General features: G+C 34.3%; 2 protein-coding genes across 2 annotated transcripts; one reads left to right on the top strand and one right to left on the bottom strand.

Moving 5' to 3' along the window:
* Nucleotides 1–6,870: 6,870 nt before the first annotated feature.
* Nucleotides 6,871–24,002, bottom strand: LOC143241715 (follistatin-like). Its single transcript, XM_076484942.1, has 2 exons — nt 23,849–24,002; nt 6,871–7,290 (listed from the first exon to the last, which is right to left on the bottom strand). Exons 1-2 carry the CDS (start codon nt 24,000–24,002, stop codon nt 7,079–7,081), a joined length of 366 nt encoding a protein of 121 aa, XP_076341057.1. The 3' UTR covers nt 6,871–7,078.
* A 28,345-nt stretch (nt 24,003–52,347) lies between these two features.
* On the top strand, nt 52,348–70,376 carry LOC143241920 (cyclin-dependent kinases regulatory subunit-like). Its single transcript, XM_076485226.1, has 3 exons — nt 52,348–52,558; nt 54,644–54,771; nt 70,097–70,376. The coding sequence occupies exons 1-3, from the start codon at nt 52,500–52,502 to the stop codon at nt 70,177–70,179; spliced, it is 270 nt and encodes an 89-aa protein (XP_076341341.1). The 5' UTR covers nt 52,348–52,499; the 3' UTR covers nt 70,180–70,376.
* Nucleotides 70,377–72,089: the final 1,713 nt, after the last annotated feature.

The raw sequence follows: 72,089 nt of genomic DNA, 5'->3' as shown, positions 1-72,089 counted from the left end.
TTTCTGTGGTTACCTAGATGTTTATACAATAGTTTCCTCTCTCTTATGAGATGCTGATGTATGCCCTTCTATTTCTGTGGTTACCCAGATGTTTATACAATAGTTTCTTCTCTCTTATAAGATGCTGATGTATAAACTTCTGTTTCTGTGGTTACCTAGATGTTTATACAATAGTTTCCTCTCTCTTATAAGATGCTGATGTTGCTCTTCTATTTCTTCTATTTCTGTGGTACCTAGATGTTTATACAATAGTTTCCTCTCTCTTATTAGATGCTGATGTATGCACTTCTATTTCTGTGGTTACCTAGATGTTTATACAAAAGTTTCTTCTCTCTTATGAGATGCTTATATATGCCCTTCTATTTCTGTGGTTACCTAGATGTTTATACAATAGGTTCCTCTCTCTTATGAGATGTTGATGTATGCTCTTCTATTTCTGTGGTTATCTAGATGTTTATACAATACTTTCCTCTCTCTTATAAGATGCTGATGTATACACTTCTATTTCTGTGGTTACCTAGATGTTTATACAATAGTTTCATCTCTCTTATAAGATGCTGATGTATACCCTTCTGTTTCTGTGGTTACCTAGATATTTATACAATAGTTTCCTCTCTCTTTTAAGATGCTGATGTTCGCTCTTCTATTTCTGTGATTTCCTAGATGTTTATACAGTAGTTTCCTCTCGCTTATAAGATGCTGATATATACCCTTCTATTTCTGTGGTTACCTATATGTTTATACAAGTTTCCTTCTGGTATTAGATGCTGATGTATGCTCTTCTATTTCTGTGGTTACCTAGATGTTTATACAATAGTTTCCTCCCTCTTATGAGATGCTGATGTGTGCCCTTCAATTTCTGTGGTTACCTAGATGTTTATACAATAGTTTCCTCTCTCTTATAAGATGCTGATGTATACCCTTCTATTTCTGTGGTTACCTAGATGTTTATACAATAGTTTCCTTTCTCTTATCAAATGCTGATATGAACCCTTTTATTTCTGTGGTTACCTAGATGTTTATACAATAGTTTCCTCTCTCTTATTAGATGCTGATGTATGCCCTTCTATTTCTGTGGTTACCTAGATGTTTATACAATAGTTTCCTCTCTCTTATGAGATGCTGATGTATGCCCTTCTATTTCTGTGGTTACCTAGATGTTTATACAATAGTTTCCTCTCTCTTATAAGATGCTGATGTATACCCTTCTATTTCTGTGGTTACCTAGATGTTTATACAATAGTTTCCTCTCTGTTATTAGATGCTGATGTATGCACTTCTATTTCTGTGGTTACCTGGATGTTTATACAATAGTTTCCTCTCTCTTATGAGATGCTGATGTATGCCCTTCTATTTCTGTGGTTACCTAGATGTTTATACAATAGTTTCCTCTCTCTATGAGATGCTGATGTATACCCTTCTATTTCTGTGGTTACCTAGATGTTTATACAATAGTTTCCTCTCTTATTAGATGCTGATGTATGCCCTTCTATTTCTGTGGTTACCTAGATGTTTATACAATAGTTTCCTCTCTCTTATGAGATGCTGATGTATGCCCTTCTATTTCTGTGGTTACCTAGATGTCTATAGAATAATTTCCTCTCCATTAAAAGATGCTGATATATACTCTTCTATTTCTGTGGGTACCTTGATGTTTATACAATAGTTTCCTCTCTCTTATTAGATGCTGATGTATGCCCTTCTATTTCTGTGGTTACCTAGATGTTTATACAATAGTTTCCTCTCTCTTATGAGATGCTGATGTATGCCCTTCTATTTCTGTGGTTACCTAGATGTTTATGCAATAGTTTCCTCTCTCTTAATAAGATGCTGATGTGTACCCTTCTATTTCTGTTGTTACCTAGATGTTTATACAATAGTTTCCTCTCTGTTATTAGATGCTAATGTATGCACTTCTATTTCTGTGGTTACATGGATGTATTTACAAAAGTTTCTTCTCTCTTATGAGATGCTGATGTATGCCCTTCTATTTCTGTGGTTACCTAGATGTTTATACAATAGTTTCCTCTCTCTTATGAGATGCTGATGTTTCCTCTTCTATTTCTGTGATTACCTAGATGTTTATACAATAGTTTCCTCTCTCTTATAAGATGATGATGTATGTCCTTCTATTTCTGTGGTTACCTAGATGTTTATACAATAGTTTCCTCTCTCTTATGAGATGCTGATGTATACCCTTCTATTTCTGTGGTTACCTAGATGTTTATACAATAGTTTCCTCTCTCTTATGAGATGCTGATGTATGCACTTCTATTTCTGTGGTTACCTAGATGTTTATACAATAGTTTCCTCCCTCTTATGAGATGCTGATGTGTGCCCTTCAATTTCTGTGGTTATCTAGATGTTTATACAATAGTTTCCTCTCGCTTATGAGATGCTGATATGTACCTTTCTATTTCTGTGGCTGCCTAGATGTTTATACAATAGTTTCCTCTCTCTTATGAGATGCTGATGTGTGACCTTCTATTTCTGTGGTTACCTAGATGTTTATACAATAGTTTCCTCTCTCTTATGAGATGCTGATGTATGCCCTTCTATTTCTGTGGTTACCTAGATGTTTATACAATAGTTTCTTCTCTCTTATAAGATGCTGATGTATACCCTTCTATTTCTGTGGTTACCTAGATATTTATACAATAGTTTCTTCTCTATTATGAGATGCTGATGTTCGCTCTTCTATTTCTGTGATTACCTACATGTTTATACAATAGTTTCTTCTCTCTTATAAGATGATGATGTATACCCTTCTTTTTCAGTGGTTACCTAGATATTTATACAATAGTTTCTTCTCTATTATGAGATGCTGATGTTCGCTCTTCTATTTCTGTGATTACCTACATGTTTATACAATAGTTTCTTCTCTCTTATAAGATGCAGATGTATAACCTTTTATTTCTGTGTTTACCTAGATATTTATACAATAATTTCCTCTCTCTTATAAGATGCTGATATATACCCTTCTATTTCTGTGTGTACCTAGATGTTTATGCAATAGTTTCCTCTCTCTTATAAGATGCTGATGTGTACTCTTCTATTTCTATGGTTACCTAAATGTTTATACAATAGATTCCTCTCTCTTAAAAGATGCTAATGTATCCCCTTCTATTTCTGTGTGTACCTAGATGTTTATGCAATAGTTTCCTCTCACTTATAAGATGCTGATGTGTACGCTTCTATTTCTATGGTTACCTAAATGTTTATACAATAGATTCCTCTCTCTTATAAGATGATGATGTATGCCTTTCTATTTCTCTGGTTACCTAGATGTTTATACAATAGTTTCATCTATCTTATAAGATGATGATGTATACCCTTCTGTTTCTGTGGTTACCTAGATATTTATACAATAGATTCCTCTCTCTAAAAAGATGCTGATGTATCCCCTTCTATTTCTGTGGTTACCTAGAAGTTTATACAATAGTTTTCTCTCTCTTATGAGATGCTGATGTATACCTTTCTATTTATCTGGTTACCTGTATGTTTATACAATGGTTTCCTCTCTCTAATTAGATGCTGATGTATGCACTTCTATTTCTGTGATTACCTAGATGTTTATACAATAGTTTCCTCTCTCTTATAAGATGATGATGTATGCCTTTCTATTTCTCTGGTTACCTAGATGTTTATACAATAGTTTCATCTATCTTATAAGATGATGATGTATACCCTTCTGTTTCTGTGTTTACCTAGATATTTATACAATAGTTTCCTCTCTCTTATGAGATGCTGATGTATGCTCTTCTATTTCTGTGGTTACCTAGATGTTTATACAATAGTTTCCTCTCTCTTATGAGATGCTGATATATTCCCTTCTATTTCTGTGGTTACCTAGATGTTTATACAATAGTTTCCTTTCTCTTATAAGATGCTGATATGTACCCTTCTATTTCTGTGGTTACCTAGATGTTTATACAATAGTTTCCTCTCTCTTATGAGATGCTGATGTGTGCCCTTCAATTTCTGTGGTTATCTAGATGTTTATACAATAGTTTCCTCTCGCTTATGAGATGCTGATATATACCCTTCTATTTCTGTGGTTACCTAGATGTTTATACAATAGTTTCCTCTCTCTTATGAGATGCTGATGTATGCACTTCTATTTCTGTGGTTACCTAGATGTTTATACAATAGTTTACTCTCTCTTATGAGATGCTGATATATACTCTTCTATTTCTGTGGTTACCTAGATGTTTATACAATAGTTTCCTCTCTCTTATAAGATGCTGATATGTACCCTTCTATTTCTGTGGTTACCTAGATGTTTATACAATAGTTTCCTCTCTCTTATAAGATGCTGATATATACCCTTCTATTTCTGTGGTTACGTAGATGTTTATACAATAGTTTCCTTTCTCTTATCAGATGCTGATATGAACCCTTTTATTTCTGTGGTTACCTAGATGTTTATACAATAGTTTCTTCTCTATTATTAGATGCTGATGTATGCCCTTCTATTTCTGTGGTTACCTGGATGTTTATACAATAGTTTTCTCTCTATTATAAGATGCTGATGTATGCCCTTCTATTTCTGTGGTTACCTAGATGTTTATACAATAGTTTCCTCTCTCTTATAAGATGCTGATGTATGCCCTTCTATTTCTGTGGTTACCCTGATATTTATACAATAGTTTCCTCTCTCTTATAAGATGCTGATGTTTTCCCTTCTATTTCTATTGTTACCTAGATGTTTATACAATAGTTTTCACTCTCTTATGAGATGCTGATGTATACCCTTCTATTTCGGTGGTTACCTAGATGTTTATAGAATAGTTTATTATCTCTTATGAGATGCTGATGTATGCCCTTCTATTTCTCTGGTTACCTAGATGTTTATACAAAAGTTTCTTCTCTCTTATAAGATGCTGATGTGTACATTTCTATTTCTGTGGTTACCTAGATGTTTATACAATACTTACCTCTCTGTTATTAGATGCTGATGTATGCCCTTCTATTTCTGTGGTTACCTGGATGTTTATACAATAGTTTTCTCTCTCTTATGAGATGCTTATGTATACCTTTCTATTTCTGTGGTTACCTAGATGTTTATACAATAGTTTCCTCTCTCTTATAAGATGCTGATGTATGCCATTCTATTTCTGTGGTTACCTAGATGTCTATAGAATAATTTCCTCTCCATTAAAAGATGCTGATATATACTCTTCTATTTCTGTGGTTACCTAGATGTTTATACAATAGTTTCCTCTCTCTTATTAGATGCTGATGTATGCCCTTCTATTTCTGTGGTTACCTAGATGTTTATACAATAGTTTCCTCTCTCTTATGAGATGCTGATGTATGCCCTTCTATTTCTGTGGTTACCTAGATGTTTATACAATAGTTTCCTCTCTCTTATAAGATGCTGATGTGTACCCTTCTATTTCTGTTGTTACCTAGATGTTTATACAATAGTTTCCTCTCTGTTATTAGATGCTAATGTATGCACTTCTATTTCTGTGGTTACATGGATGTATATACAAAAGTTTCTTCTCTCTTATGAGATGCTTATGTATGCCCTTCTATTTCTGTGGTTACCTAGATGTTTATACAATAGTTTCTTCTCTCTTATGAGATGCTGATGTATACCCTTCTATTTCTGTGGTTACCTAGATGTTTATACAATAGTTTCCTTCTGTTATTAGATGCTGATGTATGCTCTTCTATTTCTGTGGTTACCTAGATGTTTATACAATGGTTTCCTCTCTCTTATGAGATGCTGATGTATTCCCTTCTATTTCTGTGGTTATCTAGATGTTTATACAATAGTTTCCTCTCTCTTATAAGATGCTGATGTATACCCTTCTATTTCTGTGGTTACCTAGATGTTTATACAATAGTTTCCTCTCTCTTATGAGATGCTGATGTATGCACTTCTATTTCTGTGGTTACCTAGATGTTTATACAATAGTTTCCTCTCTCTTAAAAGATGCTGATATATACCCTCTCTTTCTGTGGTTACGTAGATGTTTATACAATAGTTTCCTTTCTCTTATCAGATGCTGATATGAACCCTTTTATTTCTGTGGTTACCTAGATGTTTATACAATAGTTTCTTCTCTATTATTAGATGCTGATGTATGCCTTTTTATTTCTGTGATTACCTACAGGTTTATACAAAAGTTTCCTCTCTCTTATGAGATGCTGATGTTTCCTCTTCTATTTCTGTGATTACCTAGATGTTTATACAATAGTTTCCTCTCTCTTATAAGATGATGATGTATGTCCTTCTATTTCTGTGGTTACCTAGATGTTTATACAATAGTTTCCTCCCTCTTATGAGATGCTGATGTATACCCTTCTATTTCTGTGGTTACCTAGATGTTTATACAATAGTTTATTCTCTCTTATGAGATGCTGATGTATGCCCTTCTATTTCTGTGGTTACCTAGATGTTTATACAATAGTTTCCTCTCTCTTATAAGATGCTGATGTATACCCTTCTATTTCTGTGGTTACCTAGATGTTTATACAATAGTTTCCTCTCTCTTATAAGATGCTGATGTTTCTATATCTTTTCTATGCCCTTCTATTTCTGTGGTTACCTTATACTATCATGAAATGCATCACCAGTGTTTAAAGATTAATCCTTTTCGCTATTAAATCAACTTTTTGGTAACTGAAACCACTAGTAATGATTGGTAGTAATGTAGTGTACAATTAGGGAAAGCCAGCATTTGACATACAAGGTACTAGGTAATTATCGCCGAACAGTCGATAGACTAATTTCAAACAGTAAACACAGGCCTACCGATGGAAATGCGATAGGCGTCACTACCGTGCAATGTCTAAAACTTTCTTATTTACTATATAATTTGTTTATACTGTTAACACCTTATTTTAGAGGAATAGAACTTTGTTTCATATGTGCTTTAATCTATTTCTACAGTTAGTATCTTGTGTTTAATGATAGAAAACTTTCATATTTTCTTTAACAACCTCTTTACACATTCTAAGAAATGTTATTGTAAGTGAACAGATTGAACAGCATTGACACTGTTGGCTGAAGATCATAGGCTTGACCCCAGTCTTGGAGTTTGTTTTCTCTTACAATAATATTTCACTAATTTGCTATCAGAAGCTGACCTTTACACGGCTGACATGGCACACCGCCTCCAAAAACCCTCCAGTAGAACAGCTGACCAGATGATAAGTCCTGTTTTGTCCAGGCTGTGTTGGCTCTGCCGTCCGAGCAGCAGTCTTGACGGGAGATGTTTCCTTCAAAAAGTGTGGTACAGCGTCCGTTCTTGTTAACTTTAAACCAACAATATCCCGCTAGAAGACAAATGTATACACGTTTATAACAAACAAGTACAATAACCGCCTTTCTCACAGCATATGATACTTAGAAACATAACAACAGAACCTCTGAATACTGTTTGAGTTTCGATCTTGGTGTAACATTTTTAATAGTTTTAACTATAAAATAACACTGACCATCACCATTCATGTGATGCAATAGACCGCCACTACATTCTCCAATCAAGTACAATTAAATTCGGACGAATGTAGCTCACTTTGTGTTATGGTAAGATTTAAATGTTACCTGTCTCAAACCAACAATGCTTACAATACACACGACGTTACCATAATAAAGAAAATGTACTCTTTCTTTCCATACTAACTCCGTCTGCACATCGATGCCATAACAAAGGTAAATAAAGACTTGTGGGTTGCGCCTGGTCCAGAAAACACACGCATGAGCACAGCAGATAAGCTGAATTGTTGACGTCATCAATGATGAACTTCAATTCTGTTTATTAATACAATAGTTAAACAGTTGATGAACAGTGTGTTAACTAACTAATGTGTACTATGTAGTATTGATACAATAGTTAGACAGATGATGAACAGTGTGTAACTAACTAGTGAGTACTATGTAGTATTAATACAATAGTTAGACAGATGATGAACAGTGTGTAACTAACTAATGTGTACTATGTAGTATTGATACAATAGTTAGACAGATGATGAACAGTGTGTAACCAACTAATGTGTACTATGTAGTATTGATACAATAGTTAGACAGATGATGAACAGTGTGTAACTAACTAATGTGTACAATGTAGTATTAATAGAATAGTTAGACAGATGATGAACAGTGTGTAACTAACTAATGTATACTATGTAGTATTGATACAATACTTAGACAGATGATGAACAGTGTGTAACTAACTAATTGTACAATGTAGTATTAATACAATAGTTAAACAGATGATGAACAGTGTGTAACTAACTAATGTGTACTATGTAGTATTGATACAATAGTTAAACAGATGATGAACAGTGTGTTAACTAACTAATGTGTACTATGTGGTGTTAATACAATAGTTAGACAGATAATAAACAGTGTGTTAACTAACTAATGTGTACTATGTAGTATTAGTACAATAGTTAGACAGATAATAAACAGTGTGTTAACTAACTAATGTGTACTATGTAGTATTAATACAATAGTTAGACAGATAATAAACAGTGTGTTAACTAACTAATGTGTACTATGTAGTGTTAATACAATAGTTAGACAGATAATAAACAGTGTGTTAACTAACTAATGTGTACTATGTAGTATTAGTACAATAGTTAGACAGATAATAAACAGTGTGTTAACTAACTAATGTGTACTATGTAGTATTAATACAATAGTTAGACAGATAATAAACAGTGTGTTAACTAACTAATGTGTACTATGTAGTGTTAATACAATAGTTAGACAGATAATAAACAGTGTGTTAACTAACTAATGTGTACTATGTAGTATTGATACAATAGTTAGACAGATAATAAACAGTGTGTTAAGTAAATAATGTGTACTATGTAGTATTAATACAATAGTTAGACAGATAATAAACAGTGTGTTAACTAACTAATGTGTACTATGTAGTATTAGTACAATAGTTAGACAGATAATAAACAGTGTGTTAACTAACTAATGTGTACTATGTAGTATTGATACAATAGTTAGACAGATAATAAACAGTGTGTTAACGAACTAATGTGTACTATGTAGTATTGATACAATAGTTAGACAGATAATAAACAGTGTGTTAACTAACTAATGTGTACTATGTAGTATTGATACAATAGTTAGACAGATAATAAACAGTGTGTTAACTAACTAATGTGTACTATGTAGTATTAGTACAATAGTTAGACAGATAATAAACAGTGTGTTAACTAACTAATGTGTACTATGTAGTATTGATACAATAGTTAGACAGATAATAAACAGTGTGTTAACGAACTAATGTGTACTATGTAGTATTGATACAATAGTTAGACAGATAATAAACAGTGTGTTAACTAACTAATGTGTACTATGTAGTATTGATACAATAGTTAGACAGATAATAAACAGTGTGTTAACTAACTAATGTGTACTATGTAGTATTGATACAATAGTTAGACAGATAATAAACAGTGTGTTAACTAACTAATGTGTACTAGGTAGTATTGATACAATAGTTAGACAGTTGTTGTAAGTGATTTGAGAATATTTTTGTTTATTGCACAGCTATGAATTGCAATCACTTAAAGACATTTTTCTAAATATGACGTAATAAGGTGTAGCTATCCACTCTAAATATGACGTAGTAATGTGTAGCTATCCATTCTAAGTGTGACGTAATAAGGTGTAGCTATCCATTCTAAATATGACGTAATAATGTGTAGCTATCCATAAACTCTTCCTTAAATTAAGTATTCTTAATTGTTTTATTGAAAAGAACGTAAGAGGGTGTTGTTGGTTACGAAAGGTTTTTAACAATTTAAAAGAAAACTGACACATTTTTTTACCAAGTTCTTGTTGACCTCCACGTTGGACTGCCAGACTGCTTGACGCCACTACATTTTCTAGCATTACGTCATGTATTAAGCCCGGAAAACAACCAGGAAACTGTTTGGAAACTTACCAGAGATTTGATTTGATCTTGCTCGAAATCCTGGAGTTTTTATGTAATAAAGCAGGTGTCGCTGTTGTTTTTGTTCTTGGAATTCATTACGATTGCTCAGCATGTTCTTCTTTTACGTGACTGTATTAATGTCGGCGCTCGCTTTCAAATGTTAGAGGGGCCACAAAGGCTGTATGTTACGAGTGTTTAATTAAATCATTTCACTGAAAATACCAACAGCTGTTTGTTTCTGTTCCCACGAAAGCTATTTAACGCGTTTTTCGAAAAAGAAACTTGAGAAAAATAATTGAATTAATATGTAAATACTACGATTGTTAGACCTCGGCTGAAGTTCTGTTTATGCAAAAACTACAACACGGACATGAGTGTACAACTTTTACTTTAAGCTGCTAAACCTTCTGTTGAACTTTAACCAACTAAGATGTACAACTGTAGAACGTTTACTTTAAGTTGCTAAACCTTCTGTTGAACTTTAACAAACTAAGATGTACAGCTGTAGAACGTTTACTTTAAATTGCTAAACCTTCTGTTGAACTTTAACCAACTAAGATGTACAACTGTAGAACGTTTATTTTAAGCTGCTAAACATTCTGTTGAACTTTAACCAACTAAGATGTACAACTGTAGAACGTTTACTTTAAGTTGCTAAACCTTCTGTTGAACTTTAACCAACTAAGATGTACAACTGTAGAACTCTTACTTTAAGTTGCTAAACCTTCTGTTGAACTTTAACCAAATAAGATGTACAACTGTAGAACTCTTACTTTAAGTTGCTAAACATTCTGTTGAACTTTAACAAACTAAGATGTACAACTGTAGAACGTTTACTTTAAGCTGCTAAACCTTCTGTTGAACTTTAATCAACTAAGATGTACAACTGTAGAACGTTTACTTTAAGTTGCTAAACATTCTGTTGAACTTTAACCAACTAAAATGTACAACTGTAGAACTCTTACTTTAAGCTGCTAAAACTTTTGTTAAACTTTAACAAACTAAGATGTATTTGTTAAAATGTGTTACTTTAGGAACACTTGTACCTTCAGACTTCAGTGTTTGTATTTTTAACGAGTGTCTGGAATTAGACAGTTAATCACCTAGTCTGTGTGATATAACCGTAGTTTTTTTATTTGCTCTTCAGTTACAGAGGGATTTTTACATGTTAATATTAATATCACTAGAAAGGAATGTCTAACAGTTATGTTTGATCTTCTAAAGTCCATTTCATATTTATTTGATGTGCTCTGATAAATCATGCTCAAAACACATGTATTCCTGAGCACCTGAGAGACAACGTTTATTCAGTCTTGTAACACGTACGTTTACCATTAACCCGAGCTGTTCGTGTTAGTAGTCCGTTCTAGTCCGTTTCTGTGATTCTGTTTTATTTCATCAAACCAATCTGACACAGACACCCACCGCCACTTGGTAGCAGACTTAACTTTTGAAGGGATCTGTTTATATATGACATTTCGCAGGTCGTGGATGGTATGTTTACAACTCAATACATTTGTTAAGGTCACTTGATTCACTGTAACATTTCAATTTAATTATCGTAGAGCGTGTAGAAGTGCGCACGTGCAAAGCATGGTATATGTTATTGAACAGTAACGATAAAACAATTTTTGATTTTTTTTTAATTCCATCACTAATAAATAATAATAAATAATTCAGTGAACCTGAAGTGATGGAAAGATACCATTACAACTCTCCAGTTCACCAACGATACAATCACTGACGTAGATTTCAACGTGTTTAAGCAGCCCAAGCCAGAAACTCAAGAGATATTTGTGTCACTTGTATTTTGAATATAGTTTCTGATAATAGTCATTTCTAGTATGTTAAAATAAAACGTAAAGAAACATAAAGCAAAGCACAAAGAGACGAAGTCTTAAGAACAAGAAAAATCAGACGACGATCTGAACAAGTAGAAGGAAACGCACGTAAAATTCTTGGTTCTTTAAAACGGAACGGTGGTGGTACGGAGAAAACCCTTAGCACGGTGAAGTAAAGTGATACAACTTTTAGATCAATAAACTACGTTATAACGGAACAATGGTGGTACAGAGAAAACCCTTAGCACGGTAAAGTAAAGTGATACAACTTTTAGATCAATAAACTACGTTATAACGGAACAATGGTGGTACAGAGAAAACCCTTAGCACGGTAAGGTAAAGTGATACAACCTTTAGATCAATAAACTACGTTATAACGGAACGGTGGTGGTACAGAGAAAACCCTTAGCACGGTAAGGTAAAGTGATACAACCTTTAGACCAATGAAGTACGTTATAACGGAACGGTAGTAGTACACAGAAAACCCTTAGCACGGTGAAGTAAAGTGATATATCCATTAGGGTACTTAATAATAAAACAGTCCTATATGGCGTAATCTCAAGACGGCTGGTAATGGTATTAGCACTTTAATTAAAATAAAGTACAGAACAAATTACCTCCCAAGTAACACAACGGTTTGTATGCGGACTCATAGCGCTAAAAACCGGGTTTCGATACCCATGGTGGGCAGAGCACAGATACTCCTTTCTGTAGCTTAGTGCTTAATTTCAAACAACCAAATAAACAGAACAACGTTTCGACCTTCTTAGGTCAACTTCAGGTTAATAAAGAGAGTTTGCAACTAACCGTTGCCCGTTATTTCAAGCAACGTCGTTCTGTACGTTATTTTAGTTAAAGTACTAATACCCATACCATCCGTCTTGAGAATACATTTTCACTTCAAGTTCACATCACGAAGTTCTACATGACATCACAACGTTTTCTGACCAATAGGAATGGTCTCTATGACATTTCTTATTATATCAAACTGATGTTAGGGAACCTGTTAGAAAACAAATATATATATGTAACTTCAGTATTCCATCCACAGTATGCTTATTATATTCATTGCTGACGATGCATTTCAGCCAATCCAGAACTCATCATAATAGTGATTGAAATATTATTTATTATCGTTATAGTTCGCCAACTTAGAAGATAGATTTACTCCTAACACATTGATAAATACGATTCAATAGAAACAGTAATGCTGTTAAACAAGAGAAACACTCTGTAAACAATGTTAATGGTAATATATCTTCTACAAGTAAACAGTAATGCTGTTAAACAAGAGAAACACTCTGTAAACAATGTTAATGGTAATATATCTTCTACAAGTAAACAGTAATGCTGTTAAACAAGAGGAACACTCTGTAAACAATGTTAATGGTAGTATATCTTCTACAAGTAAACAGTAATGCTGTTAAACAAGAGGAACACTCTGTAAACAATGTTAATGGTAGTATATCTTCTACAAGTAAACAGTAATGCTGTTAAACAAGATAAACACTCTGTAAACAATGTTAATGGTAGTTTACTTTTTCAAGTAAACAGTAATGCTGTTAAACAAGATGAACACTCTGTAAACAATGTTAATGGTAGTTTATCTTCTACAAGTAAACAGTAATACTGTTAAACAAGAGAAACACTCTGTGAACAATGTTAATGCCAGTTTATCTTTACTAAAGTAAACAGTAATGCTGTTAAACAAGAGGAACACTCTGTAAACAATGTTAATGATAGTTTATCTTCTACATGTAAACAGTAATGCTGTTAAACAAGAGGAACACTCTGTAAACAATGTTAATGGTAGTTTATCTTCTACAAGTAAACAGTAATGCTGTTAAACAAGAGGAACACTCTGTAAACAATGTGAATGATAGTTTATCTTCTACAAGTAAACAGTAATACTGTTAAACAAGAGGAACACTCTGTAAACAATGTTAATGATAGTTTATCTTCTACAAGTAAACAGTAATGCTGTTAAACAAGAGGAACACTCTGTAAACAATGTTGATGGTAGTTTATCTTCTACAAGTAAACAGTAATGCTGTTAAACAAGAGGAACACTCTGTAAACAATGTTAATGGTAGTTTATCTTATACAAGTAAACAGTAATACTGTTAAACAAGAGTAACACTCTGTAAACAATGTTAATGGTAGTTTATCTTATACAAGTAAACAGTAATGCTGTTAAACAAGAGAAACACTCTGTAAACAATGTTAATGGTAGTTTATCTTCTACAAGTAAATAGTAATACTGTTAAACAAGAGAAACACTCTGTAAACAATGTTAATGGTAGTTTATCTTCTACAAGTAAACAGTAATGCTGTTAAACAAGAGGAACACTCTGTAAACAATATTAATGGTAGTTTATCTTCTACAAGTAAACAGTAATGCTGTTAAACAAGAGGAACACTCTGTAAACTATGTTAATGCCAGTTTATATTCTACAAGTAAACAGTAATGCTGTTAAACAAGAGAAAAACTCTGTAAACAATGTTAATGGTAGTTTATCTTCTACAAGTAAACAGTAATGCTGTTAAACAAGATGAACACTCTGTAAACAATGTTAATGGTAGTTTATCTTCTACAAGTAAACAGTAATACTGTTAAACAAGAGAAACACTCTGTAAACAATGTTAATGGTAGTTTATCTTCTACAAGTAAACAGTAATGCTGCTAAACAAGAGGAACACTCTGTAAACAATGTCAATGGTAGTTTATCTTCTACAAGTAAACAGTAATGCTGTTAAACAAGAGGAACACTCTGTAAACAATGTTAATGGTAGTTTATCTTCTACAAGTAAACAGTAATGCTGTTAAACAAGAGGAACACTCTGTAAACAATATTAATGGTAGTTTATCTTCTACAAGTAAACAGTAATGCTGTTAAACAAGAGGAACACTCTGTAAACTATGTTAATGCCAGTTTATATTCTACAAGTAAACAGTAATGCTGTTAAACAAGAGAAAAACTCTGTAAACAATGTTAATGGTAGTTTATCTTCTACAAGTAAACAGTAATGCTGTTAAACAAGATGAACACTCTGTAAACAATGTTAATGGTAGTTTATCTTCTACAAGTAAACAGTAATACTGTTAAACAAGAGAAACACTCTGTAAACAATGTTAATGGTAGTTTATCTTCTACAAGTAAACAGTAATGCTGCTAAACAAGAGAAACACTCTGTAAACAATGTTAATGGTAGTTTATCTTCTACAAGTAAACAGTAATGCTGTTAAACAAGAGGAACACTCTGTAAACAATGTCAATGGTAGTTTATCTTCTACAAGTAAACAGTAATGCTGTTAAACAAGAGGAACACTCTGTAAACAATGTTAATGGTAGTATATCTTCTACAAGTAAACAGTAATGCTGTTAAACAAGATGAACACTCTGTAAACAATGTGAATGCCAGTTTATCTTTACTAAAGTAACACTCTTTCGTGTTCCTTGGTTAGTTTTCACTTGAGTATCATTGGAAAAAACAAATGTTGAAACAGTCATTCCAACTGCATCACATATGTGCATTACTTTGTCAGAAACACACACAACACATTCGTACTATCAGATAACAAGTCTGACCCCGGACTTTTAATTAGATATACTTTCTGTGGCCGGTTTTTGATCTTCCAGTAACCGATCTGACAGAATCCACGTTCGGGGTTAATAAGAGCTCCAATGAACAGTTGAACAGAGAATGTTTTATTTTTAATTATCCTGTTAAGTTTATTAAATCAGAGTGAAGCACTATTTTCTTTACAAAAATCCACAAAAGCAACAACAACTGTTAATTTAGTACAAAAAAATTCAATGACAAGAAACACTGACCGTGCTTGGCCGCGTGCCAAGAAGTGAGTCGCGTTCAAACCACTTAAAAAGTCACGTCTAATGTAAACATGCGTCGCGGTGCGTGCGGTGTCTTTACTTTCAATACGTCTCTTTTGTGTATTTTTTATACACAGATGTACGGCATATTATCAACCTATGAAGTCTGAAACCAAGAGGCTAATCCTATAATAGAGATTGAAAGATCCACGCTAGTAGGAAAGCCAATACCCCCTAAAACATATATAGCTATTTCGAAAAAGCGTGTTTATTTTCGAATAATAGCGCAAAGTTCCCCAACAACCATGTTCCTCATTATGGACAGATAGACTCAAGAGAAAGTAGTCATCAGCAGCACCCACCGCCAACACTTAGATTACTCTTCTGTGATTTGACCATAACTAATATTTTAGGGGAAAGGAGAAAAAAGTCAAAGGTTTTTAGTGTCGAAGAAACTCAATCTCAAACTACTTTGAAAACTAGTAGTATGAAACAGTGGACCACCGGTAGTATGGAAACAGTGGACCACCGGTAGTATAGAAATAGTGAACTACAGGTAGTATAGAAATAGTGGACCACAAGTAGTATAGAAACAGTGAACCACAGGTAGTATAGAAACAGTGAACCACCGGTAGTATAGAAAACGTGGACCACCGGTAGTATAGAAATAGTGGACCACCGGTAGTATAGAAATAGTGGACCACTGGGAGTATAGAAACAGTGAACCACCGGTAGTATAGAAACAGTGAACTACCGGTAGTATAGAAAACGTGGACCACCGGTAGTATAGAAATAGTGGACCACTGGTAGTATGGAAACAGTGGACCACCTGTGGTACGGAAACAGTGAACCACAGGTAGTATGGAAACAGTGTATCACCGAAAACACGGAAGCAGTGAACCACCGGTAGTATAGAAACAGTGAAACACCAGTGGTATGAAAACAGTGGACCACCGGTAGTATGAAAACAGTGGACCACCGGTAGTATGGAAACAGTGAAACACCGGTAGTATGGAAACAGTGGACCACCGGTAGTATGAAAACAGTGGACCACCGGTAGTATGGAAGCAGTGAACCACCGGTAGTATAGAAACAGTGAAACACCAGTGGTATGAAAACAGTGGACCACCGGTAGTATGAAAACAGTGAAACACCGGTAGTATGGAAACAGTGGACCATCGGTAGTATGGAAACAGTGAAACACCGGTAGTATGGAAACAGTGGACCACCGGTAGTATGAAAACAGTGGACCACCGGTAGTATGGAAACAGTGAAACACCGGTAGTATAGAAACAGTGGACCACCGGTAGTATGAAAACAGTGGACCACCGGTAGTATGGAAACAATGAACCACCGGTAGAACTGAAACATTGAACTACAGAGAAATACAGAGGGTGAATTGTAAACAACTTTACATATATTTAAATCCTTTTGTTGTCACCTACAAAAATGTGTCACGTGAGCGAGGGATTTCTCAGACAGTTTTTTGTTAATAAAGCTGGCACTGAATTAATATCCTGTGAGAGCTCCGTGTGTAAACAATTTATAAAACAACCTGATGGGGTTTATAGGAAATGAAACAAAAAATACAGTAAAGAATAATATAGAAAAATATTCCGATAAGCCTTTATAGACAGCATTCGAAGTTAAATCCAGAAATGGTTGAGGTTTACAGCTGTGAATAACGTGTTGTGAAACGTGGTTGAGGTTTACAGCTGTGAATAACGTGTTGTGAAACGTGGTTGAGGTTTACAGCTGTGAATAACGTGTTGTGAAACGTGGTTGAGGTTTACAGCTGTGAATAACGTGTTGTGAAACGTGGTTGAGGTTTACAGCTGTGAATAACGTGTTGTGAAACATGGTTGAGGTTTACAGCTGTGAATAACGTGTTGTGAAACGTGGTTGAGGTTTACAGCTGTGAATAACGTGTTGTGAAACGTGGTTGAGGTTTACAGCTGTGAATAACGTGTTGTGAAACGTGGTTGAGGTTTACAGCTATGAATAACGTGTTGTGAAACGTGGTTGAGGTTTACAGCTGTGAATAACGTGTTGTGAAACGTGGTTGAGGTTTACAGCTGTGAATAACGTGTTGTGAAACGTGGTTGAGGTTTACAGCTGTGAATAACGTGTTGTGAAACATGGTTGAGGTTTACAGCTGTGAATAACGTGTTGTGAAACGTGGTTGAGGTTTACAGCTATGAATAACGTGTTGTGAAACATGGTTGAGGTTTACAGCTGAATAATGTGTTGTGAAACGTGGTTGAGGTTTACAGCTGAATAATGTGTTATGAAACGTGGTTGAGGTTTACAGCTATGAATAACGTGTTGTGAAACATGGTTGAGGTTTACAGCTGAATAATGTGTTGTGAAACGTGGTTGAGGTTTACAGCTGAATAATGTGTTATGAAACGTGGTTGAGGTTTACAGCTGTGAATAACGTGTTGTGAAACGTGGTTGAGGTTTACAGCTGTGAATAACGTGTTGTGAAACGTGGTTGAGGTTCACAGCTGTGAATAACGTGTTGTGAAACGTGGTTGAGGTTTACAGCTGAATAATGTGTTGTGAAACATGGTTGAGGTTTACAGCTGTGAATAACGTGTTGTGAAACGTGGTTGAGGTTTACAGCTGTGAATAACGTGTTGTGAAACGTGGTTGAGGTTTACAGCTGTGAATAACGTGTTGTGAAACGTGGTTGAGGTTTACAGCTGTGAATAACGTGTTGTGAAACGTGGTTGAGGTTTACAGCTGTGAATAACGTGTTGTGAAACGTGGTTGAGGTTCACAGCTATGAATAACGTGTTGTGAAACGTGGTTGAGGTTTACAGCTGTGAATAACGTGTTGTGAAACGTGGTTGAGGTTTACAGCTGTGAATAACGTGTTGTGAAACATGGTTGAGGTTTACAGCTGTGAATAACGTGTTGTGAAACATGGTTGAGGTTTACAGCTGAATAACGTGTTGTGAAACGTGGTTGAGGTTTACAGCTGTGAATAACGTGTTGTGAAACGTGGTTGAGGTTTACAGCTGTGAATAACGTGTTGTGAAACATGGTTGAGGTTTACAGCTGTGAATAACGTGTTGTGAAACGTGGTTGAGGTTTACAGCTGAATAACGTGTTGTGAAACGTGGTTGAGGTTTACAGCTGTGAATAACGTGTTGTGAAACATGGTTGAGGTTTACAGCTGAATAATGTGTTGTGAAACGTGGTTGAGGTTTACAGCTGAATAATGTGTTATGAAACGTGGTTGAGGTTTACAGCTGTGAATAACGTGTTGTGAAACGTGGTTGAGGTTCACAGCTGTGAATAACGTGTTGTGAAACGTGGTTGAGGTTTACAGCTGTGAATAACGTGTTGTGAAACGTGGTTGAGGTTCACAGCTGTGAATAACGTGTTGTGAAACAGAAAATCACAAATTAATGAAGGAGTATCGTGTTTTAACTCAAAGAATCTAGAATTATTTCATGAATATGGACACCTGTGATAAACTGAAGTAAGTAATATATTTCCAAATATCTCACGAACAGCTAACCTCCGAAGGTCTCTTTTGCTTCATATGACCCAATTTCTTTCGATGAAAAAAACCTTTCTGTAGTCAATTTCAAATTCAGATAATTCATTTTATAGCTGGTTTTCATCAGTTTCTGAATCAGACAGTTTCTTTCAAACAATGTTCAGCCTCATATTATCAAATACTGTTTTCCTTTGATTGCCAGCAGTTTATGTATGTTAGGCTTAGCTTTGTTTGTATATTATGATTTAAGGTGAAGTTGTCTCCCAGTGGCACAGCAGCAAGACCTACAACGATAAAAGCTGTGTTTAGATAGCATTAGTTGGCTTAGCACAGGCGGTCTGTCGTATAGTTCTGTGCTTTACAATCTTAAAGGGAATCTTTTACTCTAATGGTGTTTCTGACTTCAACTGGTAACACAAACATATAATATGAAATCCTTGGAAATGTTTTCTTTGACGAGATAAACCTCTTGTTTGAAGGCACACTCTCAAAATGAACTACATACAAGGTCTTGAAAACACGAAATGAACATGCGTACAAAATGACGTTCCCTGGACTAATCAATCCATAACGTAATTTCTGTTCTGTGACCTAACCCCTGTGTAGTAACCACAAGGTTGTTGCAAGTGTTCTGGTCGACAGACAATCAGAAAGAGAGGGTTCTTCGAGCTAAGCCCCGGTTTTCTCAGGGCTTATCATCCGGAGCACCTGAGGTTCGTTGCTGTGTCACACCGCTAGTTCTTAACGTTTACAACAGGGCGGCGCGCACTTCTAAACTTCCTTCTACACTTTGAAAGACAATATTTTATTATTTAGCTCATAAAGTTGTTCTAACCTAAAGCGAAGATAACTGACACGTCCAACAACAAACAACCAGTTTTAATGTTGCTCAGCGGTAAGTTTGAGGGCAAATAACGTTAAAATCCAGAATCAATCCCTGCGGTAGGCACAGAGTCCATTGTGTAGCTGTGCACTTAACAACAAGGAAGTAGTTTTAACGTCTTGCCCCTCACTCATTCCTTAGACGGGTGTAACAATATTGTAAATCTGTCTAGAGACGTGAGGGGGGGGGGGTCAGTAACCTTTTGTTCCCTGTCGTTCTACTGTCTATTGAAAGTCAAACAGGTGTTCTAACTATCCTGAAATACGCGATGTTTCCTGACATCGCTATGTTGTAGAAATCTTCATCTGGTGGTATGTGTATGTTCATTTTTTCACGCACGTTATTCATTAATCTCTTTTATATTTGACGTCAGTTGCACTTGTTTCACTGCGATTCAAGAGTAAAATATTCCATTAACCAGAACTGTTTTTGAAACACACTCGTTTCTTAATAACCACCTTGTTTCTAAACGAATCACGACCCACTTTTCAGAAAATCTTCTCTGATGTTCAGTGTACTTAAAATATGCTTCACTGTATTAAAAATACTCGACGCGTAATTCAAGGGCTAAAGGTTCGAATCCCGTCACCGAATATGTTTGTCCTTTTAGAAGTGGGAATGTTATAATGTGACGAACAATCCTACTATTTGTTGGTAAAAAGAGTAACCCAAGAGTGTGTGATGTGTGACCAGCCATCTTCATGTCAAAATCAGAACATACAACCCTTATCCGGTTTTTCACGTAGATAAATAAACAAACCAATACACTCGAAATGGACACTTATGTTCCCGTAATTTACTAGTGACCATCTTCGACTTGACAAAAAAATTATAGCATAGTGATTTTACCGACGAACTGTTTTTCTAAAAATTCAGTTTAACAATAAACTATGAAAAAATGATTAAAATTAAACATTTCTTCTCTTAGCACAGTGGACTGTAAATTGTGGGTTTGAACCTTGATGTTTATGAATACCTTCACATTTTAGTTGTGGTCATGTTTTAAAAGTGACAGTTAATTACGTTTTTTTTTCAAAATTTGAAAAAACCGAAGAGAGACATCATGGAAGTCGGTGCTGTTGGCTAAACTACAGAGGTCTCTGATCTGATTGGCTATTTAGCTCACGCTCGCACGAGATTGAATATTTGAGTTGAATTAACCCAATGCTACTTCTTACCTGAAACATGAGCAACATGTGAAATATAGCAAAGAAAGAACCAAAACGAACCGTTCTACTGAGTAACTGACACGAAAAATATCAGTTACAGTAGACTCTAAGTCCGAGGTACTCAATAGGCATAATACACACTAAATATAAACAATAACATAAAGTTTTAGTTTAAAAGATGGTTTCCACTCACTTTAGCCAATTTCTCTACTCAACAAACCCAAAAACGAGGCAAGAAACCGTCGCTAAGATATGAGACCAGAAAGTGATCAACCCACCAAACTGTTCATCTTTATCATTATTAATATTTCAATCGTGATTACTATAATTGCTTTCTTATTAACGTCAATTTAACCCTTTTTGCATTATGTACGTTTCTTGGTAGTACACAATGCCATCGCTTAGTTGTAATAACTGATTATAATTTTTAAAAATCATAATTCTGGTGTAAACAACAGTATTATTACCCTTTGCAGTTAGTTTTGTTACAGAAATGTGATGTTCCTTTAAAACGCCTAAGTACAGGGCCAAACAGGAATTACCACTCAATAATAGATGAACATTAAATGAATGTTGCAAGTAGAAAACTCAATATTAAAATATAATGAATGTATACGTGACGTAAAAGTCAATTTATCATATCATGGTCATGTCAGAATAGGCAAGAAGAGCCTAGGACACACGCACAAGAAAAACCAAAACATATCTTGATTATTACACAATATTACAGACTCTTCCTACGAGATTGGTCAAACTGACCGACCTTGCAACCGTTTTGTACTTGTGTATTTCACAGGGTAGCACAAAATTTTAATACTAAATACGAAAGACTTATGTATAGCTGCATCATCCCAAAATTATTGTTTGTATTATTTTTCACGCTGCCATCCGTGCATCATTTACAATGACAATTTTTTTAATTACTTGCCAGATGTCTCGCTGACAATAAGTATCAAATGTTCTATTTGTCACATTTCATTTGTAAAACACATAAACAACGATGGGTAATGACAATCCAATCGACTTACAAATACCATACCAACAAAAAATTTCCCAGCTAAAGCCTTTGATGTTGTATCAGGTGGAACCATTCTATTATCGGCAGGAAAAAAACCACCCATTTACCGGAAATAATGTTTTGTACTTTAACTCACAAGTGCGATCACGTGATTAGCGACGTTTGTGCCTTATATATTAGTCACAAATCGGTTCACGTTCGTTTGCGACGAGATGTGTTAGTTCCTTACGTAAAGCTGTGACGTCATAAAGACACGTTATTAAAGGCGAGAAGTTATCCGTTACCGTCTGCAGCTGTTTATCAGATCAAATTCTTCAGATGCACAAGTGTTCTTTATCAATATAATTAAAATATTTAAAGCAGAATTGAAAGCTTACGAAACAAGAAATCGAAGCTTCGTGAAATAATGTATGTTCGTAACGTCTCTACGACAGGACGTTACAGAGTGTCTGATTTTATCTTATAACTACAAACTAATACTGTTGTTAAAAACAGTTGCTGGTTAGTGGCGCATTATTAAGCCTAATACGAAATCGTGAAATACTAATCTGCTAAGCCCTGAAATTGGTCTACTTTTCCCTGTAACAGTGGAGTTGTAAGTTGGTTAACCCTTAAAACCATTCAACTTCCCTGCAATAAGTAGGGTAACAACTGCTTAACATATTTAATACAAAACAAGTCCTCACCTTCTGCTGATATAATATAAAACAACACACCTGTTACATCATGATTTATCAGTTTATGTAATATTAATTTAACATATTTAAAACAAAGCCAGTCCTCACCTTCTGCTATTATAATACAAAACAACACACCTGTTACATTATGATTTATCAGTTTATGTAATATTCATTTAACATATTTAAGACAAAGCCAGTCCTCACCTTCTGCTAACATAATACAAAACAACACACCTGTTACATCAATATTTATCAGTTTATGTAATATTCATTTAACATACTTAAAACAAAGCCAGTCCTCACCTTCTGCTGTTATAATACAAAACAACACACCTGTTACATCATGATTTATCAGTTTATGTAATATTAATTTAACATATTTAAAACAAAGCCAGTCCTCACCTTCTGCTGTTATAATACAAAACAACACACCTGTTACATTATGATTTATCAGTTTATGTAATATTAATTTAACATATTTAAAGCAAAGCCAGTCCTCACCTTCTGCTGTTATAATACAAAACAACACACCTGTTACATTATGATTTATCAGTTTATGTAATATTAATTTAACATATTTAAAGCAAAGCCAGTCCTCACCTTCTGCTAACATAATACAAAACAACACACCTGTTACATTATGATTTATCAGTTTATGTAATATTAATTTAACATATTTAAAACAAAGCCAGTCCTCGCCTTCTGCTAACATAATACAAAACAACACACCTGTTACATTATAATTTTACAGATTAGGTAATATTAATTTAACATATTTAAAACAAAGCCAGTCCTCGCCTTCTGCTAACATAATACAAAACAACACACCTGTTACATTATAATTTTACAGATTAGGTAATATTAATTTAACATATTTAAAACAAAGCCAGTCCTCACCTTCTGCTAATATAATACAAAACAACACACCTGTTACATTATGATTTATCAGTTTATGTTATATTAATTTAACATATTTAAAACAAAGCCAGTCCTCACCTTCTGCTAGTATAATATAAAACCACACGAATGTGAAGGAATAAAAGAGAACAAGGAACAAATACATGACGCACGTCCCGTCTTCTAACCTCTTTACGGGTCTTTTGTACCACTTGTACTGATCGTCGTATTCATAGTAAACTCGCGCGCGCATAAGCCACGTGCTGCACTGGAGGTGTGGCTTAAGATTACACGCCCAACCATTCGTCTGTAGGTTACTAGACCGCCATTCATGTTACACTTCCGAGTATGCTTCAAACGATTAATTATTTTACAATGTTTATGAAGTAATAAAGCTGTTATTGCAAACTAATTAGTTTAGAGGTATGTTATGAAATAATTCTACGTATTTCTTACATCTATGTGATGACAGATGTGCTCGCACGACCTAGATTATAAAACATTTACGATGAATTTAAACAGCCTCTGATACATACCAATAACAAGATGAGAGATGCCCAAGACACTCAGTACTTTTTCTTGTTTCCTGCTAATATAACCCTCTATTTTATATATCTCGTCTAAGCCCCTGTGAACTGTAACACTCATCTTTTCGAGTTCAAACAAAACATTGTAAAACAATCTGTACTTTGTCTGTAGTCAGAATAAAGTGTTTGTCAGTAGGTAGGCGTCTTATTTAAGTTGTATCTTAGGAAGTGTTTGTCAGGAGGTAGACGTCTTATTTAAGTTGTATGTTAGGAAGTGTTTGTCAGGAGATAGACGTCTTATTTAAGTTGTATGTTAGGAAGTGTTTGTCAGGAGGTAGATGTCTTATTTAAGTTGTATGTTAGGAAGTGTTTGTCAGGAGGTAGATGTCTTATTTAAGTTGTATGTTAGGAAGTGTCTGTCAGTAGGTAGACGTCTCATATCAGGTCAGTGAGAATATTTCTTATGCCTGGTATATGCTTAGAAGTAGTGATCAGTAAGTATATACCTAAGGCTTGGCATATGTTTGGAAGTTGTAATCACTAAATATATTCCTTTTGCTTGATATGTGTGTGGAAGTGGTGGTCAATAAGTATATTATATTCTTTTTGCTTGCTATGTGTGTGGAAGTGGTGGTCAGTAAGTATATTATATTCCTTATGCCTGATATATGTTTGGAAGTGGTGGTCAGTAAGTATATTATATTCCTTTTGCTTGCTATGTGTGTGGAAGTGGTGGTCAGTAAGTATATTATATTCCTTATGCCTGGTATATGTTTGGAAGTGGTGGTCAGTAAGTATATTATATTCCTTTTGCTTGCTATGTGTGTGGAAGTGGTGGTCAGTAAGTATATTATATTCCTTTTGCTTGCTATGTGTGTGGAAGTGGTGGTCAGTAAGTATATTATATTCCTTTTGCTTGATATGTGTGTGGAAGTGGTGGTCAGTAAGTATATTATATTCCTTTTGCTTGCTATGTGTGTGGAAGTGGTGGTCAGTAAGTATATTATATTCTTTTTGCTTGCTATGTGTGTGGAAGTGGTGGTCAGTAAGTATATTATATTCCTTATGCCTGGTATATGTTTGGAAGTGGTGGTCAGTAAGTATATTATATTCCTTTTGCTTGCTGTGTGTGGAAGTGGTGGTCAGTAAGTATATTATATTCCTTATGCCTGGTATATGTTTGGAAGTGGTGGTCAGTAAGTATATTATATTCCTTTTGCTTGCTATGTGTGTGGAAGTGGTGGTCAGTAAGTATATTATATTCCTTTTGCTTGCTATGTGTGTGGAAGTGGTGGTCAGTAAGTATATTATATTCTTTTTGCTTGATATGTGTGTGGAAGTGGTGGTCAGTAAGTATATTATATTCCTTTTGCTTGCTATGTGTGTGGAAGTTGACCTAAATGAATAAAAGATTCTGCGAAATGTATTAACAACAAAGACTGCGCTCGTTAAGTGTTTTTAACTTGTGATGAGTAACATTTCAATTTGATAGAAACAAATCTGATATTTATCATTATCCAAAATAGAAAAGCAATTATTTATTAGGTGGAAAAACATTCTAAACGTAACAGTGTCCGTTAGGTTTGCATTATTTTAACAGTCAGGGTGATCTCAGGAACCACTGTTTGTGTAAGAACGACATGATCAGTTTCACTGTAGAAAGTTTCTCTCAAACTAGAGTTTGAACCATTACGACCACGCCCATCTATTGCACTACAAAAAACAAAATATCTTTCACTTTTGAAAAGTCACGTTGATAGACTTTCGGGTCTAAATTCGTTTGGTATGTCGGTGTATCGTTTTAACAAATAAAATAAATCAGAATTTAAAAGATTGAGTCTAAATTCTTAGTGTCAGGAAACTTAAATATTCTAGAATTTTATGTAGCTTAGTGTACATTATTTTGTAAAGCCATTTACTCTTGAAAACAAATATTTTAAAGGAAAGCTCTAACATTAATCTTGAGTTCCTTATATAACCAGTCTAATCCTGTGTGTTAAGAGAGTTATAAAGCTCTCAATGTTGTTCTAAGTCATTAATAAGGTTTAACTTGTGTGAAACAAATAAAACAAGTTTTATTTACTACTAGCTTTGATCTACTGCACTTTTCCTACATTTCAAACAGCTTGGTAACCAGAGTTTACATCTCAAGCATTATACCGTGTCATTAACTGAGTGAGTTGTTCAACAAAATGTGACAATGTCACTTACTTATATCTGAAATTTCGCTCTTTAAACCATGAACATGCGCTAAAGAAACTTCCTAAGCGAACAACGAATAATAATACTTCAAATATACAAGTAAATTTTAAGAGATCGGATAACACATCTAATACGAACAAAAACGTAGAAAAATGTGTTTCTTCTTTGTTACCTGAAGTTCACATATTAACCAACTTTTGGTCAAAACGTTGGACTCGAGACATCATCTTTAAAAACATGCAATATCTTCAGGAAGATACAACATTTATAGTGCGATTGTTTTCAAAGGAAAGAATGTTGAACATTACGAATCGTGCTGAAAACACAAAACTTAATCTCACATATCTTCAACTAGCAGACTTACATAATCACAGTAGGTAACAATTCTATGTCTGTACAACAGACTTACCTAACCACAACAGGCAACAATTCGGTGTCCATAACAGATGTACATAAGTATAGCAGGTAACAATTCTATGTCTCCACAACAGACGTACATAAGTATACTTGGTAACAATTCTATGTCTCCACAACAGACACAAATTCTATGTCTCCACAAGAGACGTACATAAGTATAGTAGGTAACAATTCTATGTCTCTACAACAAACTTACTTAAGTATAGTAGGCAACTATTCTATTTCTCTACAACAGACGTACATAAGTGTAGTAGGTAACGATTCTATGTCTGCATAACAGACTTACATAACCACAACAGGCAACAATTCTATGTCTCCTCAACAGACTTACATAACCAAAGTAGATAACAATTCTACGTCTCCACAACAGACTTACATAACCACAACAGGCAAAAATTCTATGTCTCCTCAACAGACTTACATAACCAAAGTAGATAACAATTCTAGTCTCCACAACAGACGTACTTAAGTATAGTAGGGAACAATTCTGAGTCTCCATAACAGACGTACATGTGTTTAGTAGGTAACAATTCTATGTCTCCACAACAGACGTATATGACTAAAGTAGGTAACAATCCAGTCTCCACAACAGACGTACATAAATATAGTAGGTAACAATTCTATGTCTCCACAACAGACGTATATGACTAAAGTAGGTAACAATCCAGTCTCCACAACAGACGTACATAAATATAGTAGGTAACAATTCTAGGTCTCCACAACAGACTTACATAACCACAGTAGGTAACAATTCATTGTCTCAACAACAGACGTATATAAGTATAGCAGGTAACAATTCTATGTCTCCACAATAGACGTACATAAATAGAGTAGGTAATAATTCTATGTCTCCTCAACAGACTTACATAACCAAAGTAGGTAACAATTCTACGTCTGCACAACAGACTTACCTAACCACAACAGCAACAATTCGGTCTCCACAACAGACGTACATAGGTACAGTAGGTAACAATTCTATGACTCCACAACAGACATACATAAGTATAGTATGTAACAATTTTATGTCTGCACAACTGAGTTACAGAACCACAACAGGCAACAATTCGGTCTCCACAACAGACGTACATGAGTATAGTACGTTAGAATTCTATGTCTCCACAACAGACGTACTTAAGTATAGTTTGTAAGAGTTCTATGTCTCCACAATAGACTTACATAACAAGAGTAGGTAACAATTCTATGTCTCCACAACAGATTTACATAACCACAGCAGGTAACAATTCTTTGTCTCCACAACAGATTACATAACCACAGTAGGTATCAATTATATGTCTCCACAACAGACGGACATAAGTACAGTAGGTAACAATTTTATGTCTTCACAACAGACGTGCTTAAGTACAGTAGGTAACAATTCTATGTCTCTACAACAGACTTACATAACCACAGTAGGTAGCAATTCTAATTATCCATAAAAATGTAATAATTTCATATCTTTCAGGCAACAGAGAAAATTCTACATCATCAAAGCAAAAAACAACACTTTTAGATCTATACAACAGACAATAATTTTAGATCTATATAACAGACAACAATTTTAGATCTATAGATAAAACAACTGTTTTGTATCTCTATAACAAACAACATTTTTATATCAATATAACAGTCAACTGTTTCATATCTTTATAACATTTCTATATCTTTGTAACAGATAATTGTTTTATACCTCTATAACAAACAACTGTTTTATATCTCTATAACAGATAACTCTTTTATATTTCCATAACAAACAACATTTCTAGGTCTATATAAGATACAACTGTTTCATATCTCTATAACAAACATTTCTAGGTCTATATAACAGACAACTGTTTCATATCTCTATAACAAACATTTCTAGGTCTATATAATAGACAACTGTTTTATATCTCTAAAACAAACAAGATTTGTAGATCTATGTAGCAGACAACAGTTTTTGATTTCTATAAAAGATAATAGTTTCATATCTATACAACGGACTACAACAACCGTACTGAAGAGAGACAAATTTTTCAGTTTTTTTTACAATATAATATTACAATCAGTGTCCCATCCATAAAAGATTCTACTATAACACTTCGTAATAAGGTTTTATTCTAAATCATTTACACAGTCATCGTTGTAATGAGGAACATGTCTGTTCTGACAGAACTAAGAGTAATTTCTAAAATTGTTTGTTTGTTGAACTTCATGAAAAGCTACGTGTATATCTACACTACCATTCCTTAATGTAGCAGTGTAAAAGTAGAAGGAAGGCAGCTAACCATCACTACATGCCCCCAATTCTTGGGTTATTTTTATAGCAAAGAAAAATAGGAATGACCGTCATATTATAACATATTATATAGTGTATCTGATAACAATGTAGTACAAAAAATGTACAATATAGTGTATCTGATAACAATGTAGTACAAAAAATGTACAATATAGTGTATCTGATAACAATGTAGTACAAAAAATGTACAATATAGTGTATCTGATAATAATGTAGTTCAAAAATGTACAATATAGTGTATCTGATAATAATGTAGTACAAAAAATGTACAATATAGTGTATCTGATAATAATGTAGTACAAAAAATGTACAATATAGCATATCTGATAATAATGTAGTACAAAAAATGTACAATATAGTGTATCTGATAAGAATGTAGTACAAAAATGTACAATATAGTGTATCTAATAATAATGTAGTACAAAAAATGTACAATATAGTGTATCTGATAATAATGTAGTACAAAAAGTGTACAATATAGTGTATTTAATAAAAATGTAGTATAAAAAACTTACAATATAGTATAATAACAATATAGTACAAGAACTTTACAATATAGTGTATCTAATAATAATATAGTATAAGAAATGTATAATATATGAATCAAATAACAATATAATGTAATAAATATTTAAAATAATATAACAAGTATATAAATTAATATAAGAATATTCAATACAATATAACAAACATATGATTTAATACAATAATATACAATACAATATAACAAAGATACAATCTGATATAATAATTATATAATATCACATAACAAATATAAATTTACTATAAGGATATACAATACAACAAATATATAGTGCAATATAATACAAGTACAATCTAATATAAACATACAAAATAATTTAATAACTACATAATAAAATATAACAAATATACAATCTAAAATAACAAGTACACAATATGATATAATAATCATATAACATGATGTAACAGCTGTACAGTATAGTCTTATCTCACCTGTTAGGAATGTCACAGACACAAGACATAAATTGAAAATTAATTAATCTTTCTTACTGTGAGAACGTGAGACACACTATAGCTATGAGAACATGAGACACACTATAGTTGTGAGAACGTGAGACACACTATAGCTATAAAAACATGAGACACACTATAGTTGTTAGAACATGAGACACACTATAGTTGTGAGAACATGAGACACACTATAGCTATAAAAACATCAGACACACTATAGTTATAAAAACATCAGATACACTATAGTTGTGAGAACATCACACACACTGATAATAATGTAGTACAAAAATGTACAATATAATGTATCTGATAATAATGTAGTACAAAAAATGAACAATATAGCTGTGAGAACATGAGACACACTATAGCTGTGAGAACATGAGACACACTATAGTTGTGAGAACATGAGACACACTATAGTTGTGAGAACATGAGACACACTATAGTTGTGAGAACATCACACACACTATAGCTGTGAGAACATGAGACACACTATAGCTGTGAGAACATGAGACACACTATAGTTGTGAGAACATGAGACACAATATAGTTGTGAGAACATCACACACACTATAGCTGTGAGAACATGAGACACACTATAGTTGTGAGAACATCACACACACTATAGCTGTGAGAACATGAGACAAACTATAGCTGTGAGAACATCACACACACTATAGCTGTGAGAACATGAGACAAGCTATAGCTGTGAGAACATCACACATACTATAGCTGTGAGAACATGAGACAAACTATAGCTGTGAGAACATGAGACACACTATAGCTGTGAGAACATGAGACAAGCTATAGCTGTGAGAACATGGGACAAGCTATAGCTGTGAGACTTGAACATTGTTTGTAGCTATAATAACAAGTGACACACTATAGTTGTGAGACTTGAACATTGTTTGTAGCTATAATAAGAAGTGACACACTGTAGCTGTGAGACTTGAACCTTGTTCATAGATTGTATGTGTTTCTGTTATATTTAAAATATTCATTTACGAAATTCTTGCCATTTTACGTAATTATTCATCCAAAGTATTTTCAATGCCTCTTTACTGACCTGTTTTCTATTAAAGGTGAGACAATCTATAAGTAATTACAGAAGTCTCGATATGTGATCGTGCTTAATATCATTAGTTCTGTATAAAATCAATCCTGTTGTCCACTTCACCCCATCAGAGCGTGAACTAAGGTTATTTATCTTGATTTCTTGAATATGATGACCTTAAAGGCAGAACAAGCAATATCTGGCAATGTTTCAACAGAAAGTAGGACATTCCAATGTATTTTGTAATTCGATTTTTGCATGTTTGGTTTTAAATTACAACTTTTGGGGCTAGTTAACACCAGTAAGAAAGCGCGATATTTGTCATAGCTTAGCTGACAATAGAGAAAAACGAAAGTGAGGGTTTCGTAGTGAACTGTCACGGTTAGTGTCCACTAGCTCTACCTGGAGGTAATCGCACACATTGACATATTTTTAGTATGGATGTATATATTTATTAAAGCATTCTAACGGTTCATAGTTTAGAATGTTTCGATAAATTACTTATGTTTTTCTCCACCTTGTGATCAAATGAAAGAAAAACTTTGATATAAACTTAGATTATTATACTTATTTTCCAAGAACGTTTCAATCAATCATTCCATTTTCTTCTGGGCCTGTAGTTTATTAAGTAAACCAAGAACATCATGTACTAGGACAGTAAGAATACAACATCATGTACTAGGACAGTAAGAATACATCATGTAATGGGACAGTAAGATTACAATATCATGTACTAGGACAGTAAGATTACAACGTGTACTAAAACAGTGAATAACATCATCTACTAGGACAGTAAGAATACAACATCGTGTACTAGGATAGTAAGAATACAACATCATGTACTAGGACAGTAAGATTACAACGTGTACTAAAACAGTGAAATAACATCATCTACTAGGACAGTAAGAATAGAACATCATGTACTAGGACAGTAAGAATACAACATCATGTACTAGGACAGTGAGAATAGAACATCATGTACTTGAACTTCTATGATTGGATTATCTTCTCCATTCATTCTAATATGACGATTGGATTATCCTCTCCAATCATTCTTCTATGACGTTTGGATTATCTTCTCCAATCATTCTTCTATGATGTTTGGATTATCTTCTCCAATCATTCTTCTATGATGTTTGGATTATCTTCTCCAATCATTCTTCTATGATGTTTGGATTATCTTCTCCAATCTTTCTTCTATGATGTTTGGAGTATCTTCTCCATGTGGATTTGTCCTCTTACGTTTCGTCCATATTCTATGTTTACTATCGTTACGTGTGATTGTTCATACTGTAGATTTGTTATAATAGTGTTTGAAGAAACTAAAGTCAACAATCTGTTCTAGAGTTCAGTCTGTAGCTGTGGATGCTTTGTGATGTGTTTTTACAACAGAAACACGATGCAAACACAATTTTCTTCGTGTGTGTTTCCATTTAAATTGTCTTCTAATACTTATCCCTAGAAAACGAATGGACTCAATAGTTTAAGTTACATTAAAATAAACTGTGTATTAATAATAACGATATAAAATTATCTGTCGTACATAAAAGATATGTAGCTAATTAAACTAGGTTATATGATCTGCCGGTACAAATCACGTTTATTCTAATTAACTGGTAAGAAAGATTGTAAACGTCCCACAATATGTGTGTGTGTGTGTTTCTATGTGTTAATTTTATATGTGTGTGTGTATGTGTTAATTTTATATGTGTGTGTATGTGTTAATTTTATATGTGTGTGTATGTGTTAATTTTATGTGTGTGTTTGTATGTGTTAATTTTATATGTGTGTGTGTATGTGTTAATTTTATATCTGTGTATATGTGTTAATTTTATATGTGTGTGTGTGTATGTGTTAATTTTATATATGTGTGTGTGTGTATGTGTTAATTTTATATATGTGTGTATGTGTTAATTTTATATATGTGTTAATTTTATATGTGTGTGTGTTAATTTTATGGTAATTTCCTCAAAGCCTTGAAGAAATTGTGTAACAGAACGACGTCCAAATACAAACACGTTAAACACTAAATGATGCATGATTTATTTGCAGTTTATTTCAACAGGAAATTGAACGGTGAAATATTTCGTGATGTTTGCCAAGTCCTCACTGTTTGCTCTGGGATGAAGGTTCTTCAAAACTTAACCCTTAAAACTTCAATAATTCATGTTTGAGTTATTAAAGTAACATAGTCTAATGAAGCTGATATCTTAAGTTAAACTAACATTGAGTTAATCCATCATTCAAACTGTGATAAACCAACATTTATAACTATTCAACATATAGTTAGTAAGGATAATAATCCCAGTAATACCTCTTTACGTTTGACCAGACTTATGTCAATTTTGTATTTACTCAGTATTCGTTAAAAGTATAATTATAATAAAAAATGTACTAAAACTATTAAATAAACACACACATGTAGTTTTATATTGGTGTTATTTCAACATTCTCGGAATTCAAACATATGAAACAAGAGATACGTACGTAAGAATATTTGTTTCTCAAGAATAAATCAGTTTATTTATGTATTAGGAAGGTAACCATAGCAACAAGCAACTTTTACTTTTTTGAAAAGGAGAAAAAAGTTTGTTTTAATTACTTGGTCTACAGTTATCCTTGATAGAATAATACTAAAAGAATGTTGAAAGTTCGGAGCTTCTGTTTCATATAATAAAATCAATAAGGAAAAAGTAACAGAACCGAGAACACGAGAACTAAGAAAGAACCCGGGTTAATTTAAAGCTTGTTCAATCTCAAGTCTATCGTAAAAAACCATATACGTTTTAATTCAATTTAAAGTTTCTTGTAATTTAGGTCGATTTAGCTACAACAGAAGAATGTCTCAGACTTTGTACACTAGCGCCATTGTGTACTCGTTCCAGTCCTAGAACCCTAGTGTTATATCTAGTAAACAAGAAGGAAAGTAAAGAACGAGTTGATGATAGCAGCAGAGAACCTCCGAGGTTTTATTTCACAGATAGATCCATCTCGGATGTTGGCATCCATCCTCAGTCCAACTGTGACGGGTTATCTAACACAGAAAAGGTTTTAAATTATTTCTGTATCTTAAAGTTTCATCATGCACATGTGCTGTTAAATGTTTTGTGTAAGGACACACTTATCATTCTTGTCATTTAATCAACTTCATATAAATGAAACCTTGTTGCTGACCGCACGTGCAAGTTAACTACCTAACCAATGTTTGAATCCAGTAGTTCTGCTTATACCTAATAATTATGGAAACTAATGACTAAGAGCTCTCAGTCGAAACATAATCCTGTTACCAAAGTAAAATATTGCTGACGAATATATTGCTTCATCTTCACGTGCATATGTTCGCACGTGATCGTTAGTATTTCACAAAATTATTTCAAAACGCTTTTAATTTTAGGTTTTAAAATTTGCAAACGTAGTTCAGATCAGTTTTCATCTTTGATAAAATCTATTATGGTTCTCAAAGTCTAGACCAATTTCGTGACGTGCAGTCACCATTTTGCTAAATTAATTAAACATATTAACAGACAACACACTGTTTTGCGAATATTACTCACCAAAACAGATTTAACTCTTGAAGCATCACTACTTGCAACGAGCCGTTTCGGTCAGTACCAGTACTACACATCATGGCTAGCCGTTTCGGTTAATACTGCTACACTTTACATCATAACAAGCAATTTCGATCGGAATTACTGTACTTCATATTCTGGAGTCCAGAAGACAGACATGTAACCACAACAGCACAAACAAAATATACCTAACAAAATGTAACCCAGAGTCGTTTCGGGCATAGCAAGTAAACTTTGGTTTGTTTAATTTCGAATATTGAAAAAAGTATATTAAAAGGCTAGTTTCGCTAGCAACCCTTAATTTTAAACTGACAGATTAGAGAAAGCACGTACCGACAACTTCTGGGCTACTATTGTCTTACCGAATATTTGGGTCTGGCAACCATCCATATAACGCACCTAAGGCTCCAAATACTGCAGTGTGTTTTTCTGCGTATCAACGGGATATTAACCATGGGTCTATACATCAGAAGTCTGGTACGTTTGACCTTGATGTTGTTTATCTCTAGTTAATTAATTTATTCATAACCTTAAAACTTGTTATTTTACATAGTCCAAAGGGTGGTCATCGTACGGCGAAACTTGAGACATTCAAGCACAAGTAATTATACTTCGATAACCTTATATGTGTTTCATATACATTTTTATCTCCAACAATTTGCAGATAAAACGATGAAGAAAGGTCCATTAAATAACCAGTTTAGTTCATTGTGTTCCACTTCATCTTCTGATCTTACCTAATACTGATCTTACTCAGTAATGATCTTACGCGATAATAATCTTACCTAATACTGATCTTACCTAACACTGATATTACCTAATACTAATCTTACTCCATACTGATCTTACCTGATACTAATCTTACCTAATACTGATCTTACCTGATACTAATCTTACTCTATACTGATATTACCTAATACTAATCTTACTCCATACTGATCTTACCTGATACTAATCTTACCTAATACTGATCTTACCTGATACTAATCTTACTCCATCCTGATTTTACCTGACACTAATCTTACTCCATACTGATCTTACCTGACACTGATCTTACTCCATACTGATCTTACCTGATACTAATCTTACCTAATACTGTTCTTACCTGATACTGATCTTACCTGATACTAATCTTACCTGATACTAATCTTACTGCATACTAATATTACCTGATACTAATCTTACTCCATACTGATCTTACCTGATACTAATCTTACTCCATACTGATCTTACCTGATACTAATCTTACTCCATACTGATCTTACCTGATACTAATCTTACTCCATACTGATATTACCTGATACTAATCTTACTCCATACTGATCTTACCTGATACTAATCTTACTCCATACTGATCTTACCTGATAATAATCTTACCTAATACTGATTTTATCTTATACTAATCTTACTCGATACTGATCTTACCTGATAATAATCTTACCTAATACTGATATTACCTGATACTAGTCTTACCTGATACTAATTTTACCTGATACTAATCTTACTCCATACTGATATTACCTGATACTCATCTTACTCCATACTGATATTACCTGATACTAATCTTACTCCATACTGATCTTACCTAATACTAATATTACCTGATACTAATCTTACTCCATACTGATCTTACCTGATACTAATCTTACTCCATACTGATCTTACCTGATACTAATCTTACTCCATACTGATATTATCTGACACGAATCTTACTCCATACTGATCTTACCTGAAACTAATCTTACTCCATACTGATCTTACCTGATAATAATCTTACCTAATACTGATTTTATCTTATACTAATCTTACTCGATACTGATCTTACCTGATAATAATCTTACCTAATACTGATATTACCTGATACTAGTCTTACCTGATACTAATTTTACCTGATACTAATCTTACTCCATACTGATATTACCTGATACTCATCTTACTCCATACTGATATTACCTGATACTAATCTTACTCCATACTGATGTTACCTGATACTAATCTTACTCCATACTGATCTTACCTGATTATCTTACTCCATACTGATATTACCTGATACTAATCTTACTCCATACTGATCTTACCTGATACCCTGAAACTAATCTTACTCCATACTGATCTTACCTGATAATAATCTTACCTGATACTTATCTTACTGCATACTGATATTACCTGATACTAATCTTACTCCATACTGATCTTACCTGATACTAATCTTACCTGATACTAATCTTACTCCATACTGATCTTACCTGATACTAATCTTACTCAATACTGATCTTACCTGATACTAATCTTACTCAATACTAATCTTACCTGATACTAATCTTACTCAATACTGATCTTACCTGATACTAATCTTACTCCATACTGATCTTACCTGATACTAATCTTACTCCATACTGATCTTACCTGACACTAATCTTACTCCATACTGATCTTACCTGATACTAATCTTACTCCATACTGATCTTACCTGATAATAATCTTACCTAATACTGATTTTATCTTATACTAATCTTACTCGATACTGATCTTACCTGATAATAATCTTACCTAATACTGATATTACCTGATACTAGTCTTACCTGATACTAATTTTACCTGATACTAATCTTACTCCATACTGATATTACCTGATACTCATCTTACTCCATACTGATATTACCTGATACTAATCTTACTCCATACTGATCTTACCTAATACTGATATTACCTGATACTAGTCTTACCTGATACTAATTTTACCTGATACTAATCTTACTCCATACTGATCTTACCTGATACTAATCTTACTCCATACTGATATTACCTGATACTAATCTTACTCCATACTGATCTTACCTAATACTGATATTACCTGATACTAATCTTACTCCATACTGATCTTACCTGATAATAATCTTACCTGATACTTATCTTGTTTACTGATGTATTGATACTAATCTTACTCCATACTGATCTTACCTGATACTAAACTCCTGATACTAATCTTACTCAATACTGATCTTACCTGATTGTTTATCTTACTCAATGTTGATCTTACCTGATACTAATCTTACTCAATACTAATCTTACCTGATACTAATCTTACTCAATACTGATCTTACCTGATACTAATCTTACTCCATACTGATCTTACCTGACACTACACGTCTTAAAGTTGTTTATCACTATTATTTGTTCATCAAACCTTTGTTTTATGACTTGACCTAACAATAAACATGTTTATATGTATTGTTTATGATGCTCAACTGTTTATTGAACCCTTGTCTATTAACTTGACCTAACATTAAACGTGTTTATATGTATTGTTTATGATGCTCAACTGTTTATTGAACCCTTGTCTACTAACTTGACCTAACAATAAACGTGTTTATATATACTGTTTATGGTGCTCAATTGTTCATTAAACCCTTGTCTTCTGACTTAATCTAACAATAAACGTGTTTATATCTATTGTTTATGATGATCAACTGTTTATTGAACTCTTGTTTGCTGACTTTACCCAACAATAAACATGTTTATATATACTGTTCATGATGATCAATTGTTCATCAAACCCTTGTCTACTGACTTGACCTAACAATAAACGTGTTTATATCTATTGTTTATGATGATCAACTGTTTATTGAACCCTTGTCTATTAACCTGACCTAACAATAAACGTGTTTATATGTATTGTTTATGATGCTCAACTGTTTATTGAACCCTTGTCTATTAACCTGACCTAACAATAAACGTGTTTATATCTATTGTTTATGATGATAAACTGTTTATTGAACTCTTGTTTGCTGACTTTACCCAACAATAAACGTGTTTATATCTATTGTTCATGATGATCAATTGTTCATCAAACCCTTGTCTACTGACTTGACCTAACAATAAACATGTTTACACATTGTTTATAATGCTCAACTGTTTACCAAAGTATTTTCTTCTGATATATTAAATATTTTCTTATCCAGTTTCTTACGTCTGTGAATTAAGAATTTGGTGACTGAAACTGTGGAATCTACTAAATGTTCAATTTATTGTTCACGTTTATTAATAAAGCGGTCGGTAGTTAAAATATGTACATGCACACATAACCAAAATTCATACGTAACATATTTACTTTGTTGGAAAACGTGTATTAACCCTAACTTTATGTTTTCATTTAAAGTTCGAGCAGTAAAAGATACCATAAAGTTAGAGTTAATACATATTTTTGAATATGGTACGTATTCTAAAATAGCAAAAAGTTAGGGTAAATACATGTTTTCTAATAATGTACGTACTTCAAAAGATAACGTAAAGTTAAGGTTAATACATGTTTTCAAGTAATGTACGTACTTTAAAAGATAACGTAAAGTTAGGGTTAATACATGTTTTCTAATAATGTACGTACCGTGTTTCTCCGATAATAAGACCTTCCCATAAAATAAGACCTAGTGTGATTTTTGGGGATAGTTTTAATATAAGCCCTACCCTTAAAATAAGCCCTAGTTAAGAGTGGCAGGAAGAGGAAAGAAATAAAAAAAAATTAATTTATTAATTAGTTTAATAGTTAGTTAATTAGTTTGTTTAAGTATTAATCAGTTAGTTTAATAGTTTAATAATAGTTTATTTTAAATGGTTAGTTTAATAGTTTTACTTTGTAACTTCATTTTTTTAATATATCAAAATAAGACATCCCCCGAAAATAAGCCCCAGTGTCATATTTTGGAGTGAAAATTAATATAAGCCCTGTCTTATTTTCGGAGAAACACGGTACTTCTAAAGATAACGTAAAGCTAGGGTTAATATATGTCTTCCAATATTACTTTAAACTTGTGTTTTATGAAAGTTTGGGAGGACATCTCCTCCTAATTATGACTGCTACACTTTTTCAGATAAAAACTTAACTTTCTATCAGGTTTTACTTGTGTGATTTGTAGTTAGCACTTGTTCTAAAGTATTTTTTTTGTCCACTTCTTTCGACCAATCTCTCTTTAAATCTAAAGTAATTCTTATATTTTAGTGCTACAATCAAGTTAGTTACTTCCTGGGTCCGTATTTTCTCGCAGGTGGGATTGGCGTCTTGCCAAGTTTTGTTTCGCAGAGTTTAATAACATGGTTTTAGAGAAATATATTCACGTGGAGATTTTTAAAAAAGTTTTATTCGCACGTGTTTGATATTTGATAAAGTATTTATAATGAGTGCAATTATAACTTTAACAACGCCTTTATGTTTCCCAACTTCATATCTACGAATGACGTTTAATTTCATTAGTTGATATACTAACAAAGCATGCAATTGTACGCTTTATAAGGTGCGTAGGAAAACAAATATACAAGATTCGCGGAATAGCTTACCGGATTGAACCAATGGCGTTACAAATGACGTAAGAAATTGGAGAACACCTAGCACGTGAGACCTGGCGAATTCGAACAAATATACGTACTATGTGTCAACTCACGCCTCACCAGGGTCGAAATTCATATTTGAAACATTGTTTTCAGCTTGCAAAATGACGGTTTTCTTGAAAACGTCACCAAGGAAACAGATTGTAACAATTGTTATTTTAATGTTATCTATGTCCAAAAGTCAGTTAATGGTTCTATTTACTGTTTTTTTAACCTGATCGTAATCGTCAAGAAGAACATATGATTTAAACCAGTGCGAAACTTATCGAGTGATTGAAAAGTTTTAATTTTAACGTTTTCTGTATGGAAAAAAACACAAAAACTTATCGTAATGTGGACCACAAAGGTTTTTGTTTATTTCTAGGGCTATCTCTGTTCAGCCATTCGTAATTCAGCAGTGATATACTAGAGGTAAGGCAGCTAGTCAACACCAACTACCGCTAACTTTTGAGCTACTATTTTACCATCGAAAAGTGGGATTGATCGCATAATATAACATCTCCATGGGCGAAATGTCGAGCAAGTTTGGTGGCGGGATTCGAACTCGCCACCCGCACATTGGCAGTCGAGAGTCCTAACCACCAGACCAGGCCAGATCTGATTTAAATGCGAGATGGTAGACAGTGTCTGATTGCTCTCAATTTGTAGGTTACTTAATAATTGCGACATCAAACCATGTTAGGGGTAAGATTGTCCAAGTTGTTGGCCAGAGGGCTTAGAAATATATCTTAACTATATTGTGGTCAACAGCCTGCGAATGAAGTTCGTTTACAATAATTATAATGTTTACTAACTACGCAGTAACTTAGGTTTCTTGGTAATGGGAGGTATACGAAATATGTAAGAGAAAATTTCTTTCTTGAATGAAGTCACAAAAAAAAAAATATCCAAGATCCTTATTCCTGTAACAGGCATGAAGTGACGTAACGTGATGGTTCTGAAAACTTCGATGAAAAACGAAATCGTTTCTCTTATGAATGGGCAAATGAGCGGCCACCAGCGGGTGGATTTGTTTTTCTGAATTTCGCGTAAAGTTACGCGAGGGTTATCCGCGCTAGCCATCTTTAATTTAGCAATGCAGACTAAAGAGATGGCAGCTATTCATCACCACCCACCGCCAATTCTTGGGTTACTCTTATACTAACGAGTAGTGGAATTGGCCATAATATTACAACGCTCTCACGACTGAAACGGTGAGTATGTTTGGTGTAACGGGTATTGGAACCCACGACCCTCGGATTACGAGTCGAGCGCCTTAACCATCTAGCCATGCTAGATGTGGAGACCTGGGAAAAGTGTATATAAAATTAATCAATAGATTAATACCAAACTTTCATCGATTCAATTAACCGCAACCCTTGTGTCAATGGGTCACATACTAGACCGGGGATGACCAAACTTGCTTAACATAAGAGCCACATACGATAAACTTGAGATGTTTGAGAACATGAACAAATATTATACACACGTTTAAACTGTTACATCTACATTTTGTTATATAAATTATATATAAATATTAATAAATACATGTATTTAATGATATGTATTCATGTATGTAGTTGTTAAACTGTTAATTTGTATTAGTTACAACAATCACAAAGTACATACGTATATATATATCAAATGTTTTCAAAAGCCTGGCTAATTATTGTTTCAACTATATTTAATACGGTAATGAACTACGGAAACATCAAAGTAAAATATGCAAATTTACATTTCATTAACATTAAATGAGACAGCCAAAAATAAAGATAGAAGGTATCAATACAATTATCAGGCTATTTACTGTTAGTAGAGGTCTTGTGAGTTTTGATACAATTATCAGGCTATTTACTGTTAGTAGAGGTCTTGGGAGTTTTGATACAATTATCAGGCTATTTACTGTTAGTAGAGGTCTTGTGAGTTTCGATACAATTATCAGGCTATTTACTGTTAGTAGAGGTCTTGTGAGTTTCGATACAATTATCAGGCTATTTACTGTTAGTAGAGGTCTTGGGAGTTTTGATACAATTATCAGGCTATTTACTGTTAGTAGAGGTCTTGGGAGTTTTGATACAATTATCAGGCTATTTACTGTTAGTAGAGGTCTTGTGAGTTTCGATACAATTATCAGGCTATTTACTGTTAGTAGAGGTCTTGTGAGTTTCGATACAATTATCAGGCTATTTACTGTTAGTAGAGGTCTTGGGAGTTTTGATACAATTATCAGGCTATTTACTGTTAGTAGAGGTCTTGTGAGTTTCGATACAATTATCAGGCTATTTACTGTTAGTAGAGGTCTTGTGAGTTTCGATACAATTATCAGGCTATTTACTGTTAGTAGAGGTCTTGTGAGTTTCGATACAATTATCAGGCTATTTACTGTTAGTAGAGGTCTTGTGAGTTTCGATACAATTATCAGGCTATTTACTGTTAGTAGAGGTCTTGTGAGTTTCGATACAATTATCAGGCTATTTACTGTTAGTAGAGGTCTTGTGAGTTTCGATACAATTATCAGGCTATTTACTGTTAGTAGAGGTCTTGGGAGTTTTGATACAATTATCAGGCTATTTACTGTTAGTAGAGGTCTTGGGAGTTTCGATACAATTATCAGGCTATTTACTGTTAGTAGAGGTCTTGTGAGTTTCGATACAATTATCAGGCTATTTACTGTTAGTAGAGGTATTGTGCGTTTCGATACAATTATCAGGCTATTTACTGTTAGTAGAGGTCTTGTGAGTTTTGATACAATTATCAGGCTATTTACTGTTAGTAGAGGTCTTGGGAGTTTTGATACAATTATCAGGCTATTTACTGTTAGTAGAGGTCTTGTGAGTTTCGATACAATTATCAGGCTATTTACTGTTAGTAGAGGTCTTGTGAGTTTTGATACAATTATCAGGCTATTTACTGTTAGTAGAGGTCTTGTCAGTATATTTTACTGAAAATTGAGATGCGTCGCACACGGACTTCTTTCATGTCAGGATATTTTATTTCTGGAATTTGCTTCCAGAACTAAATTGTAGAATGGTATTTATGGATCATATTTAGACCTAGGTAGTTCTATTAGTTCCATTTTCACAGCAGATGATTCTGTAACGAGTTCGAGAATTGGATAACCATCATTGATCACATCAACTATGAATGGAGGTACAAGAAAGGAGAAGCAGGGCTTCAGCTTCTGCAAGTTCTCAAACCTCTGACGAATATTATCAAGCAGTCCTTATAATTTATCTTTGTATTCTTCCAATTTGTGGCTTTTTTATTTCAATATTAAAGAATGTATTTACTCTCCTTTTGAGATTGGGAAAGTAATTGAAGTTTCTTCACAATATGTTTCTTTAGAAAAAAATTCTTATTTTATTCAGAAAATTGAAAATTGTCTGAGTAAGATTAGAAACAATATTATCCTTCCCTTGTAGTGCCAAGTTGAGAGTTTGCGGATGATTCATTATATTAGTAAGGAACATTAGATCTTGCATCCATTCATAACTTTTCAGTTGAGAATGGAATCTTTTCTTTTCTTCAAGAAAAGTAAAAATAGGTTCCATCAGATCCACAAACCTATTTAAGACATTGCTGGTTGACAATTACTTCACAATGCAAAAGAAAGAGACATCACTGGGTTTATCTTCAAGTTCCAGTTCTTTAATAACATTTTTGAATTGTCGGTGGATCTTCCCATTTAAGCGTATGACAATTTCAAGAACAAGTTTCATAACATCTTCATGCTTGAAGTACCTGGCTGCCAGATGTTTACAATGAATAATACAGTGAACAGGGAGAAACTCTGTAAAGCTGGGGTCACTTTTCATAAGTGCAATTAATCCTGCATTTTTCCCCACCATTGCAGGTGGTCCATCTGTTGCACACTGACGAGTTTACCCAGTGGAATATCAGTATTTGTTCTGTCAAACGCATATTTAATGTCAACACCACGAGTTGTTTTTTTAGTGACACTAAGTCCAACATTTCTTTCACAGTTACATCAGAGGAAACATAACGAATAAATACCGCCAGTTGTGGGTTGTCTTGTATGTCTGTAGATTCATCAAGGGCTAAGCTGAATGCAAGGGAATTCTTTAAATCATTTTGCCTGCAACATCAGCACTGATCTAGGATATACGTCTCTTTGTAGTGTGGCGTGAAGCTGGTATTTGTGTTATTAGTCGCTGAAGTTTTGTGCTATTTGGATCTAATACTGCAACAACTTCAGCTATAATATTCTTCTTAACAAATTCACCATCAGAATATGGACGTTTAGCACGAACAATATTCCGCGATATAACAAAACTATCTTCGGTCGTTGTATCAACTTCCTTACTGAGCATTGTAAACAGTGTCTGCTGGCTATTTAATGATGATTTTAATACAATTAATTTGTTTTTCCGTAATCCTGATTTAGGTGGATAATCATACAAAAAGTTTTTGTGATTTGTTTCATAGTGGCGTTTCAAGCTACTGGTTTTGTAATGACTGAGTAACACATTGCAGATAAGACACAAAGGTTTACCTCCTTTAACGGTGAATACAAAATCTTCCTCCCACACTGGCTTAAAATTTCTGTTTTCATCTTCATACATTCGCTTCTTACAATTTGATGACGCCATCTTCCTTCACAAATTTTTCACAGACACTTTTGAAAAATTATGTGAAAAGAAACAACAAGCTCCAACACGCGCAACGCAACCAAACTCTACAGCGATCAATATCATACTAACACTCCACTAAATTTACTGCCTTCAACACAGCCACACACGCCACAATCACGCGATCACTAAAACAAACGTTGTCAGCACCACTTGTATGATTACTGATTCTCCAGAACAATTCCTCTGTAATCCTTGCTTGTATGATTACCGATTCTCCAGAACAATTCCTCTTTAATCCTTGCTTGTATGATCACTGATTCTCTAACACAATTCCTCTGTAATTCTTTCTTCTATGATTACTGATCCAGTACAATTCCTCTGTAATTCTTTCTTCTATGATTACTGGTCCAATACAATTCATCTGTAATCCTTACTTGTATGATTACTGATCCAATACAATTCCTCTGTAATCCTTACTTGTATGGTTACTGATCCAATACAATTTCTCTGTAATCCTTACTTGTATGATTACTAATCCAGTACAATTCCTCTGTAATCCTTACTTGTATGATTACTGATCCAATACAATTTCTCTGTAATCCTTACTTGTATGATTACTAATCCAGTACAATTCCTCTGTAATCCTTACTTGTATGGTTACTGATCCAGTACAATTCCTCTGTAATCCTTACTTGTATAATTACTGATCCAATACAATTCCTCTGTAATCCTTACTTGTATGGTTACTGATCCAGTACAATTCCTCTGTAATCCTTACTTGTATAATTACTGATCCAATACAATTCCTCTGTAATCCTTACTTGTATGATTACTAATCCAGTACAATTCCTCTGTAATTCTTACTTGTATGATTACTGATCCAATACAATTTCTCTGTAATCCTTACTTGTATGATTACTGGTCCAATACAATTCATCTGTAATCCTTACTTGTATGATTACTGATCCAATACAATTCCTCTGTAATCCTTACTTGTATAATTACTGATCCAATACAATTCCTCTGTAATCCTTACTTGTATGGTTACTGATCCAGTACAACTCCTCTGATCTTTGTTGATCAGGAATTTCTTTAATCTCTTATTTAAATCTAACATTAAAATTAGGATTTAAATTATTAAATATATTTATTCACCATGAACATTAAGCTAACGTTTTGATCTAGTGGACTCTCAGTTTATAGTCAATGAATAATTGTAAAGCTTGAATTTTTTTATTTGCTTTTTATATTAATTATGATGCAAAAATAAGTTCAGCCAACACATTTCTGCGAACTGCACATTATATGTGAAAGAGCCGCGGTTTGGCCAATTCTGTACTAGAACAAATGACGAATCTATGTCTGACGTTTTTATGATTTCACGAACATTTTTGTCCACCAACAGAAGATTCGTTCTTTTCAGTCTCGACAAGGGTGTTTCATAAAGATCCAAGGTAAATATAAGAAACACACATTTTTATCTTGAATTAATTTTCACATGTTTTTCTTTAATTCTATAGGTTATTCTTTACAAATATAGTTTCGATACCCGCGGTAACTTTGAACTTATCAACAAACGTATAAGTGTATCACAACTTTTCACGACAGAAAAGCGAATGAATACGAAAACTATACGTATTATAAAAAGACATGCTTATAACAGTAAAATCAGTAAATTTTCATAATATGTTTTATAATACATTCCGAACAAATAAAATAATAAAGCCAATAGAGAGTTAATAAAGGATTTTGTGTACACTGCTGCCACCTGTTGCAATATAATAAAACAGTTTGAATCCTCTCAGTGAACGCAGTGTTCAATCAAGTGGCAAAGGATAAGTCAAGAGGCTTATAATGTTAAAAACCGGGTTTTGATACCTATGGAGGGCAGAGCACAGATATTCCATTATTTAATTTTGTGTTTAAAAACAAACAAATGAGCGCACAATGTAGTCCAAAGTGTTATTTCACTCTTTAAGAAACAAGAACAGATTAAAAAACACCACAACAAAACACAAACTCAGTACAACGGCTGAAACATATGACGTTTCAGAATTCAGAGTTTACACTTGAACGTCTTAACGTAATCTGCTGTGGTACTAGTTATATTGAACTTGACTTGAGGCTAGGCTTAACTAACGTAAAAAGTGTTGTTATGGATGCAATAACACATATATTAGAATATATGGCACATTATATATATTATATATACCCGGACATCATCATGGTTGATTAATATAAACAAACTGAAAATAAAAACATTTTGAATTCAAAATAAATTAAAATAAATATTTTATTTACTACCGTATGAAAATTTGTATTTTCATTCATATTACTTTCCCTTTTTACGCAGATACGTTTGATAATAATTATATTCAATATAATTTTACGTAGGATTCACGATTAAAAATATTTCATCTGATACTTCCGTAACTATGTAACTAAAACCAAATTCCTTTGAAACTACGATAAATTATAATACAATAACTAGTGATGCTATATTGCTGAAACGTGCTCCGTTGTTGGTTGAATTCTTTTGATTATTTAGCAAAGCCCTTTCAGCCGTATGGGCGTTATAATATACGGTCAATTCCACTATTCGTTGGTAAAAGAGCAGCCAAAGAGTTGGGGGTGGGTGGTGATGACTAGCTGCCTTCCCTCTCGTCTTACAGTACTAAATTAGGGACGGCTAGCGCAGGTGGCACTTGAGAAGCTTTGCGCAAAATTCAAAACAAACAAGCAAACAAAATATTTAGTAAAAATAATGCCAGTTCATCTAACGATAACAAATTACCTTTTCCTTTTGTAACGTTTATTACAACCGTTCAATAGTAGACCTAATGTAATGCATACACTCCCAACTTCAAATATAACATTTCTACACAAACTATGAGATTACGCACAACCTTATGAGATTTTATAGACAAGCAAACACTTAACTCAGCGAGTCACTGCTAAAACTGAATAAATTTACTTACATTGAACTGTTTGATTGGTACTAAACTAACTCAATCAAACCACGAATACTCTAATTTGAACGTGCTCTGATCTCTATAATTCATAACTTTCATGAGCTTTGATATTTTAATGCAATAACGTTTTGGAATAACATGAGACCTATTGGCCCATCTCGGCTGTTCCACAATTTAAACTGATATAAACTTAAAAAACAACAACAATTAAAACCAGTCCTTGTTGTTCATGTATTTATCAAACCCACTATTCGTAAGTGAAAAAGTAGCCCAAAAGTTGGCGGTGGGAGGTGAAGACTAGCTGCCTTCTCTCTAGTCTTACACTGCTAAATTAGGGACGGCTAGCGCAGATAGGTCTCGTGTAGTTTTGCGCGAATTTGAAAACAAACAAACTTCTTTGATTAGTGATAACTAAAATGATTTATTTTTGCTGTATATTTGTTTTCACTTTGATGTTAAAAATTCTCATGTTGATGTTAACGGAAATGAAAAATTTACTCAAAACCCTTTTATTCAAAAACTCCTCACTTTGATGTTAAAAAACCCAGCAAGCAAATTATTTGCCTATGCCTTAATATTTATTTAAATTTTAAAAGAATTTTTTCTAGATTTTTTAATTGCAAAGTCTTTGATCAAGTTTTCAAAACTAATTTGACGTAACAAATGTGCTTCTATACTTAGCAGAAACAAGGCATCCAGCCTGTCTTGTCACATAGTTGTTAGTTCTGACCGTATATTTAATATGACCAGCTGTGCAATTTGTGACCATTAATGTTAAAAATATACGCAATGCAATGTCTACGTTTGTAAACGCACACTCAGTTTTGTCTTTTGAAATTATTTTATAAAGTTCAGCATGACTAAATCTGGCTTTTACAGTTTTTGTTGCACTGAACTTATGGCATACATATGAGTGAAACTGCTGAAGCTCGGAAGAAAGATTAGTGTCCAAGTCCTATGGGTAAGCACCAATTAGTTTTTGGGAACACCTAGAGTACCTTTCAGTTTCAGCAGATGAAGTGACGTCATTTGTCACATCACTTAGGAAAGAAAATCTGTTTGTACACCTTTCACCTTCTACTCATCTGGGTTTCTAGTTTGTCAACAATTATGTAGAAGGTGGCTTTCTTTGTACATCTCTCCTCTTCTTCTCATCTGGGTTTCTAGTTTGTCAACAATTATGTAGAAGGTGGCTTTCTTTGTACACCTCTCCTCTTCTTCTCATCTGGGTTTCTAGTTTGTCAACAATTATGTAGAAGGTGGCTTTCTTTGTACATCTCTCCTCTTCTTCTCATCTGGGTTTCTAGTTTGTCAACAATTATGTAGAAGGTGGCTTTCTTTGTACACCTCTCCTCTTCTTCTCATCTGGGTTTCTAGTTTGTCAACAATTATGTAGAAGGTGGCTTTCTTTGTACACCTCTTCTCTTCTTCTCATCTGGGTTTCTAGTTTGTCAACAATTATGTAGAAGGTGGCTTTCTTTGTACACCTCTCTTCTTTCATCTTCTCATCTGGGTTTCTAGTTTGTCAACAATTATGTAGAAGGTGGCTTTCTTTGTACACCTCTTCTCTTCTTCTCATCTGGGTTTCTAGTTTGTCAACAATTATGTAGAAGGTGGCTTTCTTTGTACACCTCTTCTCTTCTTCTCATCTGGGTTTCTAGTTTGTCAACAATTATGTAGAAGGTGGCTGTCTTTGTACACCTTTCTACACCTCTTGTGTAGAAGGTGGCTTTCTTTGTACACCTCTCTCATCTGGGTTTCTAGTTTGTTAACAATTATGTAGAAGGTGGCTTTCTTTGTACACCTCTCCTCTTCTTCTCATCTGGGTTTCTAGTTTGTCAACAATTATGTAAGGTGGCTTTCTTTGTACACCTCTCCTCTTCTTCTCATCTGGGTTTCTAGTTTGTTAACAATTATGTAGAAGGTGGCTTTCTTTGTACACCTCTCCTCTTCTTCTCATCTGGGTTTCTAGTTTGTTAACAATTATGTAGAAGGTGGCTTTCTTTGTACACCTCTCCTCTTCTTCTCATATGGGTTTCTAGTTTGTCAACAATTGTGTAGAACAGGGGTCGACAAACGTTTGTGGAGACGAACCGGGTTAAAAATGTTTTTCTGTCTTCGGGCCAAGGCGAATAAAAATGAAACCATGATCATACAAGGCTATGGAAACAGCTTGTTTTTCTGATTACTGTAATGTTTTTTATACATAAACTTCCATGTACTATCGATCTATGAGAACTATGGAATTCTTTTTTTGGGACAAACTGTTGTCAAATTGTGGCGATCAGTTAACACTGACCTATAAACAGATTTCATATACTTCATCTTTGAAACAATTTTTTCACATAGATAGGTTGTGTCAAATGAAGATACCCATTATCGAGCAGAGAATTTAAAAGAAGTATATCCTTCGTCTGAGAGACATTTATAAAATTCCATCAAGTTTTGCCTTTTGTACTTGTCTCTTAACATGTCATTTGACTGCAGATTAATAACTTCAACTTAAAGAACTGATGGAAATTTCTCGATAATGCAGTCAAATTGATTTTGAAAGATTTTTAATGCTTTCAAATTTTCATCGAAACCTGAGAAACGCGCCTATTGAAACTGTAGCTTCAGACTAGTGAGAATGTCTTGAGCGAATTCAAAAGGAAATGGAGAATTTGCTTCTTGGTTGTATTTTTCACAGCAGGAAAAGTGGTTGAAGTTAATTATCATTAACTGAGAGTGAAAGAAGGTTACTTTATGTTGAAAATCTTTCACTGCACAGTATGTGTCGCATATAAGCTCAGAATCGCCTTACAATTTAAAACTGAGCTCGTTAAGATGCGTCATTCAGTCAGTCGAGATTGTTAATTTCCATAACAATTTACTGTGTACAAGTAGCGGCTGAGCACGACTTTTCTCATTCAAAATAAATGTTAATCTCCATCCGAAGTTCAAAAACTCGTAAGGTAACTTTACTAAGCCATCTTACAGCAGTGTGGTACGGTAAATCGCCATATTCAGCTTCTATTTCTTCCAAACATGTTTGAAACTGACAATGATTGAATGCATGCGATCGAATAAAATTCACTGTTGATACTACTGGTTCTATCACTCATGACAGATCGAAATGTTTTCTACAAAGTGTCTGTTGATGAGTGAAACATCATAGGTTTTCTACATCCCATACTAAATATGATATTCCAGTTAATACCAAATTTATTCTAAAACCCGGCACAAAACTAAGGTCTATACTATGTAACAACTGTACTGACAAACACCACACCAACATTATTTATAAAATACAATGTAATAACTGCCACGACTTCTATGTTGGAGAAACAAGTAGAAAAATGGAAACCAGGTTCAAAGAACACAAAAGTTACCTTCACACGTTTTCGAACACTGCAAATCAAATAAACATAACATAACCATAAAAAACACCCAAATACTAAATAAAGAAACAAACATAAACAAACGCAAAATTACAGAAGCCTTACTTATACAACTTAAACCCAAAATAAACCAATACAAAGAAACACCTTTATACCTATATTTTTGTGTTAGAATTTCGCACAAAGGTACTCGAGAACTATCTGTGCTAGCCGTCCGTAATTTAGGAGTGTAAGACTAGAGGGAAGGCAGCTAGTCATCACCACCCACCGCCAACTCTTGGGCTACTCTTTTACCAACAAATAGTGGGATTGACCATAACATTATACACCCCAACGGCTGGGAGGGCGAGCATGTCTAGCGCGACGCGGGCGCGAACCCGCGACCCTCGGATTAGAAGTCGCACGCCTTACGCGTTAGGCCATGCTAGGCCTCCAGTATACTTATATTAAATATATATATATATATATATTCAAACATCTAAACAAGCCCTCTACACATCTACACTCAATTACACAACCCCCTTCAAACATGTGGTCAGCTATTGGTCAGTTACCTCTTTCTTTCTTTGTGAACCTGACGATGACCGAAGGTCGAAACATTGTTCACTTCTCTACATAAAAAAATCTTCTTAACTCATACAAGTCGTTTTTACATCCATATTTTTCTCTACAAGTGGGTTTTCTTGTCATCACGGATTAACACTAAACTTATATGAATAAACAGTGATGTCGAGAAAACCCACTTGTAGAGAAATATATATGCAAAAAACAACTTAAACCCAAAATAAACCAATATAAAGGAACGCCTTTATACCTATATTAATATGATAAAATAAATAAACGTATATATTCAAACATCTAATACCGTCCTCTATATTCCGACACTCAGTTATACAACCCCTTCCAAACATGTGGTCAGCTTCCGGTCAGTTACCTCTTTCTTTCTCTGTAAACCTGACGATGACCGAAGAAGGTCGAAACGTTGTTCGCTCTTCTATGTAAAATATTTTCTCAACCCAAACGAGCGGTTTTTTATATATATATGAATAAACGTTTCGATATTTTCCCGTACACTCATCAGTCCAATGTTTGTCGAAGCTTGTATCCATATGAATTCAGTGTTCTGTAATAGTGAATCAAACACTTTTATTTTAGGTTTCTTCTCTCTATTTTATGTATTTTCCTCTTATAAAAGCAAATGTAGCCCTCTGTTGGGGAAACGTAAAAATAATTCATGTGGTTAAGTTGTCCAATCATTGAATAGATATTTCTGGGTCCCAAGTTTAAACAAAGTAGTTGAACGCTTCCGCTTGAAACTGGAATTCGGAAATAAATGCTATTTATAAGTTTGTAACAGCAATAGATACCTTGTAAAACAACCACTTAAAGTTAGGATTTACCAAGAACTATGTCTCGAAAAAATATTTATTATTCTGATAAATATTACGATGACAAATATGAATACAGGTGATTTGACGTAATATAGATTCTAAATTTAATCTATATTATAGATAAGCCTAATTTAAATGCTATTAATATGTAGTCAAAGGTCACAAAAGTTATTTTATTTTTAAAATATTATATATTTTTAGGTTTTTCACAATTTTCTGTTGTAACATTAACACTTATACTCCAGTACGCCTAGGTTGTAACATTAACAGTAAGCTTAGGTTTAACTTAAGTCTGTATGCTTTAGTTAAGTTTAATTATTTAATGTCGACGACGATTTACTCTTGTTGCTATAAGAACTTAGATCTACATCTAAATCAACGTATGTTAATTAAATGTTACTGCTAGTGTTAAACTTGTGTCAGCTTTGTGGTTAAACTTAATTTAACTACAACTTCACAAGTTACGATTGAAATTAAATATTTTATTTTTACAGAACCATTTCTATTGACCTGTTAGTACATTACTAATGTTAATGTTAACACCATATTATTATTATTAAGTTTTAATACAGTATTAGAATTACTAATACTTAATAACGTGATTTAAACGTTCGTATTTAGCGTAAAGTCGTTCATGATTGATAGTGATAATAAAAGGCCTATGTTTTGTCTCTGTAACTTATAAAATGTAAGTTTTCATGAGTATATTTTAGTTCAGTTTTGAGAGATTAAAACAGCTTTAAAATTTATTTCTGGATTTAGTTTGTATAAAAATGTGAAAATTCTTTTTGTGTTGATTTGTGAAATGTAATACTAAAAATAAAAGTGTATTTATATAAGAATGGACAATATGTGCTAGTTGGCTTATTACCACATTAAAGTATTTTAAACTTAAATGAAAATATAAGTATTTTAATATAAACCTAAGAATTGTAAAATTAGTGACATTCAACTTGTGACGTCAACTGCAACCTAAACTTTCACATAGAATAACTTAGATTACTTAGAACAAAAACAATGTTGTATTTATTAATATGGTTTATGTAAACATGAGAATGTTTTCTATGTGTTTTTTATTTATTTTATTTAAAATAATAGGTATCTCAGCTTTGATTAAAGTATTGCAAAACACTAAAGCGAAATATAAATTTTGTACTTGTATTGGTTAACTGATTGTATAGTACAAGTTAACACGTAATAAATAGTAATAAAACTGTGTCATGGTAATGAGCAGGATAGATATCCTTAAGTTTCACATATCATGATAGATATGTTCTGTTTTTCTTCTAATCTTTTACTGGTAAGTCAAGATGTTTGTATTTTTTGGCACTAATAATCTTGTAGTCATAGAGTGAAGTAATGAAACTGTGTCATGGTAATGAGCAGGATAGATGTCCTTAAGTTTCACATATCATAATAGATATGTTCTGTTTTTCTTCTAATAATTTACTGGCAAGTCAAGATGTTTGTATTTTTTGGTACTAATAATCTTGTAGTCAAAGAGTGAAGTAATGAAACTGTGTCATGGTAATGAGCAGGATAGATGTCCTTAAGTTTCACATATCATAATAGATATGTTCTGTTTTTTTTCTAATATTTTACTGGCAAGTCAAGATGTTTGTATTTTTTGGTATTAATAATCTTGTAGTCATAGAGTGAAGTAGAAGCAAGTTATTAATAATTTATAAAAAATAAATATTCTCTATTGAACAGAACTGCTTTGAAATTACTGAAGCCAGGACTGTTTGATAAAGTTTTTAGAAGTGCATGATATTATGAACCATAATGTTCTGTACTGATGATAGTTCATGGATTTGTTAGTTGGTAGATAAAACACTTTGAAATATTGAGAACTTTTAGCTGTTTAGTTTCTAAAATATTTGCAATAAACTCCACTGAATGTTTTAGCGAGTTTAAAATTACTATTTCTAGGAGGCTAAACCTCAGTGTGAACTTAAGCTTGCTTGTATAAATCTAGAAGTATTCTTGGAGACATTTTATTCTGTCACATGTTTTTACTCTTTATTAGTAATGCTTGTTTTTATCTGAAAGGATGAAATATTGTTTAATATTCATTGTAATATACAGTTAGGTTATGTTGCTATCACTTCTCTATTAAACAAGTCATATAGATTACACTAAACCATTTCCTGCTTTGTAGGCACGTGATGCTTCCAAAAGAAATAGCAAAACTTGTTCCGAAAACTCGCTTAATGTCTGAGACCGAATGGAGAAGTCTGGGTGTTCAACAAAGTTCAGGATGGATTCACTACATGATGCACGAACCAGGTTATTGTTAAATTAAAAATACAATTTCTTTTGAAGGCTGTTTTTCTAGGTTTATCATTTGTCAACAAAAAATAGAACAATCAGTATTTTACAAACAAGAAGTATAACAGGGTCTTTTGTTTAATGTGCTGTCTATAAATACAATAGTTTAGTGAAAGAAACAAATAACTGAAATTGTAACCTGGGAGGAGGTTTTGAGAACTGTTTAACAGGAGAAGGGCACAGCATTGCTTTTATTCAAGAACTAAATATGTTGGAGAAGAATGGATGGTGGTAGGAACTCAAGATGCCATTTGAAGTGTGTGTTAAGTACAATTGTTTATTCAGACAGGTTGAAAAATTATTAGCTAGAAACAAAGTTTTTAGGACAAAGAGAATGAATAGATATGTTGACTGTATGTTTGGACAGGTTATAATGTAGGTGATATCAGTTAAACTAAACTTCTTTTACACAGCAATAGTTTGAGAAACAAATACTGGAGATGTTTTATAAATTCACTTTATTTGATGATGTTTTCTGATAGCAGAATTCTTGTTTTGGGTTCTTAAAAAATAGAAGTTGGTTGCAAGTGATGTGTAACAAGTTGGGTGAAAGATTTTGAGCAGACTGACATCAAAAGTTGTGTATGACGTCTGGTTTGTGGTTCCTGAAAAGGGTAAAAGTGACTTTTCTATATCATCTTCACTAGGTTGTTCATACTGACAGAACATTGTTTGTAGGCAGGTTTTGCTGATATTGTAATTTTATAATTGTCAAGCTTTTTAATCAGTTATTCCCATATGAAAACTGGAATATACACAAATAGTAATAACCTTAAAATATCATTTTTAATGAATTATGATACTGAAACCAAACAGCTTGAATTAATGAGAAATAATTACAAATTGTAATAGCAATATTTCAGATACCCATGGCTGGAATAATCAGAAGATACTGATTAGTTGGTTGTTTTCATGACATAATTCAGTCTTAGTTTTGGTTAATATATTATTTTGTGAAAGTAATAAATGTAGGTAGTGGTATATGTCTGTTAATTGTAGGAGGGTAAAATGAGAGAAATTGAGTAGGTAAGCTTGTCTTCTTGAATTGTTTGAGTAAAGGTAGACAGTTTTCATGTTTGTGGAGATGTAGTTGTACATTATCTTCTATATGTTTTATATTAGAACCAGTTGTGGAGTTAGAGTTGCCCTCCTAAGTATAGGAAACCTGATATTCATTGGAGGAATTGGAGAGGGATGATTTAGATATCAAGTTTACAGTAGATGAAACTTACAAATGGTTGCAGTGTTTGTATTAGTTTAGTCGTGCTCGATGTTAAATTATATGTTCTTCACAAAATCTTACAATTTTATCTTTAGCTCATTCTTGAATGGGTTAATAGTAGTATTATATTTTTAAGCTGTGAATATTTCAATTTCACAAAAGTATAAAACTTTAGAGGATACGAGAAACAAATATAACTAAAGTCATTCATGACTGATGGTGATAGTCATAGGCTTATGTTTGGTTGTAATTTGTAATGTGGTGATAATGACTTATGGTTGTAATTTGTAATCATAGGGTGATAGTCATGTTTGGTTGTAATTTGTAATGTTTATGACTGATGGTGATAGTCATAGGCTTATGTTTGGTTGTAATTTGTAATGTTTATGACTGATGGTGATAGTCATAGGCTTATGTTTGGTTGTAAAATGTAATGTTTATGACTGATGGTGATAGTCATAGGCTTATGTTTGGTTGTAATTTGTAATGTTTATGATTGATGGTGATAGTCATAGGCTTATGTTTGGTTGTAATTTATAATGTTCATGAGTAAATTTTAGTTTAGTTTTGAAACATTAAAACAATCTTAAAATTTCTTTCTGTTCTTAGTTTGTTTAAAAATACAAAAACTTTTTGTGTTAACTTGTGAAATGTAAAACTAAAGATAAAAGTGTATTTTAATTCATGGGGATAATGAGTTGAACATGAGGAAGTGATGGATCATAAAGTACTGATTAGAAGAATTTGATCTCACCGATTCCTCTCATTTTGGACAGTCATGATTAATCAATAAAGATGCCCTACAAGCCTTAGTTAAAGCACGTCCAAAGTTGACCCCACAGAAGTGGCTCAACAGCTCAGTACAACAATCATTACCCACCTCCACAAGACTCAAAATTCCACGTGATTTGATGAATAATAAATATGCTCAGATGGTCGCCATTTGTTCATGACATGGTACAAGACACAATAATCAATCGCTTCTGGAAAGGGTCATAACTGGTGAAAAGTGGGTTATTTATAAGCATTTCAAAAAAGGAGACAATGGTTGAACCCCTGTTAAACACCTGTTCCAACACCAAAGAGTCACTTACACCCTAAAAAGGGTGTGTTGGGTGAGATCAGGGAGGTGTAGTCCATCACAACATTTTGCATCCAAGTCAAACAAGCATGGCTGAAAGGTCATCAGTCAGAGAGATGTAATGATTTTCCATGACAAGACTATATACTGCAAAAATGACCCAAGAAAAACTTTAGGCCTTGAAACGAGAAGTTGTGCCTCATACACCCTATTCACCACATCTTGTTTTATCTGATTATTATTTTTTCAGAGCCTTCCAGCATTACTTAGATAGAAAAAGGTACTCAAGTAACAAGGAGCTCAAAACTGACTTAAGATTATTTATCAAATCCAAACCAAATAAATCTATTCATGAGGAATCAATAACTTAAGAGATGGAATGGTGTCATAGAAAATGAGGGAAATTGTCATGATTACACTTGTAATTGAAGACTAATGTTTGTTCAGATTATTAAAGTATTCAAAACCCAACAATACTTTCTTTCTAACCTAATAACTTAAAGGTTTTTATGAGCTATAGAAATAATGTTGAGAGTAAAGGAGATTGGCACGAGTTGCTTGATGGAATCTTGTTGTGGAACAAACAAGCGACATGAACAATATAAACAGTCTTTTTACTGATCCAGATGCATGACATGAACAACATAAACAGTCTTTTTACTGATCCAGATGCATGACATGAACAACATAAATACATTTCTAATCTATTGTATTTAAATTCTTGACTGGCAAGGTTTATTATGTTAAAATGTTGGAAAACCATAGCAAAATATGGTGTGCTCACTTCTTTTTCAAAAGTTCTTGGTATTGGAAAAGTTCCAAACATCTGGAAGATGAACCTGGATTTAAAATGGAGAAGAATGTTGGATAGTATTGGTCACTTTCTTTTTGTGAAGTTTTCCAACCTGTTAGCAGCTGTGATTGTGAAATTTGTTTTTATTAATTAAAAATTCTGATTCAAATGGTTGTATTTTGTAAATACTTGGGGCGTGAACTGATTGAAAGACTTTTGAGAGAAGTATCATTGTTTACTGTTGATGTTTTATAGAAATTAATTACAAAATTATTGTGATGCTCTACAGGACTGATGATGAGGCTTAAATTAGGATATCATGCACAGCACTAGTCCTAATAAGGATACCATACACAGCACTAGTCCTAATAAGGATACCATACAACACAGCACTAGTCCTAATAAGGATACCATACACAGCACTAGTCCTAATAAGGATACCATACACAGCACTAGTCCTAATAAGGATACCATACACAGCACTAGTCCTAATAAGGATACCATTCAAAGCACTCGTCCTAATAAGGATACCATACACAGCACTCGTCCTAATAAGGATACCATACACAGCACTCGTCCTAATAAGGATACCATGCACAGCACTCGTCCTAATAAGGATACCATGCACAGCACTCGTCCTAATAAGGATACCATGCACAGCACCAGTCCTAATAAGGATACCATACACAGCACGAGTCCTAATATGGACTCCTTGATGTGGATTCCTGTACATGGTGAGGGAATCTCCCAGGGAAGGTTTTGTTCTTTCAGTTTACCTCCTCAGGGATCTAAACATCTGCCCACATGTTTGCTGTGCATGGTGACCCGTGAAGGGGTTGAGGGTTCCAACCCTAACACACCACCTTGGACTTGAATTCCTGTAGACAGACAGCCTTGGGGTGGCCCCTTGGATCAATTGGCTGATCAACTTGGGCTAGGGTCAACCAAGTACCAGTGTTGGATGTTCTCAACAGGGGTTGTTGACATTGTATCTGATGTTTGGCATTGTAGTGCATCCCCTTGTATGGCTCTATGGTGGGTAGGGTAAGTGGGGACTGAAACATTCTGTTATTATGGATCCTTCAAATAAAAACTAAAATAAAATAATGACAAAACAGTCCACAGGTAAATGACCACATCGTGAAAATTCTGAGCAGCAATATTCAACATCTGTAACAGCTATATCTCATTTTCTTATACTGCATTCTCTTTCTGACAAACACTTAGGCAAATGTCTCCCTTTCTCATTTAGAAGGGACTAGAGGGACTTGCTGGCTCTCCAAAGTCAGTAAAGAATCTTCGATCTGGTGACATGTTGGTGGATACATCCACATCTCAACAAATGAACTCCTTTTGCATTCAAAGGTGAATGGGGGATATGCCTATTGAGATTACATCTCATGCTACTTTGAATTCATCATGAAGAGTTATTGTTAAGAGGGATTTGAAGAACATCCCTGAGTCAGAGATTCTTGCTGATTTTTCCACCCAAGGAGTTTCTGCAGTGAGGCGCATCTCCACTCGCAAATATGGAGTTACAATGCCGACCGATGTTCTCATTCTGACATTTACATCACCATGTCCACCTGACACATTGCAAACCCTATCAGGTGTTTCCAGTGGCAGCAGTTTGGTCACTTAAAGATGTCATGTCATGGTTCCTTGATATGTGCTCATTGCAGTGGCATGAACCATGATGTCTACAAGTGTGAAACGGACCATCATTGCATGAATTGCAATGGCTCTCACCCGTCCTACTTTTGTTCTTACCCTAAATGTTTGGAAGAAAAAGAGTTGCAGCATTTGAAAACGATTCAAAACATTACTTACCCTGAGGCTCGAAAGTTGCTGTCCACCACTTCATCTCGGACATATGCTGCTGCACTTCATTCCACTACTACAGTGGGAGTGCAGACAGATCTCTCTGTGCCTCCAAAAGAATCATCCTCTAAACAAATGAAAAGTCTTTTCACCTCCAAGGTTAAAAAGTTGATGAATCAACTTCAACATCAATCTATGTCCCTTATATACATTCCACCAAACTACAAGTTTCACATCCTTTGGTTCCAGGTACAGGCATTTCCTCAGATCCATCTTCCTCTCTCACCTGAAGATGCAAAACAATCATTCGTTCATGTCCTCAGTTTCTGGAATCCCCTTCCAACAGCAAAGACCTGCCCAATCGACCCAGAGCAGGATCCATGGAGTTCGATAGACCTCCCTTGAATAAGGAAAAAAGACGTTGTAAACAAAAGGGTTCTTCGCCCAATTCACCTGCACATAAATAAAAATGGCCACCCTGATACAATGGAACTGTCGAGGTTTACGTTCTAGTCTGGATGATATCAAAACACTGATTGCTTCCTACCATCCTGTATGTCTTTCCTAGCAGGAAATATTTCTGTAACCTGCCAATATAGTCACCTTTTCGCAGTTTTCTTTGCACAGAAAGGACAGGCTGTGTGATGGATGAGTGCATGGAGGGGTGGCACTGTTGGCTGATCAGTGTGTTCCCACCCTGTCTTCACCACTTCACACACCCTTGAAGGCTGTAGCCATCCGTGTTTCCTTGGGTCATACCATCACTGTTTGTTCTCTCTACCTGTTGCCTGGAGAGACGTATGATCAATCAGACCTTGATGCTTTTATTGAACAGCTATCATCTTCCATTTAAGTCCTGGGGACTTTAATAGACATCATCCCCTCTGGAGAAGTGCTGATATTGATAGGAGGGGTTGCTCCATATAGCATATGCTTTCTGATCACAACCTCTCTCTTTTCAATAGTGGTTCTTGTGCTTATTTTTATGCACCAAATCAGTCCTTTACTGCTATTGATCTCTCAGTTTGCTCCCCTTCACTATTCTCCCATTTTTCATGGAGTTTTGACAATAACCCACGAGGCAGTGATCATTTTCCTATAATTTTGAGAAAGATTGGCCATGGTCGATGCCACTTGACCCTTGTGCTCTGGTGGAAGCTGGATTAGGCAAATTGACTCTTTCACTACTCTCGCAGAACTTGATCCTGCCATCTTCTGTAAGCCATCAATAGATAACCGTGTGGCAGCAGTGACTGACTGTGTTATACAAGCAGCTGCTCAATGTATTGCTAAATGCTCAACATGTTTTCTACAATATTCTTGCTCTTGGTGGAATCCTGCCTGCCATGTGGCATGGAAGGTTAAAAAACGGGCCTGGGATACTTTTCATAGGTATCCCACACTCTCACACCACATTGCTTTCCAGCAGGCCCATACACATGCTCAGTAGGAAAGATGTCAAAGCCAGAAGGAATTTTGAATCAAGTTCATAACCAGCATATCTTCTACCACCAGTTTCAAAGTCATATGGGACAAGATTTGAAAGGTCAGTGGGCAATATACTTCTGTCCCCCTCTTGATCTTGCTCTGTGACTAGGAAGTAACTGATGTCTGGAGCATTGCTGATACTCCAGGTGAAAGCTTTTGCCAGGTATCTAGCACTTCTGTCTCTTCCTCCACTTTCTTGGCCATCAAGACCTGGGCAGAGAGATCACCTCTTTCCTTTCGAGCTGATTGTTTCTATGACTATAACTGTCCCTTTACACTGGTGTAACTGAAACTGGCCCTTCATTGGTCTAGCAGTACATTGATTGGGCCTGATGATGTATACTATGAAATGCTATGCCATACATATGCTATGGTCCTGTATTCAAGGCTCAGCTCTGTGCCAGCTGGCAGTCAACTTGGAGTGAGCAATGTGAAAACAAGCTTTTCCAAATAAAATCCTATATTGGACTTTGGCCATCTTGCTTTTGTAAGGATCGGAAAGAGGAAGTTGTTCTAACTAGACTAGGCATTGGTCAGTATTTTAACTCATCGTTTTCTTTTATTTGGAACTGATGCACCAATATATAACCTGTGTAACACTTGGATCACAATAAGCAACATTTTACTTTCTTGCCATTGTTACGACTCTCAACGATGGCACCATTTTAAATATTTTCTGTCCCAAGGTTTATCCATAACGTTAAACAGTGTTATTGGTGATGGTGACACTGTCCACCTTAGAAATGTTTTTAGTTTTTTAAAGGCCATCAATTTTTTTATGCTATTACTTTTTTAATTTATACATTAGACCTTTTTTAATGTGATTCCCTTTTAAGAATCACAGTCCATCTAGTTCGATTTGAAATCAGAAAATGGCTATAACATCAAATAACAAAACCAGGACTAGAAAGGCCAACTTCAGGTGACTGACTGTGTTTTTGTACTTTAGTCTCCCTATTAGTCTTCCTGGTAAGTTATGATAATTCCAATTATACTCCAGAAAGTCCTTTACAATTTGTGTTACTGTAGTTTCTCCTTTACTGCTGTTGATTAGATCTAAACATTTGTTTTATCCTATTTTTTTAAACTTTGTTTTATTTTACCTTAATTTCCTTTCATGACTTTTACTAAATTTACTTTAATTTTAACTTTTTACCGGATGTTTGGTGCAGATAGCCTCGCTGCTTTGTGTCATAAAACACCAAATCAACCAACCATCCTAATGAGGATACCATACACAGCACTAGTCTGATAAGAGGAAGATTGTCAAACATGCAGGAGAATGGTGATGGGCCATGAGGATATACCTGTAGTAAGAATGTAAAACATGCAGGAGAGTGGTGATGGGCCACTAGGATAAACCTATAGTAAGAATGTCAAACATGCAGGAGAGTGGTGAGGGGCCACTAGAATACACCTATAGTAAGAATGTCAAACATGTAGGAGAGTGGTGATGGGCCACGAGAATATACCTGTAGTAAGAATGTCAAACATGCAGGAGAATGGTGATGGATCACTAGGATACCCCTATAGTAAGAATGTCAAACATGTAGGAGAGTGGTGAGGGGCCACGAGAATATACCTGTAGTAAGAATGTCAAACATGCAGGAGAATGGTGATGGATCACTAGGATACCCCTATAGTAAGAATGTCAAACATGTAGGAGAGTGGTGAGGGGCCACTAGGATACACCTATAGTAAGAATGTCAAACATGTAGGAGAGTGGTGAGGGACCACTAGGATACACCTATAGTAAGAATGTCAAACATGCAGGAGAGTGGTGATGGGCCACGAGGATATAGCTATAGTAAGAATGTCAAACATGCAGGAGAGTGGTGATGGGCCACTAGGATACACCTATAGTAAGAATGTCAAACATGCAGGAGAGTGGTGATGGGCCACTAGGATACACCTATAGTAAGAATGTCAAACATGTAGGAGAGTGGTGATGGACCACGAGGATACACCTATAGTAAGAATGTCAAACATGTAGGAGAGTGGTGATGAACCACGAGGATACACTTATAGTAAGAATGTCAAACATGTAGGAGAGTGGTGATGGGCCACTAGGATACACCTGTAGTAGGGATGTGAAACATGCAGGAGAGTGGTGATGGGCCACTAGGATACACCTGTAGTAGGGATGTGAAATATGCAGGAGAGTGGTGATGGGCCACGAGGTTACACCTATAGTAAGAATGTCAAACATGTAGGAGAGTGGTGATGGACCACGAGGTTACACCTATAGTAAGAATGTCAAACATGTAGGAGAGTGGTGATGGACCACGAGGTTACACCTATAGTAAGAATGTCAAACATGTGAGGAGAGTGGTGATGGACCACGAGGTTACACCTATAGTAAGAATGTCAAACATGTAGGAGAGTGGTGATGGACCACGAGGTTACACCTATAGTAAGAATGTCAAACATGTAGGAGAGTGGTGATGGACCACGAGGTTACACCTATAGTAAGAATGTCAAACATGTAGGAGAGTGGTGATGGGCCACGAGGATATACCTATAGTAAGAATGTCAAACATGCAGGAGAGTGGTGATGGACCACGAGGATACACCTATAGTAAGAATGTCAAACATGCAGGAGAGTGGTGATGGACCACGAGGATACACCTATAGTAAGAATGTCAAACATGCAGGAGAGTGGTGATGGACCACGAGGATACACCTATAGTAAGAATGTCAAACGTGCAGAAGAATGGTGAGGGGCCACTAGGATACACCTATAGTAAGAATGTCAAACGTGCAGAAGAATGGTGAGGGGCCACTAGGATACACCTATAATAAGAATGTCAAACATGGAGGAGAGTGGTGATGGACCACAAGGTTACACCTATAGTAAGAATGTCAAACATGCAGGAGAGTGGTGATGGGCCACGAGGATATACCTATAGTGAGAATGTCAAACATGCAGGAGAGTGGTGATGGACCACGAGGATACACCTATAGTAAGAATGTCAAACATGCAGGAGAGTGGTGATGGACCACGAGGATACACCTATAGTAAGAATGTCAAACATGCAGGAGAATGGTGATGGGCCACTAGGATACACCTGTAGCAGGGATGTGAAACGTATGCAGGAGAATGGTGATGGGCCACTAGGATACACCTGTAGCAGGGATGTGAAACGTGCAGGAGAGTGGTGAGGGGCCACGAGGATAAACCTATAGTAAGAATGTCAAACATGCAGGAGAGTGATGATGGGCCACGAGGATATACCTGTAGTAAGAATGTAAAACATGCAGGAGAGTGGTGAGGGGCCACTAGGATAAACCTATAGTAAGAATGTCAAACATGTAGGAGAGTGGTGAGGGGCCACTAGGATACACCTATAGTAAGAATGTCAAACATGTAGGAGAGTGGTGATGGGCCACGAGAATATACCTGTAGTAAGAATGTCAAACATGCAGGAGAATGGTGATGGGCCACTAGGATACACCTGTAGCAGGGATGTGAAACGTGCAGGAGAGTGGTGAGGGGCCACGAGGATACACCTGCAGCAGGGATGTCAAACATGCAGGAGTGTGGTGACGGACCACTAGGATACCCTTGATGTATAAACCTACAGACTTCATGCATTTTGCTCTGAATCATTGAAGAACTAGAAAAAATGTGATTTAATACATTTTGCATACAGGTGGTTTATTTTACTGGTTGAACTCCAGATGTTTGATTGTGTGGATTCTTTATGTCAGTATTTGGCTATAAAGAATGATGTGAATTATTTCTCTTTATTAAATGCATTGGTTAGTTATTTCCTTAAGTGAAACATGACCTCAGTAAGATGTATGGACTTTTGTTAACTTGGTTACTAGGAGGATAACCTAGTGGAACAATACTGTACTGAATATTTATGTTCTAAACTTGCTGTAAAAACTGGTTGTTTTTTTTTTTGACATATATTAATACTGTTTTTTTTAGATAATTCATGGATTGTTTTTGGGAACCTTGAGATTTGTTTTCCATCTTTTTTTACAAGACATGAGTACTCATTCACACTAGTAGAGGTTGTTGTAGATTAGTTTTATACAAAAATAATGAGACAGGTACTCAAATCTTGTGTGAAAGCTCTTTTTGAACTGAATGTGGCAACACATTGAAGCACTTGAGTTAATGAATAACTGGTTTATTGATGAACAGGTTGCTAAAATAGTTTATAAATGGCCCGATTTCCTGAAATAATTGAAAACTGTAAAAATACACTTTTATGTTCATGTTTTAAATACTGATATAATCTTCATTTTTTCTTATTCCAAATCTTTGATAAAATGTTGTATGTATTCTACAAAGTTAGGGGTAATTTCTGACAACATATTGCAGAACAGATCTGGTTGTATTGCTCGTCACAGTGTTCTTTGTGAGAAATGTACGTCTTTGGACGTCCCCTCAATTATATCTGATCAATTCTGTTGTCTGTAACTTATGTTTATCCTTTCTGCTTTTTTAATATCTCTTTGTATAGTTTTACAAATTAAATAGAATTACAAATTTATGTAGTTTTTTAACAGCCCAGTAAAAGATGGCTGAAGTTGGACATGACTCTTCATAAGATTTCCCTGGGAAGCCAGCTTTTTAATAGGTCAAAATACATGACCCATGATGACAGTGTTCATTAAAGATTAGTGATTATAATTCATAAATAACTTTGCTCACACCAATCAACATTTCCAAGGATGTTCAAATAAATGTTTCTTATACAGTACTTGTCAAAAATGTTTGTATAAGTACAAAAATATTTTTGAATTTTGAGATAACCTGGTTTTGATTAAAGCAACAATGGCTCTCAGAAAGATACCTAGTTGTTTTATTTTAAAAATTCACACCATCCAGTTATGAAATTCATGTTAATCAGATTATATTTCTAAGGGTTAAATTGTTAAACTTAACCATGACAACCAGTAACATCTACAATACTATTTGTATAGTTAATCTAAACAACATTGTTTATTGATAACACAAGGGAACAGATACATGTTTTGGAGCTCAGCAGATTACATCTTCAATAACTATTGCAAAATAAAAGAATTACATCATTTTGAAGTAAGTAACTGAAATACATAGCAATACTTTAACCAAAATTAAAACATATAAAACACTTGTTGATGTTACTTGGTGTAACTTATCATAGTTCATAATAAAGATCATGTATATACACCCCTAGGGCTCAAAGAAAATGTTGGTTCATTATAGAGAGCTGGCAGGATCAGTTGGATCTAACATCTATAGACAAAAGTCGTGTATTCACCACCCTAAGATGTAGATTTGGAGAAACCAGTAAAATATCTGATACAGATGTAGAGAAACTCATCACTGGAGTTCCAAAAATCACAAAAAGATATCAGATACAGAACTCGAGAAACTTGTCACTGGTGTTCTAAAACCACTAAAGCATCTTGGATACAGATCTGTTGAAACTTGTTACTGGTGTTCCAAAACCACTAAAACATATATACAGATCTGGAGACACTTGTCACTGATGTTTCAAAAACCACTGAAACATATCATACACAGATCTGGAGACACTTGTCACTGGTGTTCTAAAACCACTAAAACATCTCGGATACAGACCTGTTGAAACTTGTTACTGGTGTTCCAAAACCAATAAAACATATCAGTCACAGACCTAGAGGAACTTGTCACTGATGTTTCAAAAACCACTGAAACATATCATACACAGATCTGGAGACACTTGTCACTGGTGTTCTAAAATGACTAAATCATCCAAGATACAGACCTGGAGAAATTTGTCACTAATGCTATAAAAGCCACTAAAACATCTTCAGACTTAGAAAAACTCGTTGCTGGTATTTCAAAAACCACTATAGCAATGAACATTTAGTACATCCTGCAGCTTCTCCAGGTGAAGCAAAATGTGAAAATACTTCATTCATGCTTGACGTCAGTGTGATGGGTGAAGCAGTGGATACATTTTAAAGGGTAACATCACAGATAAATAGTAACAAGCATGTTTATTTCATGCTCAGTGATGATATAAGTTTATCATTTGTACATTTTTTTGTGGGTTTAGCTAAAACATTTTTCAGAAAGACATATCTTTCTATTATAATTACATTGTACTCTGTTACATTTTATGTGTCTCTTCTGATGTCAGTCAATAGAGGCCACATTGTATCAAATGTGAAACTTGTGTGGTCAGGATTCAGAATGATGAAATTGTTACACAGGACATTGTACCAAATATGAAACATGCATGGTCAGGGTTCAGAATGATGAAACTGTTATACAGGACACGTTGTACCAAATATGAAACTTGTGTGGTCAGGGTTTAGAATGATGAAATTGTTTTCAGGACACGTTGTACCAAATATGAAACTTGATGGTCAAAGAATGATGTTATACAGGACACATTGTACCAAATATGAAACTTGAATGGTTAGGGTTCAGAATGATGAAATTGTTATACAGGACACGTTGTACCAAATATGAAACTTGAGTGGTCAGACTTCAGAATGATGAAATTGTTATACAGGATACGTACCAAATATGAAACTTGTGTGGTCAGGGTTCAGAATGATGAAATTGTTGTACAGAACATGCTGTCCCAAATATGAAACTTGTGTGGACATGGTTCAGAATGATGAAACTGTTACACAGGACACATTGTACCAAATATGAAACTTGCATGACCAGGGTTCAGAATGATGAAATTGTTATACAGGACATGTTGTACCAAATATGAAACTTGTGTGGTCAGGGTTTAGAATGATGAAATTGTTATACAGGACACGTTGTACCAAATATGAAACTTGAGTGGTCAGACTTCAGAATGATGAAATTGTTATACAGGATATGTACCAAATATGAAACTTGTGTGGTCAGGGTTCAGAATGATGAAATTGTTATACAGGACACATTGTACCAAATATGAAACTTGAGTGGTCAGAGTTCAGAATGATGAAATTGTTATACAGGACATGCTGTCCCAAATATGAAGCTTGCATGGTCAGGGTTCAGAATGATGAAATTGTTATACAGAACATGCTGTCCCAAATATGAAACTTGCATGGTTAGGGTTCAGAATGATGAAATTGTTATACAGGACACGTTGTACCAAATATGAAACATGCATGGTCAGGGTTCAGAATGATGAAATTGTTATACAGGACACGTACCAAATATGAAACTTGTGTGGTCTGGGTTCAGAATGATGAAATTGTTACATGGGACACATTGTAACAAATATGAAACTTGTGTGGTTTGGGTTCAGAATGATGAAATTGATATACAGGACACGTTGTACCAAATATGAGACTTGTGTGGTCACGGTTCAGAATAATGAAATTGTTAATTTATGTGTGATTACCACAGATCTGTAAAGTTAGTGTTTTGATTTCAGATTTTGTGGTGCTGTATTTATAGGAAGTGAATTACCATTGGGTACAATGTTTGAATATTAAATCTACAACACATCACTTTCATCACACATGTTGATAATGTGTTCATATTTTCTTATGTTATTGATATATGTCTTTATCAGTAACAGTTCATATCATAAATGTTCTGTTACCATTTATCCAAAAATGAAGATTCCTTGTGCTATTCCTTTCCATATCATTAGTCTAAAGGTAGAACCACTCTAATTTATGATAAAACAGTGCAGACATTTTTGTTTAACCACTCGTTACTGCTAATTTTGCTCATGTCAACTGTTTTCTTCACATTATAAGTGTAAAGCAGACATTTTGAAATTTCCCTGCATGATGTGTTTCTCAAAGGCAAGTCTCAGAAAAATTTATCACCATAAGGAAGCACTTAAAATATGACAATTATTAAAAATACATTTGTTGTGTAGATTTTATTGTATTTTAAATTCTGTTAAATTTTTTGTGTGTAGTTGTTGAGCATTCGAAACTCAGAGATGTCAGGGATAAACTAAGTGTGTCTTATTAATCAGAGGTGTCAGGGATAAGCTAAGTGTGTCTTATTAATCAGAGGTGCCAGGGATAAGCTAAGTGTGTCTTATTAATCAGAGGTGCCAGGTGAGGGATAAACTAAGCTTGTTAATCAGTGTCTGTATTAATCAGAGGTGCCAGGGATAAGCTAAGTGTGTCTTATTAATCAGAGGTGCCAGGGATAAGCTAAGTGTGTCTTATTAATCAGATGTGCCAGGGATAAGCTAAGTGTGTCTTATTAATCAGATGTGCCAGGGATAAGCTAAGTGTGTCTTATTAATCAGAGGTGCCAGGGATAAGCTAAGTGTGTCTTATTAATCAGATGTGCCAGGGATAAACTAAGTGTGTCTTATTAATCAGAGGTGTCAGGGATAAGCTAAGTGTGTCTTATTAATCAGAGGTGTCAGGGATAAACTAAGTGTGTCTTATTAATCAGAGGTGTCAGGGATAAGCTAAGTGTGTCTTATTAATCAGAGGTGTCAGGGATAAGCTAAGTGTGTCTTATTAATCAGAGGTGTCAGGGATAAACTAAGTGTGTCTTATTAATTAATAGTGGAAAAAGTGTGATATATAGAGGAATATTATCTGTGAATCTCACTTTTATGTTAATTACAATTGTAATGCTTTATTTTTATGCTTGTGTGTTATTTCACAATGTTATTGTTTGGTTTAGAGCTAAAATTAAATCACATTTTATCAATAACTATTATCATACTTTCATGCTAGTATTAAATAATCTTGTGATAAGAAGATAAAGAAACTTATGTTTTCTGTAATTGTTTTAATTTTTCACATTTGTTCTTTCTATTGAAAGTTTTCTATGTGAGTCTGTATTGAAAGAACAGTCTTGTTTGTGAAAGTTTTAGGCTAACTTTACTCCTGTTTGTGCAGTCTATACTCATTTTAATATACATAGTTTTACAGAATACATAATTTTTTCTTCTTATAGAACCTCACATACTTTTATTTAGAAGACCAATTACAGGGGATGTGGTCCCCTCACAAGAGGAGCAGATGAAGGAGGACATGTAACATTTACTGGAATAGCTTTTTTATCTTCAAAATGAATAGATTGTAAATAGCTGAATTCTTATTGTGTAATCTACTTCAGCACAGTTTGTACATAATCCTGAGTTTGTTGTAATTCTGGAAAGTTATTTGTCATGTGTAACTTACTTTCTAGGGATTTCTCTATTTTTCTTTCAAAAATAAAAGTTTAAAATGTCTTAGATATGTCTGTTTACTGAATGCAGTTTAAATTTATTTAATCAAGTATAAATATTGTTTTAAATCAGTGATAATATTAAAGAAATAAATTTTATGACCTTCATTTGCTTGGTGAACTGTTTTAATATAATTTTCTTTGACCAGCTACAGTTAGTGTTGGGGTGTATAGATTAATTATAAATACTGACTTGGTCTTTATCCTATTGTGACAAGCTCTTAGATGAAACAGATTTTAATTAATAAGAACAGCAACCATTGATTTATTTTTAACAGTTTTGTAGAATATATTTGTACAAAGATTTGTTATGTAATTACCTCCAACAGTGAAAATGTTTACGAAGTATTTCAGTCTACTAAGACAGTTCAGTAACTTGTACAGTTGTGAGTTATGAAGTCTGACTTATTGTAAGTATATGAGAGTATGTAACTTGTGTAAATAAACAGGATATTAGTGTTGTATGTCTGGTAATTGGGACTGTATAACCTGACTGATAACTAACACTGAACAACATGTTAACAGTTATGTATTATTTGTTGTTAATATATCTGATAATATAACTACTTATGTTGATAACAGTAAGTGTGTATATCTGGTGTATCTGGACTCTCCCAGAACATTTGACAAGGAGAGTAAAACAATTCTCTGTGTGGGTGATTTAACTAATTGGATCAAATAATGCTGTTATAAATGTTCAATCAAACAAGATTAATGTTATAAGAGGGATACGTTAGGGTTCAGTCTTAGGACCATGGAGTTCAGTCAAGCCAGATTAATGTTGTAAGTGGGATATGTTAGGGTTCAGTCTTAGGACCATTTGATTTACATTAATGATATGAATGTTCACATAAAAAGGGGGTATCAATGTCTTGGGATGCTTATAATTTACTAAATGTTTAGATAATTTACTGAGTTGGGTAAATAAATGTAATTATGATAATACAGGTTGACTGACCAAATACTAAAACTAAATGTATGTCTTAACTGTTGGAGCTCACTATTATATAGACACTAATACATGGCTAGAACATTAACATTTTACTGCCTTCATATAGACACTAATACATTGTCCCCTCAATGTTGATTTCTGCACGTGGTGAGGGGACCTCCTCTGAGATCTAAACATCCACCTGCATGCTTGCCGTGCGTTGTAACCCTTGAAGGGGAGGAGAGAATCCTGGTGGTTGAGGGGTCCAACTCCAACACACTACTTTGGCCTTGAATTCCTGTAAATGGGCAGTCTTGACCCCCTAGGATCAATTGGCTAGTCCATTTTGGCCAGGGTCAACTGAGTACCAGCATAGGATGTTCACAACAGGTGTTGTGGACATTGTTTCTGATACTGGTGTCCGGGTATAGTGCTCATGAGACCCTGGCATCGCTGCAGTACCCTTGAGGCACTGTAGTGGGTCCCCTTGTAGGACTCCATGGTGGGTAGGTTCAGTGGGCACCAAAAAATTTTCTATTTATTATGATACTCCTAAAACAAAAAATAACACAACTTGAAACCATCGAGAAAACCCGACTACTGGAAATCGACCACACATTGATGAATTTGTACAGCCGAACTCACCACTTGAATCTGTCTTGCAATTCCTAATTTTGCATTTTTTTAAGTGACAATCCTTTAGGGTAGATGTCCCTATTCTTTATTCAAAAGGGCTTGCTGGCTTCCCTAAATTAGTAAAAAAGCTATGTTCAGGAGACATCTTAGTGG

This window comes from Tachypleus tridentatus, unplaced genomic scaffold (assembly GCF_004210375.1).
Source record: "Tachypleus tridentatus isolate NWPU-2018 unplaced genomic scaffold, ASM421037v1 Hic_cluster_1, whole genome shotgun sequence".
NCBI lineage: Eukaryota > Metazoa > Arthropoda > Merostomata > Xiphosura > Limulidae > Tachypleus > Tachypleus tridentatus.
This window is presented reverse-complemented; position numbering and strand designations above follow the sequence as displayed.

Coding starts and splice junctions, on each gene's coding strand:
- LOC143241715 (XM_076484942.1), bottom strand. CDS start 24,002: ATGCGCGCGCGAGTTTACTATGAATACGACGATCAGTACAAGTGGTAC. Junction 7,291..23,848: donor TTATATTATACTAGCAGAAG/GTGAGGACTGGC, acceptor TTTGTCTTCTAG/CGGGATATTGTTGGTTTAAA.
- LOC143241920 (XM_076485226.1), top strand. CDS start 52,500: ATGTCTCGAAAAAATATTTATTATTCTGATAAATATTACGATGACAAA. Junction 52,559..54,643: donor GATGACAAATATGAATACAG/GTGATTTGACGT, acceptor CCTGCTTTGTAG/GCACGTGATGCTTCCAAAAG. Junction 54,772..70,096: donor CTACATGATGCACGAACCAG/GTTATTGTTAAA, acceptor TTCTTCTTATAG/AACCTCACATACTTTTATTT.